A 71,318-nucleotide genomic window follows, 5' to 3' on the forward strand; every position below is an offset into this window, starting at 1 on the left:
TATGTTCGGGATTTCAATAGGTTATCCAGGTATGCACCTGAGGATGTGGATACAGAGGAGAAGCGGAAGAAGCGGTTCATGAGAGGCATGAATCCATACATGAAGATGCAACTGAGGTTGGCACGGACTGCCGAATTCCAGGAACTGATTGACTCGGCAATCACTTTCGAGGATGACTACAGGCAAGTCCAGGAGGACAGGAGGAAGAGAGCTCGTATAGAGCCAAGGAAGTACCCAATCAGTAAACCATTACCTGATCGGAGTTTCAAACCTCGATACAGACCTACTACTGGTAATCAATACAACCGGGAGGTCGAGTCGAACCCAATTAACCAGATCATCTGCAACAGTTGTGGCCTGAGAGGGCATTTGCAGAAGGACTGTCAGAAACCCAGAATCATCTGCTATGGTTGTGGGAAGGAAGGACACATCAAGCCGGAGTGTCCAAACAAGTCATCTTGGAGCGGACAGAGCTCTGGAGGACGAGGTGGAAACAACAACAACAACAACCGCAACAACAACAACAACAACCGCAACTACAACTACAACAACAAGAAGGGAAAGCCTTATGGAAAGCTGAATTGCACATCTTTGGAACAAGCGGAAGAGTCGGATCAAACAGTCTTAGGTACGCTAAGCATTCTTACTCATCCTGGCAAAGTATTATTTGATACTGGAGCAACCACATCATTTCTTGCATTGGAGTTTGTGGAAAAATTCGGGCTTAGATGTTCTAAGTTAGAAACCCCTATAACTGTCCTATCCGCGGGGGGAACGATCTTAGTAACCCACGTGAAAGAAGCACAAGTCCTAACCATATGTGACTGTGTGTATTTCGCGGACCTATTCATCATACCCATGAAAGACATATCAGTCATCTTAGGGATGGATTGGTTGACAGAAAATGGAGCGGTGATTAACTGTGGAGACAAAACAGTGTCACTTCGCAACTCCATCGGAGGTAGAATAGTGTTCCAAGGCAATAGGTACAGTGAGTTGGAGATTGGATTGGAACTCAACAGCCTGAAGGAAGTGAGAATTGAAGATATTCCTGTAGTAAATAAGTTTAAGGATGTATTTCCTAAGGAACTACCGGGGATGCCACCCGATAGAGAGATAGAATTCACAATCGATCTGATTCCAGGCACAGCACCAATAGCACAACCACCATATAAGATGGGGCCAAAGGAGTTAGTGGAACTAAAAGCTCAGATAGATGAACTGGAACAGAAGGGATTTATTCAAGAAAGTGTGTCACCATGGGGTACACCAGTTATTTTTGTGGATAAAAGAGATGGAGGAAAGAGAATGTGTGGAGATTACAGAAATTTGAACAATGTAACTATCAAGAACAAGTATCCTTTACCTAGAATTCAAGATCTTTTTGATCAAGTTCAAGGAGCAGGAGTCTTCTCAAAGATAGATTTAAGGTCAGGATACCATCAAATCAAGATCAAGAAGGAAGATGTACCAAAAACAGCATTCGTATCAAGGTATGGACACCATGAATACTTGGTTGTACCATTTGGACTAACAAATGCACCAGCAATTTTCATGAATTTGATGAACAAGATATTCATGAAGTACTTGGACAAGTTTGTGATAGTGTTCATAGATGATATTCTAATCTATTCCAAAGATAAAGAAGAACATGCCAAACATTTGAAGATAGTTCTGCAAACTTTGAGGGAAGATCAGCTATATGCGAAGTTCAGCAAGTGCAAGTTTTGGTTAGATAGTGTTGAATTTCTTGGACATGTGATAACCAAAGAAGGCATAGCGGTGAATCCAAATAAGGTACAGTCCGTATTGGAATGGAAATCACCTAAAAATGCGAAGGAGATACGAGGATTTCTTGGTATGGCAGGCTACTATAGAAGATTCATAGAGGGATTTTCGAAGATTGCAGGACCAATGACCAAGTTACTCAAGAAAAATGCTCCATTTGTGTGGACTGATGAGAGTGAAGCCAGCTTCCAAACACTCAAAGATAAGTTAACCACAGCACCAGTATTGGCAGTTCCTGAACCTGGAAAGGATTATACGGTGTATTGTGATGCTTCCAAGAATGGACTTGGATGTGTTCTTATGCAAGATCGGAAGGTAATAGCCTATGGATCAAGACAGTTGAAACCACATGAACACAACTACCCAGTACATGATCTCGAGTTAGCGGCAGTTGTGTATGCTTTGAAAAGTTGGAGACAATTTCTATATGGATCCAAGTGTGAGTTATACACCGATCACAAGAGTTTGAAATATTTCTTCACTCAGAAAGAATTAAACATGAGACAGAAGAGATGGTTGGAGTTGATTAAGGATTACGACCTTAAGATCAACTATACCCCGTGCAAAGCTAATGTAGTAGCAGATGCTTTAAGTAGGAAGAGTACGGAGAATCAACCTACGGAATGGGAAATTCCAAAGGAACTTCGGAAAGAGTTAGAAGATGCTCAGATCTTGTTTATTCAAGGTGATGTCAAAGGAAGTTTAGCAACCATGAGGATAATGGATGAGATGTACTCGGACTTGAAATATGAGATTATGCGAAAGCAAGCGGATGATTTGTTCATCCAAGAGGAGATAAAAAGGATTGGCGAAGGAAGACCATCGGAATTCCATCTAGGGGATTTTGATTCATTATACTTCGAGAAAAGGATACGTGTACGATGATCAAGAAGTGAAGTCAATCATATTAAAAGAAGCACATGAAACCCCTTATTCCATACACCCGGGAAGTACGAAGATGTATATGGATTTGAAGGAGATGTTCTGGTGGAACAACATGAAGAGAGAAATAGCACAATATGTCTCGGAATGTCATACATGTCAACGAGTGAAGGCAGAGCATCAGAGTCCTGCGGGATTACTCAAACCACTAGAGATACCGGAATGGAAATGGGATGAAATAGGAATGGATTTTGTTCTTGGTTTACCAATGACTAATAAGAAGAAGGATATGATATGGGTAATAGTGGATAGACTCACCAAGAGTGCTCATTTCATAGCCGTAAACACAAAAGATAATGCGAAAAGCTTGTGGATATATATGTAAAGGAAATTGTGAGTAAGCATGGAGTACCAAAGAAGATAGTCTCGGATAGAGGTTCGATTTTCACATCAGCATTACGGAAACAACTACAAGAATCTTTGGGATCCAAGTTGGATTTCGGTCTGACATATCATCCACAAACCGGAGGACAAACCGAAAGAACCAATCGAGATACTTGAGGACATGCTTAGAGCTTGTGCTCGAACTTTGGAGGCTCATGGGAAGATCATTTACCTTTAGCGGAGTTCTCATATAACAATAGTTATCAGAGTAGCATTCAGATGGCACCGTACGAAGCACTGTACGGAAGGAAGTGTAGATCACCAATTTGTTGGTTTGAAACCGGAGAAAACAAGGAGTTTACACCAGACTACATCAAGGAGAGACAAGACGTCATCGAGGTGATCCGGGATAGACTCAAGATAGCTCAGAGTCGTCAGAAGAGTTACGCCGACTTAAAGAGAAGAGATTGGGAACCAAAAGTGGGAGACATGGTATATTTAAAGGTTAGCCCAATGAAAGGACTTAAGAGGTTCGGAGTGAAAGGAAAGTTAAGCCCTCGATATATTGGACCATTTAAGATAATCAGTCAGAATCGAGGAACAGCTTTTGAGTTGGAATTACCGGTACAACTAAGTCAAATTCATAATGTATTTCATGTATCACAACTCAGAAAGTGTTTGAAGGCACCGGATGATCCTATCACATATGAAGAAATTGAATTGCAATCTGATCTAACCTATGTGGAAAGGCCTGAGAAGATCTTAGAAGTACAATGGAAGAAGTTAAGAAACAGGGCAATCAAATATTGTAAAGTGCAATGGCAACATCACCCTGAGCGAGAAGCCACTTGGGAGACGGAAGAAGAACTCAGGAAGTCTTACCCCGAGATGTTCAGGTACCAATCTTAACTTCGGGACGAAGTTTCTGTTAAGGGGGAGAGGCTGTAATAACCCAGAACATAGGAACAACGAAGGGTAGATTTAGAAATGGGATGTGCATTTCATCGCAAAACGGGGGAAATTTTCGCGCCATATTGCAACTAAACATAAGAGGGATCGAGGTTCTCTCTCATTTTGCACTTAGGGTTAGGCAATGTGAGTTAGGGAAATTTCGACATGATCTCTTTTGTATCTTGCTTGATTTGGGGAATTGATTTCATTTGACAAGTGTCAATACATTAAACAATAAACAATGAACAATATAAATGGAATTCATAATTCAAACAACTTATGAATTCAAACAACTTTGAATTTCAAAGTGAATCACAAATACAATATTTATTCTAGAATATAAATATCACATAATCAAAAGCTCATAAACAAAAACTTGGGCTTTATTGATAACAACACAGATTACAAAGTCTTTACAATATTCTTGATACAAAAATTGATAAATAAGAAACAGAAATGAAAATGAAGATTACAAGTTTATTCCTAATCTAAAACCTAGACTATATGACTTGGAGAATATCTTCTGGCCATGTCCAACTTCATAAACCTGCAAAACAAAGAACCAACACTAGCCAGAATATAAGTGTTAGCTCAATATTCAGTTTAGACAGTTAGCAAGTGACACAATATTCAGTTTGGATAGAACCAAGTCACAGCACACTTGTGCTTGTCCAAAGCCAAGGACAGCACAAGATAGGATCAGGCAGACCAAAACTGAGCAGCTGCAGTAGGCTCAAGTTTCAGCATATGAGAGCACACAGCTCAAGTGTCTTTGGGCGAATGACAAGGCAATGCAAGGGATGAGTCACAAAGTGACCAGGCCTTGTGTGTCATGGTCGAGTAAAAGAAGAGATGGTATAAAAGGATCACAAACCCTAGAACCGATTGCACGATCGACCGAGATAAGAATCACCAGGTAAGGGTGAAGTTTGAGCAACACATAGTTCATCCTGTTCTTGCTTAAGAACAGCACAAACACACAAAACCTCAGCCATCAGAAATCATGGTGACCTGAGAAGATCATCCAAGATCTGGAGGTGAAGGGCTTTGCACAAACCACAAGACTGCATCAACAAAGCATTACTTTCTAGGAGCTGGAACAAGGTATACCTAGTTCCTGGAAGAGATCCAATGGATCTAATCCATCATATGCATAAGCATGGGATGAGCAGATGCTCATATGGGTAGATCATCACTTGGTTTTCACCAAGGATTACTGCCAGTCAAAGGCTACTAAGATAGACACTATCCAGATACAGATCATGTGCCTGAGAGGCTAGAAAGCATGAACAGATGCACACTAGCAAGATCACATGCACGAGATAGCACCATTAGATAGCATAGATTAGCAGCTAAGACTACACAGAAGATCCTAAGCAAGCAACCATCGTAAACCCTAGATTTCTTCACGGGCAAGCATATTGGCATTCATACTTAATATGATCCCCAAATATGCAAGCAAAGTGAGTAGCCAACAAGATCAAATCAATCATGTGAGCAACCAATCAGTAGCAAGCCACGAGGTCACATCACACTTAGCACCAATTAAAGAAAGCCAAATAGATCACATCACTATCCAGAAATGGATTCAGATTTTAATCGCTTGTAAAAGAATCATGAACAGCAAACTCATATACAAGCGAGGACATTTAAATCATCACCGCATAAGCGAGTTCATCATAATTAAATAATCCAAGCATGAATTTATTACAGATCCATGCTAAACATGACAGCAGCATAATGTTAAGCAAGACAACTTAATTCATAGCCACTAGAGCAACTCTAGATAGCTAGAGATAAGCAACAGCACAAATAAGCAACCACACAGTGATGCTTGAGCATCAGCATCACTAGATCATTGATTCATATAGCCACGAAATTAGCCGATAAGCAATCATCGACAAGCTATTGATCAAATTGATCAATCATAGCAAGCCAAGCTACACAGAGGGATTAGCCAACAAGCAAGAAATGATCCAATGGATCATTGGCTTGCGAAATTAGTCTGAATTATATCACGGGCACCTCTGCACACACACAAGTGTCACAGATGCATCACAAGTGCACCTAGACAAGCAAGTATGAATAAACCAAGAAGCATAGCAAGCCTATAAGCATGAACAATGGGGTATATCAAGCCATAAGCAAGCACGGCATAGCATGGCAAGTATAGAGCAAGCTAGGAGTAGCAGAGAAGCAAGCATAACATGAACAGCAAGCAAATCGACATGTGCCGGTACCAATAGCGGTAATCTGACCATAAGCTTGCGAAAACCGAAGCACAACAAGATTGCGCAGCGATAGCATGACTCTAGATGATCACAAGATCACCGGAGAGTAACATAGCATGAGGAGGAAGAAGCACGGTAACAAGGGGAGGCGCACGGAGGAGTAGGAGGAGGAACGAGAGAACCTTACCCGCGCACGGAGGCGAAGCTATGGCATGGCGAGGCGGTGCCCGCGCGGCCATAGCGGTACAAAGCCGGGGTAGTCGCCGGCGTTACGCTCGACGAACACCACCACGGCGGCACGGCACGGAGACGACGGCACAGGCGCTGCGAGCGGCACCGCGCGCAGTCGGTCTCGGAGGCGCTCACGTCGATGGCGAGGGCGAGAGCTCGTCGGAGCTTCACAATCGCCCGAGGCGATTCTCCAGTGGATCCAGATCGAGGCGATCCGCCAGGAGAAGACGAAGAGGGGAAAACTGCTCGGACAGATCGATAGATCTGCTCGAGGCGGTTCTAGATCGGTAGGTGGCTACGGCGGAGGAGGCCGGTGATGGCCGGAGCAGAGCGGCGGCCATGGCGGCGACGCCATCGCCACGGGATCGCCAGAGGCTAGGGTTAGACGAGTGAGGAGAGGGCCGAGTGAGAGTGAGTGAGGTGGGCCGCTTCGCGCCACCGAACCCAAAAGGGGGCCAGCCTATTTGGGCCGTCCCTGGGTTAGTTTAATTGGGCTGGGCCCAATAAGGGTCCAGGGGGTATTTTGGTCATTTTACAATTAATAAAAGACCAAAACTTTACCAAATTTTTATAAATCATAAACAACTCTAAAAATCCAATAAAAATTGGATTTATAAATGAAAAATAAATCTTAACCAGAATAAAATATGAAATGAAATTATGGAACAAATTCAAAATTATGAATTTTTAGAATTTAAATAATAACTTGGAATTTTAAATTATTATTTCCTTGTATTTAAAATTCAAGGAAAAATCTCAAATAAGTTCAAATACTTATTTTCCAACATTTCAAAATGGGATTCTATTATTCCAAGTCATTTCATTTGAACAAGGGAATTTTTCCCAGAAAACTACTATATTTCTTTTTATTCCAAAAACTATAGAGGTAACTCTATAATTTCAAATTATTTTGGAATGACTAAGGTAATTATCAAGTAAAATCATTTTACTTTGAAAATTGTTGTACTTTGTGTGAATTACCATGATTACCACTTTTAAATCAATTGTAAATTACCGTCAAAGACATAAATCTTAAATACAACCCTAACTTGTAATAACTCAATGGGGTAAAGGGATTCAACATAAAATAATACATCCATGATTGCATTATTTGGATTTTTATAACATTGTCCTTACCGGACAATGCTGCTTCTTACGTAACCCGAGGTCCAGGTTCCATCAACCGCATTGAACCGCACTATCTCGCGAGTCCACGAGCAAGTTCACCCTTGCTCATGTCAACTTGATTATTTTCTATTACTTTAATGCAAAACTATATACTTATCATTCCTGCATCACAAATGAAATGTTATTTTCCAACTATGAATATGACTATGTGGATGGCAATGGAACCATGGTATGTGTTGATATGGTGGAGGTTCCATTGCAATGGGTTATATCACCCTAGGATTAAATTACCAATGCCGTCCAGTGATTCTAGCGCCGTACAAACCGCGTTGACCCTGAGATCTATACTGGCTCTGGAAAAGCCATTGTATCTTTTCCCTTCGCACGCCAACGGATCGGAGAGACGGTGGGGTCTTTGAGGCACCGCCACAATAGGTTGGGAAATCCTTTTAAATCCCCATCCATTGGTGATGTTAATCTCTTCCGCTCTATGAAGGATTGTCCAAAGTACACCATGAGTAACGCCGTATTATCGGGGAAAGTCTACCGGAGGTGTGCGGGTGGACAAAAGGGTGGGTTTGCGATCGCGGAGAAGGCGGTGTGGGCTTGGATCTTTATACCTGGCCTCACACCAAAGGAAGTGTGAACGGGGGCAAGTCCCTGCGGATGGCAAAAAGGGTGAGATCTCTTGTGGGAAAAGTAACGCACCTCTGCAGAGTGTATCAAATTGTGGCTGTCACTCCTTGTTCCGGGAAGGGAGCTGAACGCGGGCAGAAAGGAACTCCACGAAGTTCTAGTCAACCCGTGAAGACCGACGGGCATAGTTTTCATAATAAAAGCAACCTTTTGAAGAAATGTTTTCAAAACATGCATTGACCTGCGATTTCCTGATCAATGGTCGTAGCTAGTGCATCAAACACCTTTTATTCTTTTAGAACTTGCTGAGTACCTCTGTACTCACTTTCTTTCGACACCCTTGCTAGACTGTGATCCTGAAGTGGAGGCTATCAACGATGAAGCACCAGAAGGAAGCTACGAGCTGGTCTACGATGAACCTGATCTTACCGGCGGAGTGGAAGGCGTAGACTATGGGATAGTCTACGGACCAGATGACACGGAGGTGGAGGAGTAGTGACATACCCTAGTACCATAGAGCCGAGCAACGTAGAACTTACCTAAATAAGTTGTTGAGCTCTTTTCATCTTTAGTATGAGTTGTAATTGTACTTTAGTAGTATCTTAGGGTGTTCTCATAGGACCTGTGAGAATACCAACTTGTTAAGAAAATGTTTGTAATAAAGTATGGAGTGTTATGACCTGCAATGTTTCTGTTGTACCACTCTGAGGGATATGGCAAATTGTGAGGAAGCCCCTTCACAAAGATCATATCAACGACTTGTATACTACAACATGCAGTGGTATGCTGGGTCACCGCAAAAACTAGCCGCTGCTTGAGCTCCAAAGCCACGCAGGAGATACACTGGTACTGTCCAAGAGCTATTGGTTCCACCGAGCTGTCTCAAGATCAAGCTACGTGGTACAAGCGTTTCATCCATCAACCAGACTCTGACAATCACCCTACCAGGATTGCTACTCGGATCATGCCAAAGCAGCAGACGACCAAAACTAGCGCAGGCTTGACTAATATAGAACTCAGTTTGGTAATCTAGAGGAAAGCCAAGCAACATGATCCAACGTTCCTGCCCCGGTACTGCTGCTCTATGATTCAAAGCCTCATTGTGTCTCACAAAGTTAATCAAAGTGTCCTCATCTAACTGGAAACCATGCCCCTCCACAATGGCATCACGAATGATCACTGTCCTGAACCTAAACAGACCAATGCCAAAGGGCGAACTGCGAGCACTGCGGACATCAATATTGTGATCATACCTCATCAGATTCACCAAGGTGGTGAGGATCATCGGACGCTCTAGATCAGCAACTTCCCGGTTCGCCACCGCGATGGCATACTCCCCATGGAATACCGGAGCTTCTGCCGGTAGCGCCAGGTGTTCCCTAACCACGCGGTTGGCGGGACCATCGTCCACGATCAGTCCCTCAGGGAGGAAGCGGAAGGGGTTCATCGCAAAGTTCGCCATGGTGGGGGGAGCAGAGGAGGGTGGGTTTGCGAGCGTGCTATCGAGGGGAGCAACCTCAGGGTTTTGTAGGGCACCAGAACTTGGGGAAGGAAGAGATACCTCTGCGGATAGGTTGCTGTTTTGAGAGATTTCTTTCTTTTTCCAAACCCATTTGCCGCTCAAACGAGAAGATTTCTTTCTCCAAACGAACCTGCCTGGGCATCTTGCCATGATATGTCCAAAAGCTTTACATCTTCTACAACAAATTTGATTTGGGCAATCCTTAGTATGATGTCCTTCCAAGAGACAACGAGAGCAGAGAGTTTCCTTATCCCTTTTGATCAAGTTTTCTGAAGGATGAAGGTGGGAAGGCGATCCTGAGGCGGTGAGGCTAGCGATGTGGGCCTGGGTGGCTTCCGAGTCAGGTAGATGCCCAGTTTCCTTGAAGAAATCCATTTCTAGCTCTCTGATCTTTTTAAGATGGCAGGAAGCCTGCTTGTGACCTAATTCCGAGCAAATACGGCATCTCAGACCAACGTGACAAAACCTACCATCCAAGTGACACATTTTACCAGGACCCAGACAGACCGGACATTCAGATTGATTGGGCCCAATGTCGGGGAGCTTGTCAATATTCGTGGCCTGACATATGGCAGCGTCATCGTACCCTGCCTGCCTTAGATCACGAAGGATGGCTAGAGTTGGCGACTGAACAGACAAAGGTCCCTTAGCTGATGTGGCAGCCGTGACTTCAGGAAGCTTTCCAAAACGGGTACGAGGCTTCCCAGACGGAAGGATGGGAACGGCGTCGAACTTTCCTAACTTAAGCTGAGGTATCGAGGGAAGGTCCGAAGACAGGGGGCTCTAAATGGAAGCCAAGCTGTCAAGGAAAGATTTGGGAATTTGAACATGATTAGGCGCTCCTTGAACGGACTGCGTCTTCTCCCTTTCCGACGATCGCCGGAGGACATCAAGATTAGGCTTGAAACAAGCTCTCGAACGGTCTGGAGAAGGAGAATTAGGGAAGTTGCCAAACATAGGCTCAAGGGATCTCTTCTTCCTAGAAGAAGACCAGCCCTCTTCTGAATCAACTTGCGAAAGCATAGGCTGATCAAACACTGCCGCATAACCATCCCCATGAAACAAACGGAAGTGACAATGAAAGTCCGGCCAAAGCCTAGACTCAAGACGATGGACAAAATGTCCCACTGAATTAGATGCCACAGAAAACCTGAACTTGCGATCACTAAGTTTGACCACCCTAAAACCTTGGGCGTCGCCGCCAAGACAACATTGGAGGGCCAGGGCAACTGAGGTTACCGAGAGATGGAACGAGGCATATGAGAAGACCACCACAAGGAAGAAAGCCTTGTTGCAGGGCGAGGACGAAGAGAAATGGACATGACTGCGAAACCGACGACGTACCAGGGCGGCAAAGTTTATGCCGGGGGAGAAGTCCCAATGGATCATAGCATCCATCATGATCGGCCGCTCCACCGAGTCCAAACCGGACGGCGGCAAGGTTAGGCAGATGAACTTCGGTCATCCTTCCCGGCGGCGAGGGTTGCTAGGGTGGGGAGGGTGGGAGGGTGGGAGGACGCCATCATTTCCTCCGTTTTCTAGGACGTTTGATGTAATCAAAGCATCCTTCCGGTGTAAGTGATTTACATGATCTCATGGTCGAAGGACTTAGGTAACTATGTATCGAAAGCTTATAACAAGTTGAACTTAATGACTTGATCTCATGCTACGCTTATTTGGGTGTGTGTCCATTATATCATTCATCCAATGACATAACCTTGTTATTAACAACATCCAGTGTTCATGATCACGAAACCATAATCATCTATTAATCAACAAGCTAGTTATACAAGAGGCTTACTAGGGACTCCTTGTCGTTTACATAACACACATGTATCAATGTTTCGGTTAATACAATTATAGCATGGTATGCAAACATTTATCATAAACACAAAGATATTATAATAACCACTTTATTATTGTCTATTGGGCATATCTCCAACAGTATGTAGGTACTGGGTGGCCAAGTGATATACGACACATGCGTTGAGTGACACGATGCATCCCCGACCACATCCTCTATCTGGGGTAAAAAGGGATAAATATGATGTGTGGTGTAACAATAACTGTAAGGGTATATTGCCCCTATGTGTGGTTTTGGTAATTAATGACAACCCCTATGGACTAATGTTTTCATTGAGTTTATATGAAGGAATATTCCATAGGTACTACTTGTACTCCATATGTTGGATTCAAGTATGGATGCCATGTAGATAAAGATATACCTCGTGTATTGGCATCAAGATCATCGGTTTGAAGATATATATGTGATATGATCAAGAAGATGAAATGAAGATGGAGTTCTTAGGGAACTCAATATTAGCCATGCTCTATCTTAAGTGAGTATGAGAAGATACAAGGTTGAGTTGGGCAAGTTCAAGATGAGCATCTTGAGTGGATCACATGCTTGAATCTTGCCGTCCATTTGGTGATAATGGACATGTGAAGATGTGCATCAATGGAGCTTTCCCATCATAGTGTATGGGGGAGCATTTGTGAGTCTTCACGAAGCAACATTGATCAAGTGAGGCATTCCGGCTTGTGTAGAGCTTGAAGTGTTATCATCAAGATCAAGCGGGATGCGCAAGGCAAAGGTATGACCTTGATAGGTTTTCCTTTTACCGGTCTCAAGGTGGTTGTTGGGAGACCGGATTATAGGATAGATAGCCGCACTATTAAGAGGGGCTTTCGGTTGGGTAACTGATGTCTACTTCCCCCTCCTTTTCCTGTAGACAGTGTTGGGCCTCCAAGAGCAGAGGTTTGTAGGACAGCAGCAAGTTTTCCCTTAAGTGGATCACCCAAGGTTTATCGAACTCAGGGAGGAAAAGGTCAAAGATATCCCTCTCATGCAACCCTGCAACCACAAAGCAAGAAGTCTCTTGTGTCCCCAACACACCTAATAGGTGCACTAGTTCGGCGAAGAGATAGTGAAATACAGGTGGTATGAATATATATGAGCAGTAGCAACGGTGCCAGAAAATAGCTTGCAGGCGTGTAGTTGATGGTGGTGGTATTGCAGCAGTAGTAACACAGTGAAACAATAAACAAGCAGTAGTAACGCATCAGTATTTAGGAACAAGGCCTAGGGATTACACTTTCACTAGTGGACACTCTCAACATTGATCACATAACAGAATAGATAAATGCATACTCTACACTTTTGTTGGATGATGAACGCATTGCGTAGGATTACACGAACCCTCAATGCCGGAGTTAACAAGCTCCACAATTTGTTCATATTTAAGTAACCTTATAGTGTAAGATAGATCAAAAGACTAAACCAAGTACTAACATAGCATGCACACTGTCACCTTCATGCATATGTAGGAGGAATAGATCACATCAATATTATCATAGCAATAGTTAACTTCGCAATCTACAAGAGATCATGATCATAGCATAAACCAAGTACTAACACGGTGCACACTGTTGTCACCTTTACACACGTGCAGGAGGAATAGAACTACTTTAATAACATTGCTAGAGTAGCACATAGATGAATAGTGATACAAAACTCATATGAATCTCAATCATGTAAAGCAGCTCATGAGATTATTGTATTGAGGTACATGGGAGAGAGATGAACCACATAGCTACAGCGGAGCCCTCAGCCTCGGGGGTGGATTACTCCCTCCTCATCATGGAGGCAGCGATGGCGGTGAAGATGGCGGTGAAGACGGCGGTGGAGATGGCTCCGGGGCAATTCCCCGTCCCGGCAGGTGCCGAAACAGAGTTCTGTACCACGAAATGGAGTTTCGCGATGGCGGCGGCGCCTGGAGTCTTTACGGAGTTTCGTCAATTGGTGTCGAAGTTTTAGGTCACGACGGCTTAAATAGGCGAAGAATCGGAGTCGGAGGGGCCACGGGCTGCCCAAACCATAGGGGGGCGCGGCCCCCCCCCCTGGCCGCGCCGGGGTGTGGTTTGGTGGCCCTGTCCCCCTTCTCTGGCGGTTCTCGTGTGTTCTGGATGCTTCCGGTGAAAATAGGAACTTGGGCGTTGATTTCGTCCGATTCCGAGAATATTTCGTTACTAGGATTTCTGAAACCAAAAACAGCAGAAAACAGCAACTGGCCTCTCGGCATCTCGTCAATAGGTTAGTTCCGGAAAACGCATAAAAATGATATAAAGTGTGAACAAAACATGTTGGTATTGTCATAAAACTAGCATGGAACATCGGAAATTATAGATACGTTGGAGACGTATCAGCATCCCCAAGCTTAGTTCCTACTCGTCCTCGAGTAGGTAAACGATAAAAGATAATTTCTGAGGTGACATGCTACCAACATAATCTTAATCATACCATTGTAAAGCATATGAGATGAATGCAGCGATTCGAAACAATGTAAATGCAATGAGTAAACAATTGAATCATATGGCAAAGACTTTTCATGAATAGTACTTTCGAGACAAGCATCAATAAGTCTTGCATAAGAGTTAACTCATAAAGCAATAATTCAAAGTAAAGGCATTGAAGCAACATAAAGGAAGATGAAGTTTCAGCGGTTGCTTTCAACTTATAACATGTATATCTCATGGATAATTGTCAATGCAAAGCAATATAACAAATGCAATATGCAAATATGTAGGAATCAATGCACAGTTCACACAAGTGTTTGCTTCTTGAGGTAGAGAGAGATAGGTGAACTGACTCAACAATAAAAGTAAAAGAATGGTCCTTCAAAGAGGAAAGCATCGATTGCTATATTTGTGCTAGAGCTTTTATTTTGAAAACATGAAACAATTTTGTCAACGGTAGTAATAAAGCATATGTATCATGTAAATTATATCTTACAAGTTGCAAGCCTCATGCATAGTATACTAATAGTGCCCGCACCTTGTCCTAATTAGCTTGGACTACCGGATCATCACAATGCACATGTTTTAACCAAGTGTCACAAAGGGGTACCTCTATGCCGCCTGTACAAAGGTCTAAGGAGAAAGCTTGCATTGGATTTCTCGCTATTGATTATTCTCAACTTAGACATCCATACCGGGACAACATAGACAACAGATAGTGGACTCCTCTTTTATGCATAAGCATGTAACAACAATTAATAATTTTCTCATATGAGATTGAGGATGTATGTCCAAAACTGAAACTTCCACCATGGATCATGGCTTTAGTTAGCGGCCCAATGTTCTTCTCTAACAATATGCATGCTTAACCATAAGGTGGTAGATCTCTCTTACTTCAGACAAGACGGACATGCATAGCAACTCACATGAAATTCAACAAAGAGTAGTTGATGGCGTCCCCAGTAAACATGGTTATCGCGCAACAAGCAACTTAATAAGAGATAAAGTACATAATTACATATTCAATACCACAATAGTTTTTAAGCTATTTGTCCCATGAGCTATATATTGCAAAGGTGAATGATGGAATTTTAAAGGTAGCACTCAAGCAATTTACTTTGGAATGGCGGAGAATACCATGTAGTAGGTAGGTATGGTGGACACAAATGGCATAGTGTTGTTTGGCTCAAGGATTTGGATGCATGAGAAGTATTCCCTCTCGATACAAGGTTTAGGCTAGCAAGGTTGTTTGAAACAAACACAAGGATGAACCGGTGCAACAAAACTCACATAAAAGACATATTGAAAACATTATAAGACTCTACACCGTCTTCCTTGTTGTTCAAACTCAATACTAGAAATTATCTAGACCTTAGAGAAACCAAATATGCAAACCAAATTTTAGCATGCTCTATGTATTTCTTCATTAATGGGTGCAAGGTATATGATGCAAGAGCTTAAACAAGAGCACAACAATTGCCAAATATCAAGTTATTCAAGACATCATACCAATTACTACATGTAGCATTTTCCGTTTCCAACCATAATAATTAACGAAGCAGTTTCAACCTTCGCCATGAAAATTAAAAGCTAAGAACACATGTGTTCATACGAACCAGCGGAGCGTGTCTCTCTCTCCCACACAAGCATTTATTCAAACAAAAACAAAAACAAGAAACATACAGACGCTCCAAGTAAAGTGCATAAGATGTGACGGAATAAAAATATTGTTTCAGGGGAGGAACCTGATAATGTTGTCGATGAAAAAGGGGATGCCTTGGGCATCCCCAAGCTTAGAAGCTTGAGTCTTCTTGATATTTGCAGGGGTGAACCACCGGGGCATCCCCAAGCTTAGAGCTTTCACTCTTCTTGATCATAGTATATCATCCTCCTCTCTTGACCCTTGAAAACTTCCTTCACACCAAACTTCTCATAAACTTCATTAGAGGGGTTAGTACATAATCAAAAACTCACATGTTCAGAGGTGACACAATCATTCTTAACACTTCTGGACATTGCTCAAAGCTACTGGAAGGTAATGGAACAAAGAAATCCACCCAACACAGCGAAAGAAGCAATGCGAAATAAAAGGCAGAATCTGTCAAAACAGAACAGTCCGTAAAGACGAATTTCTAATAAATACTTCTGTTGCTCAGATCAGAAAACTCAAAACTAATGAAAGTTGCGTACATATCTGAGGAACACGCACGTAAATTGGCATATTTTTCTGATTTTTCTACAGAGAAAACAGCCCAGATTCGTGACAGATAGAAATCTGTTTCTGCGCAGAAATCCAAATCTTGTATCAACCTTCGATTAGAGGCTTTACTTGGCACAACAAAACACAAAACTAAGATAAGGAGAGGTTTCTACAGTAGTAAACAACTTCCAAGACACAAAATAAAAACAAATTACTGTAGCAAAATAACACATGGGTTATCTCCCAAGAAGTTCTTTCTTTATAGCCATTAAGATGGGCTCAGCAGTTTTAATAATCCATTCGCGGGGAATAGTATTTGAAGCAAAAGAGAGCTTCAAGAGGCAAATTCAAAACAAATTTAAGTCTAACATGTTTCCTATGAAGAGGAATCTTGTACACAAATGAATTCATGAAGAACAAAGTGACAAGCATAAGAGGATAAAACACGAGTAACTTCAAGATTCTCAACATAAAGAGGGGAAACTTAATATTATTAAGATGCATACAACCATATTTCCCTCTCTCATAATAACTTTCAGTAGCATCATTGATGAAATCCACAATATACCCATCACTTAAAACATTCTTATCATGGTTCATATGCATAGAAGTATCATTAATTTTGGCATAAGAAGAGTTATTCTCATTAATAGTAATTGGAGCAAGATTATTATCAAGAATTTGAACATGGTAAACAAGTTGCATATTAAAAGAATTGTTTTTGGTAATCCAATCATGACTATGACAAGTTTCATAAGGGTAGTTATAACCTATATCATATCATTCTTTATAATAATCATGAAAGATCGGAGGCACAGTGTCATCATAAGAAATAGAATAGTTATCTTTCACAGTCGGTTTATCTATGACCATACCATCGTTGTTATTAGAAGGAGATGTATCAAACACATAATGATCAGTAGCAAATGGATTTTCAAACACCTCTTCCCCAAGCTTAGAGCTTTCTATATCATTATGGGAGGAAGCATGGATAGTACTGACACTATGGCAATTATTATCATCATTTTCAGAATTAGTTTCCCAGAGATTTGCAATATCAAAAGTAGTGTGCTCATTCAAATCATGATTGCTAATATATGTAAAGGGCATAGGAAGATCATCATATTCAGATTCATTGTCACAATAATCATTAGGAGCAACATACTTACGGTTACTTAGCGTTATCTCATTCACGCGGGGATACGCTGTTACCTCTTTCTTTTTATTCTCCTTCTTCTTCTTCTTCTTCGTTCCCTTCTTCTTCTTCTTCTTCTTCTTCTTCTTCTCTTCCTTCTCCTCATTTCCTTCTTTAGGAGGAAGAGGCTTGAAGGGTGGCTTGTCCGAATAACCTGATTTACTTTTAGAAACAATAGAAGAAACTTGGGAGGATCCCTCGTTTTCATTAATTAGTTCAAAACACACGGCGGTCCTATCATATTTTGGCAAGGTGTCATCTTCTAAAATATTTTGTATGTAAGTATTTGTATGGCTATTATCAATGCAATAAGAAAAACACCCATGCAGGACATCATCAATATCAAGATCACTCATATGTAACAAAGAGATTTTTCTCGACAGTTCTTCACACCCCAAAAATAAAGTAAGTTCATCATGCTGATTAGGAGTAATTTCATCATCACAATACAAATTTGCAGCACTCATTGGGTTCTAATTATCATTAGAGGAGCATTGAAAATTAAAATGACCCACTTCATGGCAAACTTCACAAATAAAAGGATAGAGGGCACAAACTTTTTTACCAAGATCATCTAGAGCCCTAAACCACTTTCTAGTTTTTTCATTAATATGATGGATGCAATATTCATCTTCGATTTGATTAATTCCACAAGGTCTATGCATTCCACAAAAATTAACATGCTTATAGGAAATAGCACTCTTAGGAGTTTGAGCATGCTTATTGCAATAATTAATAACAATTTCATTCTTCATGCAAGCCTCTTTAAAAGGTTCATGATACTTATCAAAATTCTTTTTAGGCAATTCAAAATGAGAAGCAAAGGCTTTATAAAGATTTGCAGCAACTTGAGAGTCAAGACCATAAGTAGCACTCATATTTCGAAATTTATCGGTATCCATAAAAGCTTCAATGCATTCATAATCATAATTTATACCTGACTCTTTACCTTTGTCGTTCTCCCATCCTTCAGCGTTGTCCTCAATCCGATCAAGAAGATCCCACCTAGCTTCAACCTCCTTGCTTGTGAAAGATCCCTCCGAACACGCGTCCAGATAGTCCTTGTGTTGTCCTGAAAGCCTCGCATAAAAATTGTTAACAATAACTTTACGGGGGAGCTCATGAATGGGACATTTGAGCATTAGTGATTTCAATCTCCCCCACGCTTGAGAAATACTCTCTCCATCACGAGGATAAAAGTTATAAATATAATTCCTATCAATATGCACTTCATGAGGAGGATAAAATTTAGAATAAAAGAGAGATGCAATTTCCTCCCAACCAAGAGAATGTCTATTCTCCAACAATTTATACCAATGCGCCGCTTTACCGGGCAATAAACAGAGAATAGCTTCTTCCTCACTTCATCCATAGAGATACCTGCACACTTGAATAACCCGCATAATTCGTGCAAAAACAGTAAATGATCTCTAGGATGGACAGTTCCATCCCCCTTATAATGGTTGTCCATAACACGCTCAATAATTTTCATAGGTATTTTATACGGAATACTTTCAGCAGGTGGATTTAAAATATCAGAAGCATCATTAGAGTTATCGCATATGGGAGATAAAGCATTATCAGAGCAAAATATTTCTTCCAAAGCTGAGGAGCAAAAAAGATTATTTTTATATAAACTAGCTTCCCCAAGCTTAGACTTTTCCATAGTATTAGCAGTAATTGCATTCATACTAATAACATCGCTACTAGCATGCAAATAAGGTTCCATAGGTTTTTTAATTTTCGCATCAAACAATTCTAAATCAGGAAAAAGATTAAAAAGCTCACCAATTTTTTTGTTGTTTTCCATTATGCCTAACTAGTGTAAACATGAAACAGAAAGATGCAATTGCAGAATCTAAAGGAAATAGCTTCGAGTACTTACAACGGCGGAAAATAGCTTGGTAGCCGAGGTCCGGAGTGTGAGTACCTTTTACCTTTCCTCCCCGGCAACGGCGCCAGAAAATAGCTTGATGTCTACTTCCCCCTCCTTTTCCTGTAGACAGTGTTGGGCCTCCAAGAGCAGAGGTTTGTAGGACAGCAGCAAGTTTTCCCTTAAGTGGATCACCCAAGGTTTATCGAACTCAGGGAGGAAAAGGTCAAAGATATCCCTCTCATGCAACCCTGCAACCACAAAGCAAGAAGTCTCTTGTGTCCCCAACACACCTAATAGGTGCACTAGTTCGGCGAAGAGATAGTGAAATACAGGTGGTATGAATATATATGAGCAGTAGCAACGGTGCCAGAAAATAGCTTGCAGGCGTGTAGTTGATGGTGGTGGTATTGCAGCAGTAGTAACACAGTGAAACAATAAACAAGCAGTAGTAACGCAGCAGTATTTAGGAACAAGGCCTAGGGATTACACTTTCACTAGTGGACACTCTCAACATTGATCACATAACAGAATAGATAAATGCATACTCTACACTTTTGTTGGATGATGAACGCATTGCGTAGGATTACACGAACCCTCAATGCCGGAGTTAACAAGCTCCACAATTTGTTCATATTTAAGTAACCTTATAGTGTAAGATAGATCAAAAGACTAAACCAAGTACTAACATAGCATGCACACTGTCACCTTCATGCATATGTAGGAGGAATAGATCACATCAATATTATCATAGCAATAGTTAACTTCGCAATCTACAAGAGATCATGATCATAGCATAAACCAAGTACTAACACGGTGCACACACTGTCACCTTTACACACGTGCAGGAGGAATAGAACTACTTTAATAACATTGCTAGAGTAGCACATAGATGAATAGTGATACAAAACTCATATGAATCTCAATCATGTAAAGCAGCTCATGAGATTACTGTATTGAGGTACATGGGAGAGAGATGAACCACATAGCTACAGCGGAGCCCTCAGCCTCGGGGGTGGATTACTCCCTCCTCATCATGGAGGCAGCGATGGCGGTGAAGATGGCGGTGAAGACGGCGGTGGAGATGGCTCCGGGGGCAATTCCCCGTCCCGGCAGGGTGCCGAAACAGAGTTCTGTCCCCCGAATTGGAGTTTCGTGATGGCGGCGGCGCCCCTGGAGTCTTTCTGGAGTTTCGTCAATTGGTGTCGAAGTTTTAGGTCACGACGGCTTAAATAGGCGAAGAATCGGAGTCGGAGGGGCCACAGGCTGCCCAAACCATAGGGGGGCGCGGCCCCCCCCCTGGCCGCGCCGGGGTGTGGTTTGGTGGCCCTGTCCCCCTTCTCTGGTGGTTCTCGTGTGTTCTGGATGCTTCCGGTGAAAATAGGAACTTGGGCGTTGATTTCGTCCGATTCCGAGAATATTTCGTTACTAGGATTTCTGAAACCAAAAACAAAGACGACAAGCGGCCTCTCGGCATCTCGTCAATAGGTTAGTTCCGGAAAACACATAAAAATGATATAAAGTGTGAACAAAACATGTTGGTATTGTCATAAAACAAGCATGGAACATCGGAAATTATAGATACGTTGGAGACGTATCAGTAACTTGGTCACATCGTCTTAGGGAGCTCAATCCTTTGCATCCTTTGCATATCCTTATTGCTTCTTGGTGTTTATCTATGTGAGGTTCTTGAGCTTGTTGCTAGCTTTACAACAAGCCCAAGTTCATCGAAAACGGAATCCGCATGCATCTTCTATTGCGTTTTCGAGTTTGGACGTCTTCACCGTTTCTTGACGGTGGAAGAATCCCTCTCTAAAATCTTCTAAAATGTTCTGTGAGGAGTCTCCATATTTCCAACAAAATTTTTGGGGTTCTATTCGTCGTTATCTTTCCAACAAAATTGGTTTCATATCAATCGGAGTTCGGGAGCATTAGTTATTAAAGAAAAGGGGAAAAGAATAAAAAGGAAAAGAAAAGAAAAAAGGGAGGTAGTGGCCGGTTGGCGACCGGTCAGCCGGGCCACCCGCCGGCCCACCCGGTCCGAGCCGGCCATGGCACTGATGCCAACCGGGCTGGCCGCTGTAAGGTTTCCGGTCTGGGTCCGGCCCAGCTCCCGGCTGCGACCGGCCCGCTCGGGCGCCTGCCGCCGGCGGCCTCCACGGCCGGGCCGGGCCTTCTCCCGTCCCCGCGTGGCCTCGGCTCCCCGGCCAGGCCAGCCTCCCTGCCGGCTGGGCCTCGAGAGGCCCACCGCGCAGCCCACGCACCGCGCGCCCCCACGCCTACACTGCCACTCCGTGCGCTCGCCAGCCTCGCCCGGTTGCTGGGCCGGTCCGACCGGGCTGCACGCTGGCCTGTCCGGCTGCTGCTCCGGTCGGCCGGCCTGGTGGCCGGCTGGGCCGTTTTTCTGCCCGTTTTTCTTGCCTTTCTCTTGTCTTTTCCCCCCAACGGTTTTATTTGCTCCTAGCTATAAATAGACCTTTCTTCCACCTTGAGCAAGAGAGTTCTTCCCCTTTCTTCACCTCCATTGTTGCTCTTGGAAAAACTTGCTCTCCCCTTTGATTCCTCCCATAAATCTTGCTAATTCTTTAGGGTTCTAAGAGAGGAGATCTAGATCTACACTTCCACCAATCCATTTCTTCTCTAAGTGAGGGGAACTCTTGGGATCTAGATCTTGGAGTCTTTTGTTGACTTTCCCCATTGTTCTTCCTCTCCAATCTCATCCTAGCATTTGTTGTTTGGGTGGGATTTGAGAGTGAAGGATTTGAACACCTCTAGTGTTCTTGCTTTGCATCATTGCATAGTGTTGAGCTCTCCACCACGATTAGTTCGAGTGAGAGACCGTGAGCTTGTTACTCTTGGAGGGTGACCTCCTAGTTGGCTTGGCGGTTGGTGCTCCGGTGATCTCTTCAAGAAGATTGTGAAGAGGCCCGGGCTTCTCCTCCGTGGAGCTTGTGAAGTAGTTGTGGAGCTTGCCATCTCCGGAGCGGAGGAAAAGCTAACCATAAGGAAAGGGCCATTATCCTTCGTGGGTGTGGTTCGGAGAATAGGGTGAGCCTTCGTGGCGCGGGGAATCCTTCGTGGATCTCCACCCCTCCAAACGTGACGTACCTTCTTGCAAAGGAAGGGAACACGGGAATACATCCTCGTCTCCGCGTGCCTCGGTTATTTCTATACCCGAGCCCTCTTTCCTTGTGATAGCTATCGTGCTTGAAGTTCATATATCTTGCTATCACTTGTGCTACATATATCTTGTGCCTATCTTGCTTAGCTCTAGTTGTTATTGTTACACTTAGTTGAGCTTAGCATATCTAGGGTTTGTGCTTGTAAACTAAACGATAGTTTAATTCCGCATTCTTACAAGACAAATCCGCAAGAGTTTTTAATTGCCTATTCACCCCCCCTCTAGGCGACATCTCGATCTTTCAATAACCAACACTCTAATTACGAGGGTGACAATAACAACACAAATGATTGTTTATTTCAAATATCTGTTTGAGGACATGTAACCATCATAAAAATTACCATCAAAGCATGACATTTGTATGTACTTTTATTACCTATAACATGATCACCACCATAGATGGAGAGAAATGATTGAGTGAACCAATGAAACCAAGAGAAAATTTATCTTGTCCTTTTGCATTGAAGAGGATTGGGACACTTTACATCACTATTTTGTTTCACTTTATTTTCTTACAAAATCAACTTTCATTGTTTCCGTAAATTGTATAGTTCATAATCAACTAGAACTTGTGACACTTTAGTTGTAGATAATAAATAGCTTTTCTTTCTTACTCCTGCGGATCGATACCCTACTTCCACATTTTTTTGAACAAGTGCGACCACAAAGTGCCTGGAAGCTGATTCATAAACGGTGGGTACAGAAATTACAATAATGCCCTTTTGCATCTCTTTCCCTAGAAAACCTAGAATTTGAAGAAAAGGACCCTAGCAAAAACATAGAAAAAACAATCCGATGCTTGGGCTCCTTCTCCACCACTCCCCGACGACCTAAAGGCATAGAACCCCGAGATCGGAGAGGAAGATGCTCGAGATGCTCTCGAATCTGACGAAGAACCACCAGCACCGGCTACCTCGACACCTTCGGGGACGAGCCACTTGGGGGGAAGCGGCAGCGATAGTAGAGGGCCTCCGAAGGAGGTTGTACTCCTGGTCGAGGGCTGCCATTCGGCCATGGATTGTAGGGGTGAGGCAAAGCGGCCGACAGTAGTCCCTCGCTGATGAACTCTCCAGGGAGCGCGGCGACTGATACGTTGCAAACATATCTATAATTTTTTATGCTCCATGCTTGTTTTACACCAATTTCTATATGTTTTGTTTACACTTCGCTGCACTTTTATGCATTTTCCGGAACTAACCTATTGACAAGATGCCACAGTGCCAGTTCCTTATTTTCTGTTGTTTTGTATTTAAGGAAAGTTGTACAGGAAATATTCTCGGAATTGGATGAAACAAAAGCCTAAGTTCCTATTTTACTGTAACGAAGATGGAGTCCAAAGGAGAGATGAAGAGGTTCCACGAGGCGGCCACACCTGGCCTAGGCGTGGCCCATCCCCTAACCGCGCTTAGGGGTGGTCTGGGCCCCTCGGGCACCCACCGACCTCGCCCTTCCGCCTATTTATTCATCTGATCGGGAAAAACCTAAATACCAGAGCCTCCATCGATGAAAAGTTCCGTCGCGTCCGCCATCGCCGACCCTAGCTTGGGAGGGTTCTGAAGCTCTTCCCGCACCCTTCCGGAGAGGGAGATCGTCACCAGAGGTCTCTACATCGCCATGCCCGCCTCCGAAGTGATGCGTGAGTAGTTCATCTCTGGACTACGGGTCCATATCAGTAGGTAGATGGTTGTCTTCTCCAATTTATGCTTCATGTTTCGATCTTGTGAGCTGCCTATCATGATCAAGATCATCATTATGTAATGCTACATGTTGTGTTTGCTGGGATCTAATGAATATTGAATATTATTGTTGAGATTGATTATATAATTGTCATATGTTATTTGTGATATTGCATGCTCTCTGTTGCTAGTAGATGCTCTGACCAAGTATGTGCTTTTGACTCCAAGAGGGAGTATTTATGCTCGATAGTGGGTTCATGCCTCTAGTAATCTGGGAGAGTGACAATAACTTCTAAGGTTGTAGATGTGTTGTTGCTACTAGGGAGAAAACAACAATGGTTTGTCTAAGGATAATTCTATTGTTTACTTTACAAACTTTGCTTAATGCGATAATCTATTGCTTGCAACTTAATACTGAAAGGGGCGCGGACGCTAACCGGAAGGTGGATTATTAGTCATAGACGCAGTTGGATTACGGTCTATGTATCATGTTGTAATGCCCAAATGAATCTCATAGTAAACATCTTGTCATGTATGGTCTTTATTCTGTCAATTGCCCAGCTGTAATTTGTTCACCTAGCATGTTACTTATCTTTAATTCTTTATGGAGAGACACCTCTAGTGAACTGTGGACCCCGGTCCTTTCCTTTACACTGATAAATTCATCTACAGTAAACACCTGTTCTGTTTACTTACTGCAAGCACCGTTCTCTTTATTTCACTGCAACAAATATCTCTGTCCACACTATACGGTTAATCCTTTGCTTTCAGCAAAACCGGTGAGATTGACAATCTCACTGTAAGTTGGGGCAAAGTATTTTGCTTGTGTTGTGTGCAGGTTCTACGTTGTTGCTGACGCCGGTAGTGCGCCCTGCCAAAAGTCAGCTAGCAACACCTTCAGAAGTGATATCTTTCTCATACTGGTCGATTAAACATTGGTTTCTTACTGAGGGAAAACTAGCTACTGTGCTCATCATACCTTCCTCTTGGGGTTCCCCAACGGTGTGCTCCACACTCATCAGCGACGCGACGACGCGCCGGGAACAACAACAACTTCCTCATAGCACCACAAAGGCTTCTTATTGCAAGAAGAGATTGGGGGAAAAGGAACAAGACCTGCCAAAGCAAGATCCTGCCATGGATTCAGCACGAAGGTGCTAGCATAAGATCCATCTGCACCCTCCTCCCATCGATCCTCTTCCAGAAGAAGAAGAGCTTGAGAAGAATCCCAGATGAATCTGGATCTAGCCACCTTATTATTTTCTGGAGGAGAGCTAAAAACCAGAAAACTTAAAACTAGAAGAAGCCAGACCCCTCTCGCACCCACCGTCAGCCACCATGGCCACCGGCGGCGAGGGGGAGAGAGGCCAACGAGTGGATCAAGGAGGAAGAGGCTCAAGGAGAGCAGTCTCCACAGGGGTATTCTCTCTCGGGAGTAACTGAGTCCCCATCCTATCCCTACTTCCGCATTAAGAGGTGCTACATTGATCCCATGCTCTTGGAGTTTATTACCTTCTAATCATTGCAAGTATGATGGAGGGGAGGAGCCTAAAATTTGGCTGAACAATCACTTGATGACAATACGATGCAACGAAGATACAAAAACCACTGATATGCAATCACTACAACTGCATCTGAGAGGTTTTGCGCGCGCTTGGCTCGAGAACCTCCCCGCAGGATCGATCCATGATTGGGACGAGCTGAAGCACGTCTTCACCCATAGTTTCCAAGCTACTTACAAACGCTCGGCGTCTATCGAAGAGCTGAGAGCATGCATTCGAAGACACAATGAGCCCATACACGCGTGGAAGATGCAACCGAAATAGATAGTGGCAGGCGGCGATGGTCGCACGACGACAGAGAGAGGCTGCGTGAAAGAAGAGAACACGGGGAAAGAGAATCGGGAATTTCAGCACGCCATATCCCCGCGTGAATAGAGTTTTCACTCGGTTCGGCCGCGCAAACCATGTATTCACCATTCGGGTGAATTTTTTTTCGAATGCCTACTTTTAGTTCCGGTTCATGTCGGTATACAAGATCTGATCAATGCGCGGAACCAAACGAAAACTACAAACGAGCGGCTATTTTACGATTTTGGCGAATTTAGGGATCTGCTAGAGTTGCTCTGACGTGACCCTATTTTAAATGTCATCATCTCTACGAAAACTCACTTTGTAGCTCGGGCTACACGTATGATGTTTTACAAACGAAATCAAAATCGGTATTTCCAAGTTTCAAAAAGTTGTGAAAGAAAATCTGGCTGTAGGTAATTATGTATTCGACAATCGATCCAAAACTCACTGTAATCTGGGCTACATAAAAATGGTAAATTCTGACAGTTTGAGGATTTTGAAAATGTGTATTGTTCACTATTCCTAGATCTACATTTTTTCATTTTTGTATAGACCAGATCACAACGTATTTCATACTGAAATTTTACGGACTTGTGATATACTACATGCAGATTTAGTTTCGATTTTTTTTTAAAACTTCAAAATATGATTTTCATTTTTTTCAAGAAGACGAGCTAGTCCTATAAGGGTGCGTTTGGTAGTCTGCATTCCCCTTGGCTCGTATCGGACCAACAATTTTTGGCCCGTTTGGTTGCTTGGACCGACTCGCGTTGTTGCATCGCACGGTTCTCAAAGCAGTGTTTTGCCTGCATCCCGAATCGACAGTTTCTCCACGGCCAGGCCCATTCTCGCGCCACTTTGGCTCCATCGGTGTTGCTTACGCGCACTCTCCCTTACACTACTTCACACACCCTCTCTCAAATCAACACAAACATAGTCCGAATCGAAATAAGCTGTACACGAAAAAAGATGCGTGTCGAACCAATTCCCACAATTGGTTTCGAGTTTCGTCAGTCGTAAATCGTCAATTTCGTGTATGAAGTTTTAAGCGAATTTTGCCAAATTCGTCGCACACACTCAACCGTTTGAAATTTCCTTTGAGGAGTAGGCTCACCTCACCATTTCACATGACTTTCATGTTATTTTTTTTTGTTTCGGTGTACAAATACACTGATAGATAAATGATTCACAAGTATAGTGTAATCTGTACGTATGTGTGAGTAAGGTTTGGACTACTTTTGCTCAATTTCTCGCTCGCCATCTTCATGGACGGCGACGTGGTGATGATATGTGAGAAGTGAGAGGTGATAATCCATGGTGGTGGAGTCATGGTGGTGTTCGTCTTCGTGGTCGGCGACGTGATGTGACCGACGTGGACGGTGTCATGGTGATGTTCGTCTTCGTGGTTGGCGATGTGCCCATGCTTTTGACCGGCGTGACCGGCAGTGCCTGGTGGTGTTCGCCTTCGTGGTCGGCGACATGGTGATGCTTGTGACCGGCGTGACCGACGATGTCATGGTGGTGTTCGTCTTCGTGGTCGGCGACGTGCCCATGCTTGTGACCGGCGGTGTCCTGGTGGTGTTCCTCTTCGTGGTCGACGACATGGTGATGCTTGTGACCGGCGTGACCAACGGTGTCATGGTGGTGTTTGTCTTCGTGGTCGGCGACGAGCCCATGCTTGTGACCGGTGTGACGGTGTCTTGGTGGTGTTCGTCTTCGTGGTCGGCGACATGGTGATGGTTGTGACCGGCGTGACCGACGGTGTCATGGTGGTGTTCGTCTTCGTGGTATGTGGTGATGCTTTTGACCGGCGTGACCGGCGGTGCCATCGCCGACGTGCCGAAGCTTGTGAACGGCGGTGCCATGGTGGTCTTGTCATAGGTGAGATAAGGTCACCATGTTGCCATATAAGTGAGGCTAGACAAACCATGTGACCAACCAATCAAAGTATCACTTGGATGCCACCCAATGCAACCCAGTCTATCAAACGATGCGCGATTAGTGAACCGGAGCTCTCCGGAACCAGATGGAAGTCCCACCTCGCAGGTGCAGTGAGCCATAACCCGACCTAAAATGCTGCTTTTTACAGGGTTGGGGTTCGAGTCTGAACCCGGGTGCCGGGGCAACAAGAGTGAGGAGAGAAGTGCTGTCAAAACAACAAAAAAGGCCGAACTTCTGTCAAAACAAGAAAAAAGGGCGGAGGGGAGAAGCGGAGAGCGCGGAACTCATCGCCGTTTCGCGTCCCTCCCTTCCACACCCCGTGTCCTCGCGCTCGCGCGGCGGCACCGGAATGGCGGAGCCGGCCTGGATGCGGAGGCAGATGGAGCAGATCCTGGAGCTGGACATGGAGGAGCTAGAGGTCGAGGAGGTCGACGACTCCGGCTCATCCTCCTCCTCCGACGTCGCCACCTTCCTCAGGTCCCACCCCTCGCCCTATTTTACCATTCCCCTGCGCTCGACGCTTAGATTGGGGCTTACTTGTTCGATATTTCGTGGTGGAGAGTGGAGAGGGGTTTCGTTCGCCATGCCGTGTTGCAATTGACGTTATTTAACCTGCTACTATTTTCTGGTATGGTGGAGTAATTATTACTCAGGAAATACTACAAGTTAGGGTGTGCCTTCTGCCCTCCTCAACATTACGAACCCAGAGGAGGTGGAAATTGGGGTTGACGAAAGCTTTCGAGCTTATTACTGAAAACGGCTATGCGCTCGAAATTGAGCTCAGTTTTAGAGGTGTAGAAGCTGGTGGTGCGATGGTCGGTAGGCAGTGGCACCCATAGGTTTCGATTGCTCCAAACTTATTTGGTTTAAGGTGATTTGGCACCCGACATCGTAACATTGTTGATACACATCAGTTGTGGAATCAAAGATTAAATGGTGGTATCCCCCATTTCCCCTTGAGTGTGAATGGACGATCTGATGTTGCGAAGACTGATGAAGTAGTTTACCTGGTGCTCACAATTGCTCTCACACTTGCAGCGATTCCATTCATGATTATATGTTTTGAGCTGGATTGATATCCTCATGCTTTGGTTGTAAGGGAATTTAATGAACATGGCATCAGCACACCATCTGTCATAAGCAGCTGGTAAGAAGAAGAGGAATGGGGTCATCCTACTGAAATCATGGGATGATCCCCATCTATAATCAATAGACCCAATCCTGGAATCTAGTGATTTTTTCGAACCAAGCATACCATGCAGTTTAGTCCACTGAAGTTTCCACTCAATGTACCCATTCTCTGATGAATGGTAGAACGAAATTTGGATCAGTTAGTTTAAATTGATGTTTATGAGGAACCGTGCTTTATTCATTTTCCTCATTCTTCTATCACAGGAATACTCATGGAGATCGAGAGGCTAGCACTTCTGAAGAGTTTACATTTAATACATCTCGGGCTTCCCTGAATACATATGTTGGTGGTAAGTGTTAAGTTATTAAATCTGATCTTAGCATGTTTTGTTATGCTAGCTGCATCGTTTTGAAGTCTGTTTATATGACAGAGGTTGATGATACCCGACGCAGATTTGCTTTCTTGAATGGTGGTGCTGTCCTCAGTTTACCTATGTTTTATCTTCAAGGTAGAGTTGCTACTGACTCTGCATTCAAGTATACTAGGATAGGGGAGTTGATCTCAAATTATCCGAATAAAGAGCCAATGCATTTTCAGGTGTTTCTCATTCTGAATAACTGATCCATCTGTGCGTGACATTAACTGCACAACTTACTAAAATTACCTTATCTATTAAAGCTTGTCAATTTCCCTGAAATCAAATGGGAGTGAAAGCTCCACAAGTAGATCAATATCTCATATATTTCAAACCAACAAAGTACAATCGGAGTTTATAGATACCCATCTGTGTTATCCTTCCACTTGTTGCTCACAACGTAACACCTTTAATGGTTAGCATTTTTAGCATACCAATTTTATTCAAGTTTATGGCATACTTTTGCAGGATTTGTTTTGTTTCCTGAAGCTACCCTGACTCTTAGAGTAATTCAGCCTAGATTATTAGCAACTGTTGACAAGGCTATTAATCATGTTGATACTCCATGCATGATAGGTGTGGTGAGTGCTACTCGCCATTGTTTTGCTGTGTCATATTGTAGTTTTATTTTTTGACAATTCTTCGACTTCAGGTTTATGCCGACCCACTCATTAATGATGGACGTCATCCTATTGCTTCAGTTGGCACAATAGCAGAGGTTCTTTTTCTTCTGTTTTCACGGAAGTTCATAAAGCTTAGAATCATACATAATGTATTGAGATTTAGCATTTCATATCTGCCCGTTTCTGTTTTTCTGTTATTTGGTTATCTTTTGTTTGTATGCTTATATCAGTTCATCGAACCCATATTCTTACTTTTGGTGTCTCTCATTCGTGAAATATTTTTCTGCAAACAGGCACCAAAGCTATTCAATTAACAGTTATGTGTAAAATTATCGCATGTGTCTCTCACCATGACAAGGCTAAGGCATTGCTGTTGTGGATACCCTTAGTCCCTTGCCATCAAAATGATGAAAAAGAAACGGTGAATTGTCATAGGGATCCATTCTTTACTATATAACGCATATGGTATGGTCGTATGGACATGTAGAGTTGACTGTACTTGCAAATGTTTTAATGGAGTAGCCTGTCATCACCAATTCAATATAATTTGTGGAGTTTTATGTTAATCCTTTGATATTACACAACAGCACATCCTGAAGCATAACTATGCGCTACACGTGTCATTGCTATGTTGCCGTGCTCAATACCTTGTATCATCTGAAACTTTCAAGCAAGACAATTGTATATTGAAATGTGATATGTTGCTGGAGTTCTCTTTTTTCCTTCATCAAACCATTTTTCTTGTACTGTACTGTGATAAGTTCTTCCCAGTATCAGGTATCCTTACGCTTTTATTTGCTAACATAGATACACCAAATTATGCGATTGGATGATGGCTCATCAAAAGTTGTCACTCGAGGTCAGCAACGGTTTTGTCTTAGACGCAGTTGGGTTGACGTCGATGAAGTAGTAAGTTCAGATTTTGTCTAATTATCTGTTATTCTGTAATGCTATGAAACAGAGCTCCATGATGGCACGACTTCCTTTTATTTTTATCCATTGACAGCCATGGGGTGAAGTCCAAATCATCGAAGAAGAAGCGCCCTTAAGAACTCCAAGAGATGCATTTGGACAGTTAGCTGCAAGTAATACCTTCAAGCAACGTGATTCATCAGTGCCCAGTTTTGTTGTATCTTCTTTCAAGCAGAGAGATCTTATGGACTCTGAAAATGATTTTGATTCTCTGTCATCCACTAGTACTTCAAGTGACCATTCAGTAACAGATACAAGAATATACTATTCCTCAAACGAAGATGAAGATCTCTTGCCTGAACCGTCTTGGCAGAAGCATGAATCTGTGAATGAATTTGGTACATTATGTCATCCAGTCAAGGATGCCACCATGGTTAATGATGATGATCTTTGGTTTGCATCCCCTAAATCCTTGTCGACAGTGAGGAAGAAAGATGAACGGCAGAGACCGTACCATTCCGCTTGTAATTCAAAGATGGCATTGGAGGCTCCGTTATCATTTTGGCCCCGATGGGTTTACGATATGTACGATTCATATTCACTTGCGAGCAGGGCTGCAGGTACTGAATTATTTCACCTCTTCTTGGTCATAATCATAATGTAGCAAAAACTGTCTCCATATTGTTCTATGTTCATTTATTTTCAACCAAATAATATTGCTTCCATTTCTTAGTATGTTGAGTTCTGATTAAAGCTTACTGTATGTATGACCTGAGCTTACTTTCATGGCAGATCTGTGGAGGCAGATAATCACAAAACCAAGCATGGATGACTATGTGAAAAAACCAGATATGTTGTCGTTTCACATTGGAAGCAGACTGCCCGTGCCAGAATCTGTGAGACAGGAATTGCTTGACATTGATGGAATCTCATATCGGCTAAAGCGGGAGATTCAGATACTGAAGGCATTTAATCTCATACGATGTAAAAATTGCCTGGTAAATGATTTTTTACCTTCATACTTACTATTTTCACTGTAGTTCCTGATCATAATTTGAGCTTCTTTTCCAACTCCATCTGACGCCTCAATCTTGCTTGCATTAGTTATGTTATGTGGTTTCTTAATCTTCACTGCTCTGGTCCTGCTTACTTGTATTAGCTTGTTGTTGGGTTTACCAGTCTGTGGTTTGCAGTTGCAGCCACAGGTCTACTTGCATAGATGAAGCAAGCCATCTATGCTTCATAAAACCAAATTGCTTCATGTGCATCTATGTTGTGGCCAGGGTTTTCAACAACCTTGCCACCAAGGTTTCCGGCAGATGAGGTCTAGATTTGTTTTAAATTGACCGGTGTCTAAAAAGTTGTGCAATTTTCGTTTGTGCACATTTGGTGTTCTGAACTGCCATGTAAAAAGACGAGGAAACGATTCTGAACCACTGCTTCTCTAATCTCTACCCCTAAATAACTAAAACTCACTGCAGATTTTGCGAAGTTGATATTTGGTGCTGGCTTTGAAAATAAAGTCCAGTTGGCACCTGTTAGTTGTTTTCTTCAGGAAAACAGTAGATGATTTATCTACTGCAAATATATTGAAGAGAGAGCGATGCTCAAAAATAAGAATTATGTAAAGCTGGCAGTCCAGCTATGGAGAGCTGCGTAGGACTCTTCTTTTGGCTCTTTTGGGGAAGTATGTTGGTCTCTTATTTATTTATTTATAAGATCTTGGAGAGGTCCTGGCTCTTTGGGACACTGGCCATGATTTTAGCAAAAGGCATACCTAAACTTATATGTAAATTCAAGTTAGTTTTAAATATTATAATTGATATGGCAATGTAACAAGTCGATTTATTATTGTAGGCTCTCATTGCAAGACGCAGTGACAAGGCGGTAATGTCTAGTGATGACCCAGTTGGTGCATATGTCAAGCCGTATGACTCTGCTGCGCAGGAGGTGATAACACTGCACAATGCTTCCGGGCTTGCACTCCATGGCAATCCTTCTAGAGATCACAGCTGGTTCCCAGGGTATGGTCTCTACTTCTCTAGTATGCTATTTTCTTTTCAGTTTCCTATCTTGAACTGGAAAACGCAGCAGGCAACTTCCATAGTTGCACATATTGCTTGTTACACCGACTCAGAGGAGGAAGTTGTTGCAGATATACATGGACGATTGCGCTGTGCACTGCCTGTGAGTCCAACATTGGCTGGCTATTCAGGGCTGACAAGAGGAATGTTCTTCCGAAATCCTTCTGGGGGATACGCAGTTCCCGAATTTCAGATGATACACAATCAGCACAGGACAGATCGTCCACGTAGGTCGGTGGTCACGGTCGGCATTGCATTTTCTCCTCTTGCTTCTCTAGAATTGCGTAGTCGGGCGTTTCTGGTGAAATTGTTTATAATAGTCTGCAGTATCACAGCTTTCTTGTTGCACACCATTCTGAACGTTACTTGACAACTTCGTCAAGAATTCTGACCCCAGGACGACTTTGTGCTGTGTCAAGTACATGCCATCGTAAATTATCATACTATGTAGCTTCCCATTGAAAAGGGACAAGGAAAATTATTCAGCATGTTGTTATATCAGAAGTCAGGTTCCCGCTGTCTGACCACATGGAAAAATTATTCAGCATGTTTCGTACTTGTACATGGAAAAACCCTATGCAACTCAAGCACACCATTTTATTATACATTATTCTCTTCCAAGCACAGGATATTAGCTCGCTGTAGCAAATCCTGTATACAATAACTCCCAAAACATGAACAAAGCACATGTGTCCAATGGCAGAGACACAGTAAATCATAATCAGGTCCAACTGTACATTATTCTTGGCCTAGGGAGTTTACAATGGATTCATCTGTAAGAACGGTAGATGGGGCTGTACATGCAGCTCTCCGCATACTTCACCAAGTCTCTTGGACGAGGGAGATGGCTAGCCAATCCTGCATACAGAAAATATATGAATTTATTGTTTGAAGTTTTCTAGAATGCTAGTGGTAAACTAAACTAAAATATGATATTACCAAGGTCATAGGCTTTCGCAGCGACACGAGCTGCGATGTTAGCTGAGATCTTCCTGATGCTGGAGAAGGGCGGATAGATCAGACCTTTGTCGAAATGCTCTGAGGTGACCTGTTCGGCTAGGCCTTCAGCTGTTCAACACCAAAAACAAAACAAGCATGCACCATCAGCACAGTTCGACAGAGTAGCACACTTCAGTCAAGTGAAACATTACTTATAGTTACCTGCAGCAAGGACCATTTCATCTTTCACCCGTATTGCCCCTGAGATCACTACACCTAAACCAAACCCTGGGAAGATGTACGCATTGTTCGCCTGATGTTTTTACAAATGGAAATGAGCAACTTCACACTGGTAAAACTAGAAATAGATATTGATTGACATACAGACTCAATTTTCTAACCTGTGCAGGTACAAAAAGCTTTTCATTGTATTTGACTGGATCAAATGGGCTTCCACTCCCAAATATTGCACGGCCCTACATGAACACATAAATCTCATAAAGCATTATGTGTTTTGGCATGCTATGATTTATCAAGGATGGCATGAAATTATCATTAGCAGAATATCACCTCACTCCATGAATATGCCTGCTCAGCAGTACATTCAGATTTTGATGTTGGGTTTGATAGAGCAAGGATGATTGGTCTCTGCATTTTGTTGTAATTAGCGGTCAGTCGTCAGAATCGTTATTAAGGCAGGCTGAGATTGTACTGTTCTTTTGTGAACTATAATGTCAATGATGTTTGTGTTACCTTGTTAATCGAAGACATAGCCTCAATCACCTCTTTGGTGAAACTTTGACCCACACCAGCTGATCCTATGAGTGCAGTCGGTTTGATGTCCTGAAAAATGGAAATCAATGTACTGCCTGCCTGATAAAGCAGAAGTATACACTGGAACACTATTGCGAGTCTCTAAAGTTCAGTGTAGCTTTATACCTTGATGGCACTTAATAGATCTTTGACTGGTTCATGCTCATGTGCATATAGCTTCTTAAAAGGCTGTATAGACTCTTTACGCGAACTGACGATCAGCCCCTGCAACCCACTATATATCAGTATACGGTCGCTTATCGATTGGTTTAAGCCAGGAGGGAATGCTTTGCAATACCTTTGAATCAACAAGCCAAATATTTTTGCGAGCCTCTTCGGGTGAAAGGTGGGACTGAAACATAACATAAGAGTAACATCATTAGTAACACACTCCAGATCCCAACGAGACAAAAATTAACAAAACCAACTACCTGCATTGATATCTCCAAAGCCACTAGTTCAGCAATGCCTGTACCAGCCTGCAAGAACAGATAATTGGGCTCCGATTACTCACAAACTTGAAACCAATTGATGAGTAACATGCTTATCAGGGTTCAGTAGAGGCACCATATGGCACAAAAAAGAACTGACTATCTTAACATGTAAACTATAACAAGTGGATCTAAAAAACTGATAATTTAATATGCATTGTCATTCCATTCCTAAAAGAGAACCAACAGAACTAGCACGGTACAAATGCTTTAGAATTTAGCATAGCACGTCCCTAGCAAATCTCCATTTGATCATTCAGTTCATCAGGAATGAGAAGCAATCTGTGATGCAGCAGCACAGCACTGGCAGATGCTTAGAAACTTTGCAGCAGTCTGAAGTAACCAGGAGTAACGCAGGACCAGCTGTTTTGCGTTAAGATTACTAACCTCTCCCGCACCGAAGAATAAGAATTTGTGATCAGCTAAAGTTCCGCCAACAAACTTCAGACCAGCAATAAGGCCCGCAAGGACCACCGCAGCCGTGCCCTATGCATATCAAAGTTAAACTTATAGGGTCGCGCATAAGCAAATCCCCTGGTTTTGCTTGGAGTAATCATAATACTAGTTCCAAAGATACAGAAACCACAAAATCTTGTCCCTGGCACTACCTGAATATCATCATTGAAGACGAGATGGGTTCCCTTGTACTTCTCGAGAAGGGTAAATGCATTGTGGTTTGCGAAGTCTTCAAACTGTGAAGTTTACATGTCAAAAGGAATGCGAAGGAAACTTCGGTAAGTGGCCATGATAGCAGCTCAGGTACAGACCAGACCAGAACTAATGGTTATTTCGGCTGTTTCATACCTGGACAAGAGTCTTCGACCCATAGTTCTGCTTAACGGCAGCCATGAACTCATCCAGAAGCTCAGTGTATTCCTGAAACGAGAAATGGAGGCGAGCTGTGAGGACTCGTGACCATAGTGTGACAACGGAGGTTAGCTAAGGAAGATACAGCAAACGTGGGACCTGGCCAGTGGCCCTTCTTTGCCGTAATCCAATGTAGAACTCGTTATTCAGTAGCTCCTCGTTGTTCGTTCCCACATCGATGGTTATAGGCAATGCCTGGGACGCAAAACGGAAACAAAGTCATATCAGTTTATCGAATTGCTCGCTGTGAAATGTGAACAGAACAAGACACGGTCCTGATGCTCTATGTACTTACACCAGATGGCCTGACGCCACCAAGGGCAGTATACAGAGCAAGCTTCCCCACGGGAATCCCCATACCCTGCATGTAGCACATGATTTCCATCCATGATAAGCAACGAGCCAGGAATTAATTTGGTGAAAAGAGACGGCCGGAGAGGTGAGTGACTGACCTGGCAGCCAAGATCTCCGAGGCCTAAGATGCGCTCGCCGTCGGTGACAACGATGACCTGAATACTCTTCTCCGGCCAGTTCCTCAGCACCTCCAGTATCCTTCCCCTGGAACGGAACAGAGCACGACGAATTCAGTTCGGTTGAACAGAAGCTGGCTTCAGGCAATCAGGCCGTGTGAACAAAAAACGAACGAGCTTGGTCTTGGTGGGTCAATTAACTCCAAACGTACTTGTCTTTGAGACTGATGTAGAGGCCCTGCGGCCTTCTGAAGATGGAGCCGTACTTCTGGCACGCCTCGCCGACGGTGGGCGTGTAGACGACGGGGAGCAGCTCCTCGACGTTGTCGACCATGAGCTTGTAGAAGAGCCGCTCGTTCCGCTCCTGGAGGTCCACGAGGAACATGTAGCGGTGCAGGGGCGTCTCGAGCTCCCGCACGTTCTGCAGCAGCCGCTTCTCCTGGAGCTCCTGGGGCAGCACCGCCGGCGGCAGCAGGCCGCGCAGGTAGTGCGCGTCCCGCTCCTCCTCCGTGAACGACATGCCCTTGTTGTGCCGCGGATCCCTCAGCAGCGAGTGGCCACTGCAAATCAGCAGCAGCAGCAGCTGAGTTGAGCAACGCGCGTGTAGAACTAGAACAGCAGTTGTTGAGCAAGGCAAGCTGCCGTACGTACCTGGCGATGCAGACGGCCCACGGCGTGACGGGCTGGTCCTGGGTGGCGCGGTCCTCGCCGTAGGCGTCCTCCACGCCGCCGGTGGCCACGCCCGCCATCGCGGCGTCGGAGGAAGGCGGCACGGCGCCGTTCTTTCCTCCCTCCCCCTCCCCTGATCGTCCTCCGGTCATAGCACCGCACTGCGCCGCTCTCGCTGATCCTATCGTCCTGCTGCTGTAGCACCGCGACCACGCCTCTCTGGAAGCAGATGCAATGCGAGCCAAGCTGGTGCGGTGTAGCCCGAGCATAAAGGGAGCTCGGCGGGGAGGAGGAGGAGAACTTGGAGAAGCCGAGCGGCGGACAGCGAAGACATGGCGACACCGCGCGTCGCCTCTTGTCCGGGGACACGTCGCGGGAGAGGTGGCGCCACGCGCCTCCCCGGTAGGCCGGCTCTAGAAGCTCTCGCGGCACGGCGGCAGGGCCGGGGATTCGTCCACCTGGAGAAAGCACTGGGCTGCCTCGGCCCGGTTCGGCCGCAAAAGCCCAGCCCGGTCCAGGATCGCGTCCCCATCTCAAAACCCAACCCACATCTCCCCGGTAGTGTTCGTCGTCTTCTTCCTCCATCCGAAACAGCGCAGCCAAATCCGAAGCAGAGCACGCGGCGGCCGGACCGGGAGGGACGCCATGAGCCGCGCGCTCCTCTCCCACATCCTCCACCGCCCGCCCCTCCTCGCGTACCGTACTCCACACTCTTCCTCCCCCTCCTCCTCCTCTCGCGTGCACCGTCTGAGGCTTTTTCTCCCTATGCCCAATTGGGTTCTGCGCGCAGGTCGAGGAGTGGCATCCGAGGAGGGGCGATTCCTTCCCGCCTCCCCGCTCTCCGTCTCAACTGCAGCAGCGCCGCGGAAGCCGCAGCCTCGGCCGATGAGGCGCCTGCTCCCCCGGCCAGGAAGTAAGTCCAGTCCCGCGCCTCTGTCCTTGCTCGTGTGGTGTTCGACGTAATGCACTTGCTAGACTTTGGGCCTTGCATGATTTCCTGCATTTGGCTGAAGGTCATGTTACTTTGTGATGTTTGAATTGTGATGCTGGAGCGTTGAGATTATGCTAAGGTTGCGCGACGCTGGTCCATGCCATGCCATAGTCTTCACTTTAGTTTCTGTCCCAGCATATTCATTGTGCTGATAATCATTTGGTTCTTCCTGCAGTGGTATTCACTTCATTACTTTCTTCTAGTCTTGCCGAAAATAATGTGTACTTATTGTGAAGTCATGATAGCAACAACAGCTATTGTGGTAGTCTAGTTAGTATCTTTTCAAGGCAGTCTAGTTAGTATTTATCAGGAAAGTATCTAAGTAAGAATTGTATATGTCTAATTAGTATCTCTTTAGGGCAGTCTAGTTAGTATTTATCACTGAGTAAGTAAGACTTCTATAATGCATGTCGTAGTAAGGTAAATTGTGCATAGGTGGCATCGTTGGTGTGCGTCTCTTATGATTTTGGCCCTCCAAGTGCACAGGGTTGTTGTTCATTGCAAAAAAAAAAAAGTGCACAGGGTTGCAATTCATGCTGTATTCCTCCTAGCGATGTCATTCTTTCATTTGCTCCTATGGGAATCTGCTTTTAATGCTTTGTTATCATCTAATTTCATATAAAAAATGAGATTGTGCATGATAAGCTTGCTTGAGACAGACGATAATTCATCATCCAAGATCCAAAGATGGGATCCATTTTCATGGGGTTACTCCTCATAGTTATCAAGTGAATTAATATTCCTGCAGTATAATAATAGGAAATGTATTTTTATAGCAGGTCATGTGTAATCCTGATAAATCTATTTACTTGTTTCTTTTTTTTATTGTGATTTGAATAACAGTCGATGTGTCCACCCACTGCAGGAAAAGAGTAGTTTCTGGTGTACAGCCAACAGGAATGGTGCACCTTGGAAACTATCTTGGCGCTATTAAGAATTGGGTTGCACTTCAGGTACTGCATAGTTGAATTTGTAACTGCATTTCCACCTTCATCTGGTTGAGATGTGTGAATTACGAAGCTATCCAGTGCTAAACTAAATATCCCTTAGATCTATGTTTTGCATCTTCTTATCCTTTGTTCTGCGATGATACCTTGCAGGATTTATACGAGACATTCTTTTTCATTGTGGACCTGCATGCGGTAAGCTGTTTCATGGCCATCCTACAATAAAAGCGTAATGAATTTGTATAGTGTGTAGTTCCTGTGTATAGCTGATTAAGTTAAGCTAGCAATCAACATTACTTTTTCTAATTTATCCGGTGCTTCGATCAAATTGGGATGCTTCATTTTACCTAGTATGGTTGGATACTCTTCGAACACAAGCTGCATCTGCGTCATCACAATGTCTAAGCAGAGCATGTAAAGTATATGTTAACCAAGCAGTGTTAATGCTGTATATGTAAACTAGAGTATTACCTTACAGAAACACAAGCAGCTGCATAATGTGTATGTTTGATTATAATTAACTTTTTGAAGATATTTCTCTCCATTATTCACTCGAATAGCCTAACATTTGACAATATATGTTTACCGCTATGTTCAAACATGTGCAGATTACTTTACCATATGAAGCACCACAGCTATCTAAAGCTACAAGAAGCACCGCTGCAATTTATCTGGCATGCGGCATTGATAGCTCCAAGGTCTGCATCACATACTTATATAATGCTATGCTTTGGTGTTCCTGTTGTGGATATTTTTCTGTTGCTGAAGGTTTTACGTTACTTTGTGTGTTTCCAGGCCTCCATTTTTGTACAATCTCATGTACGTGCTCATATTGAGCTGATGTGGCTACTGAGTTCTTCAACTCCTATTGGGTGGCTCAACAAGATGATCCAATTCAAAGAGAAGTCACGCAAGGCGGTGCGTCATTCGCTGTACGATAGCTTCACTGTCAACTTCGGTTTAACTGAATACCTCATAAGCCATCATAGTACATAAGGGATTTAAAAAAAACTATAGCTTAATTCACAAATAGACATTTTTCTATGTTGTGGAGATTATGTGGCAATCAAATTGACACCCTTACAATTTATGACTAATATGATTAACCTGCAGATAAAAAACACTACATCAATAATATGCACTGACAGCTGTTCCCTAGTGATTTATAATATCCTACTGAGCATTGAGAAGAACAAAAATGCTAAATTTAATAATCCAACCTTAGGTTTTAACTGCCACTTTGAATTGTCTGATGCATTATTGAATCAGAGGTAAATATTCTTCTTGGAACAGATTTTCTTTTGTTTAGCATATGTTGTGTCAACCTCAAGTGTAATGTCTTAAAACTATAGTGATATACAATTTCTGACTTTGTCAAAATTGTTAGTTCTATCATTACTATTTACTGAATCGTTAGTTCCATATTTTTAGTTATCAGATCAGATGAATCCAGGTTTTATTATGCATTCCCAATCAGTCCCCATGCGATTTTCTTCACATTGTTAATTTTATTAAATTTCATTAGCAACTTATTGTATTACCAATGTTCTCTCTTAAATTACCAGGGTAATGAAAATGTTGGAGTGGCACTTCTAACATATCCTGTTCTAATGGCTTCTGACATCCTTTTGTACCAGGTAAAGTTTGTCTGTGGCTACCATTGTGTTACATTAGTCTTACTGTAAAAGCTAACGGTTAGAAGCATATAATTCAACTTCAGCCTTGTGCCTTTTACACTGCATTCCTTACATTGATGTCAACAATAGCTGATTTGTATGATTGCAGTCCGATTTGGTACCTGTTGGTGAAGATCAGACACAACATTTGGAATTAACTCGTGAAATTTCTGAACGTGTAAATAATCTCTATGGTGGAAGGAAGTGGAAGAAATTGGGAGGGTGAGAAAAGCTAAACTATCTTGTACCCTTTTTGAGATACTAGTAGTAGGCTAGTAGCTGTCTCTCACTATGATAATGTCATGTCTATGTGTTCGCAGGAGAGGCGGTTCATTATTTAAGGTGTGTTTAGTCGTGCATACACATGGTTTGGCATCATTTCAAGATTCAACATCTTGAGCAACAGATGCTTTGCACTTTTGCTTACTGAGCTTTTCCGGATTATTTAGGTTCCTGAAGCTCTGATCCCTCCAGCAGGTGCCCGTGTCATGTCCCTAACTGATGGTCTCTCCAAGGTAATTGGCCATGCATGCAGCATTTCTTACCTGATCACAAACTAAAGTTAGTGCTTTTCTATGGTTATTATACCGCTAGTTTAGATGTTAATCCTTGATCATATACGTATTATTTGCAGAGCTGTTTCGATGTACATATTCTACTTACCTCCTCAATGTGCTGTATGTGTATGTTTGTACTGATATTCTGTTTATTGGTGATAGATGTCTAAGTCTGCTCCTTCAGACCTATCTCGCATTAACCTTCTTGACCCAAAAGATGTAAGTACAGAGTAATGCAAATTTAACTTGTCTTATTTCTTCCGTTAACTGACCGTGTTTATGTTTAAAGTTTTAAGCATTTTGATTTATTCTGATAGCTGTCTATCACTTCGCAGGTGATCGTGAACAAAATCAAACGCTGCAAAACTGACTCGCTCCCAGGGTCTGTAGCCCCCCCTTCCCTCTCACTCCAAACTTGAATTAATAGATTAGCCTTTGGTAAGAGACTCATGTCATTCAATTTGCACACTCCAGCTTGGAATTCGACAACCCAGAGAGACCGGAATGCAAAAATCTTCTCTCAGTCTACCAGATCATTACCGGGAAAACAAAAGAGGTGGTTAACTTCTGCGTACTTGAATAGTACACCTGCTCAGCCAGGTTTCATCTATGTCCAGTATCATGTTGATTGAAAACATAATTTACCCATCTGACCTTACAGGAAGTTGTTAGCGAATGCCAAGATATGAACTGGGGGACATTCAAGACTACCCTTACAGATGCCTTAGTTGATCATCTGCAACCTATTCAGGTATGGTAATTTCTGGACTTGTGTGGTTTATCATGTCCATCCTTTGAGTTTATCCAAGTATATACTTAATCATTGTACTAAACAATTGCAAACCAAATTACATTCACTTGGACAATCAATTTCATCTTGCATATGCCCTCTGGTTATTACATTCGTCTTTTTACCTTTATGTAGGTCCGATACGAGGAGATCATGGCTGATCCTGGTTACTTAGATAGTGTTCTGATAGATGGGGCAGGGAAAGCTTCTGAGATAGCAGACGCCACCCTCAGCAACGTTTACCAAGCCATGGGTTTCTTGCGCAGATAGCTTGCAGAACATTTCACAAGAACTACTGGTTCAATTTTTTTTGGAACTGCACATTACTGGTCTTCTTGCACTTGTTGGCCTTTATATATCTCGAATTTAGACGCATGTTGGTAAACATTCTTTCAATAGGATTGTAATGAATTATTCGTCAAAAGATAACATCTGAATTCCACCTCTAGATAAGGTTACGATTTTTTTTGAAAGTTACATGTGATTATAGCTGTAGAAGGAATTTCAACAACAGAGCAAAAGGTTTCATGTTAACTGTCCGCTGAGGACTAATGCGGCTTGGCTGATGATTCTAGCAATCCTGTGAATCTCATGCTGTACAGATTGCCAGGACTCAGAAGTATTTGTTTTCTTTGCTGTCTGAATGGCATCATCAACACCTGGATACACCTCCGCCCCATAATCGTTGTACAGTGAAGGTCCATAGATCTGCATGATTTGTTTTCCATAAGCACAATGGTAATATAATGTACTTGCCCAAAACCACATCAACTTATCATGTGTTTGTACCATGGTCTCCCGGACAGTCCTTCCCGCTCTGTGAACGCTCGTTCAGTCATCATCAACCGGTCATTGAGATCTCTTACCTTCAATGGATTGTTTCGCCAAGGGGACCAAAAATTCCGTGTCTGTAGAACCTAGTCACGAAAAATAACTTAGTAAGCCCAAAATAAAAGCTATGAATAAACAACAACCAATAGGTAGAACGAAATACCTCCAGTTCAGAGTCCACTTTTAGAACTGCCCTGTCGAACTCTTTGATTGACTTGTGGAGGGGAGATAAGCTGACAGGCATTCCTAGTACTCTCTCATTTATACCCACCGCACCTTTCTGCCAAGCAAACGCTACTGTCAGGATCCTCCAAATTTAGACTTCTAATTACTGACAGGAGATGCACAGTTCCAGTTGGTATATAGTTTATAGGAGAGCTCTGGAAAACTTTGTTTTCTCTCTCTCACGGGCAAGCATTTCACTGTGTATTAAGATATCTGAAGGACATGTTACCTCAAGCTCTGCAACATAAGAACTGTAGTTGAAAGGTAGGATCTCCTCATCCGAAAGCCTCAAAGCTAGAAGCCCCCACATGCTTGCCACTACAAGGAGAGATGATGTTAACTTGAGTTTTGGCCAGTGAGCTTATGCGCACAATATTTTAGCTCAACACATTTTCGATGATCATCTGAAGTGGAATTAGATAGGACAGACAGATAGGACAGACAATGCAATATTTTTTTCCCACATTTGTAAATGCATACTTCATTTATAAGGAGAACCTCAACATATGTCCACTAGGACAATGCCTCACAGTTCTAATGTTCTATGCATGTAAAGTTGCAAATCTAAAAGAATCTCATCGAGTATAGCGCACAAGGTTTGAACCGCACCAAAGCAGAGATTGGTTCAATGTTTCTTTTCCTTTGTACAGTTGAAGAAGCAAGCAAGTGATGATGTGTCATAACATGCATCGCTAAGCAGGACAGAGGGATGGACACACTTAAAGCCTTGTTTGGTACTAGTGTTTTAATGGAGATAATATTCTAGAGTATTGGGTGAATTTCTGCTGTCACCCAATCCCCACAAAACCCCATCCCCAATCCACTAGGTAGAGGTAGAGTATTGGGGATTGAAAAAATTACACTAAAATTTGGGGAAAAGTGGGGATTAAACTCGCTCATACTCTACCACCAAACATGCATTTACAATAAGTGAGGATTTGAAGTTTGGAGCAGATTATCCCCGCTAATCCCCACTAAAACTCTAGAGCCCTAGTGTGGTTAAATTTACACTTCACATTTTAACAATGTCTCATGAGGTTCTCTAAGTTTTTGTATGTACCTTCTGCGACAAGCTCCTAACTGTCATCTCAAGTTTCCAAATGTGCCTAAATAGTGTTGTTACTATCGGTGGAGGATCAAGTGGAGGCCTATGTTGACATGAGGGTAAGGGCTATATTAGGTCGGCATTGCCAAGCTTCACGCACAAGCCAACCCAACTAGAAGTCCGAACTGATGGAAAGGGCTAGGCAATCCACTTATACATATCAACACCCCTTCTCACGTGTTACCGGGAGAAGAGAAGAGAAAGTCAACACCATGGAAAGAAGAATAACACACGTATGAATGATCGTATACATGACGGACATATGGATGGGCAAATATTGCGAAACCCAGGACTCAAACTTGAGACTGTGGTTTCTGATACCATGTCAAGCTTCATGCACAAGCCAACGCAACCAGAAGTCCGAACTGATGGAAAGGGCTAGGCAATCCACTTATACATATCAACATGCATAACAAATAAAAGAGCATCTCGAGGACAAGCTGCTTGTGGGAATGGGTGTAATGTCATGGGCATTGTTAGGAAATACTCCATCTATTCCCAAATATAAGTTGTTTTGGTAAGCCAAATTGACTTGCTAAAACATCTTATATTTAGAAACAGAGGGAGTACATAAGTATATATTTAGCTAGGAGGGGTGTAATGTCATGGGCATTGTTAGGAAATAGTCCATCTGTTCCCAAGTATAAGATGTTTTGGTAAGGCAAATTGACTTGCTAAAACATCTTATGTTTAGAAACGGAGGGAGTACATACGTATATATTTAGCTAGGATAGGAAATATGGTAGTTTAAAATTTAAATAGGACAATAAGGATGTGATTTGGTGGAGGAAAGCAGCAATTCAATGCTTAGGTCTAATCAAGTTTCCGCTACAAGAGGGACACCATGAACTTATTATCAATTAATTAAGCAATGAGAAGAATAAACTACTCCCAGTTTCTCACTTCTGTCCCTCTCATCCCCTGCACCATGGCGCACCATGGCGAGCAACCCTCACTCCTTAGAACTGTACCCCCAAGGCCCCAACCATGTCACGTTCATCGGTCTTAGTACGAGTAAAAATTCAGCATGTGACAACTCCATGTCGGTTGAACATATGGGATACCTGCGACATGCCTGCGGAACATGGGATCTCCATACTTTTCCATCCATGTGAAGTCATCGTACAGGCTATGGTACACGGCATAATCTGCAAACAAGTAGCACTGTTATTTGATTCGGTCTAGCACAAAAATCACAATCATTCAAGAATGCAAAGGACAAAATATTTCAAGGAACGTAACTTAATGAGCATAATAAAAACTTCGAACAAACCTGACCCAATAGACATATCAACTGAAGGAATACCAATATGTTGAACAAAGGCCGAATAATCTGAACTTCCACCTCCTAACCTTCCAATCTGTCATCAGAAATCTTAGACTTGTATCTAGTATAATAAAAGCATCACATCCGAACTTCGAAAAAAAGGGAACAGAACTATGTCTAAACTATACATAATATTTCCTTTCACATGGCAAGTACTCAGAATACTAAGAAAACAAATTGTGTGACAAGCTTTACCTAAACATTAAGTGCTTACCAGAGAACTATCAGAAGCCATCCACATGTCATACAGACTTTCTGTTCCATTATCAGGATTTGGAACCTTGCTCGAACAAAAAAAAAAAACAGAATATTAAGAGAAGTAAAGAACCCTGATCGGTGATCACTAATTCACTGTTTAATAATTAGTAGACATTCCTACTGACAACAATTCCATTACACAGTAAACTATTCTGTCTTTCAATTGTACAAATTTTAAGCAATCACAAAATAAACTGAGCACAGGCTAGAGAGAAAATAATTTACTGATTGTAAGTTAGTTGCTGTACTGTCCCCTTGGCATAATTGCATAAGTGTAATTCGATTGCTCATAATTTTGGCCATGTACGAGTTACAACATGATGTTAGTGCCCAGCTACTCGAAAACTTGGGGCAAGTTGGTCTATATGCTAAGTTTTGCCACTTTTTGTTTGTTTGCCAAACTTGCCTACGTTTAGGTCATCAAAACTGGAACCACTTTGGTTAGTCTAATGGAATTTGTGCCACACTTTTCTAAGTTATTGACGTGTGGGGCTAGGTGTATGCCTAACTTAGGGTGTGGAAAAGTATGGCAAGGTTTGGTTATGAACAACAGTCTTTGGTCAAACTGTGGCTTGCCACAATTGCCTCCGGACTCTCTCACCTAAATGCTATGGCAACATGGAAGCAAGCATCCCTGGGAGGGTTGATCATGACTAACATTATTGTATTTTTTTTTCTGTTGAGCTGGAAAAAACATGTTTATTTTAAACTAGGGTACCTGTTTGCTCGCTTGCTTAAGCAACTCATCAAGTTGAGGAGTGGCTGATGCGTCAAATCCAGAATTACAGACCCCAATATCTACATTCAGGTAAGCAACAGTCTTTGAAGTTAGCATTGCTCTGTTCTCTTCAACCCATTCAGTTGACCCTATCTGCAATTTTCGGAAGATATTAGTACAAGAAGGACAGGTGAACTGCTTGATAATAGCCAGAGAGAGAGAGAGAGAGAGAGAGAGAGAGAGAGAGAGAGAGAGAGAGAGAGTACCAATCCGTACTCTTCGGCATCCCAGTTACACAAAATGATTGTCCGACGAGGTCTCCAACCCTTGTTTTGTAGCTTAGACAACCTTTGAGCTAGCTACATTCAATGGCAGGTAACAAGCCAATGTGTTGCTCCGAATCATGAGTAGACTAAAACGGAAGAGTTGAGAATTTGACATAGAGCAACCCAATATGAAATACCTCAAGCAAGGCTGCCGTTCCGCTGTTCGGGTCAGCTGCCCCAAATGTCCATGCATCACGATGGTTGCCAAGGATAACGTACCTGTGTGTGCATGAAAATTAATTATCATACATTTGAAATATGATGCACAAACATGCCCATCAGAATCTAACAATAAGCGGGTTCCTGGTATCTATTTCAAAATTGCAGTCCAAGAAATCTCTGACCAATTATACTGATGAAATGTAGCTGAGTTTGTAGTCAATCTCAATGAACACTGTAGTTGCAAATTTGCTGAATTTTATCCAGGGTACTCATAATGTAGCTTCTGTCAAACGATTTGGACAATGTTGTCGACAGTCGGGGTTTGGGCAGGCACCAAGTGTATGATGGGTGATCAGCGGCTTGGCCATTTGTGGATCTTTACTATTAAAGGAGAAAAGTTGGAGAGTTCTATTTACCTATCAGGTTCTTCTTTCCCTTCAATCACCGCAATAACATTCTGAATAGTAGCCATCGTCTCATTCCCCTACAAAGAAACACACAGGTGGTTGGTTATCACTGAATTCAGGAACTGAAACCATAAAGAGCAAACTCAGATCTTCATCTCCACAGCAACTCACTGTATAAGTCAGATTGAGCACCGCCGGCCCGGGGCCAAGACGGTAAACCGGCGCGCCCTCGCCGCCTTGCCAATCCTCTGGCGCGACATCTCCCCCAATGAGCTGCAGTATCTCCTCCCCGTCCCTCCCCGAAACCGGCAGCGCCGGTATCCCCGGCATGTCGTCCGAGGCCATCGCCTCGGCGATGCTAACGCGCTCGCACCCTTCGGACGACGGCCACATCGGCGTCGTGGGGTCCCCGACCCCCTTGAAGGTGCTCCCGACCTGCACGCCGGTGGGCGGCATCCACGGCCCATCCGGAAAGGCCTTCCCGGGCGCGTAGTCCTTGAAATCGGTGTATATCACCGCCGCCGCCGCGCCAGCGAGGCGGGCGTTTATCACTTTGTCGCCGCGGTACACCTTGCCGTAGCGCGCGACCGCGACCTTGCCCGTGACGTTCACGCCGCGGGCGGCGAGGAAGGCGTAGTCCTCCGCGCGGCCGTAGTTGGCGTAGACCGCCTCGGCGGCGGCGGAGCCGGACGCGGAGTAGGCGAGGAAGGTGGGGACGACCTCCGCCGAGACGGCGGCGTTGGGGTCGTCGGGGTAGGTGTCCTGCACCAAAGCGAAGGCGGTGGTGTGGTGGCCGGGGGCGGAGAGGGAGAGGGAGCGGTGGGCCGGGTAGGAGAGGAGGACGGAGTAGGGCGTGACGCGGGTGGGGAAGGAGAGGGAGGCGAGCATGGAGACGACGTGCTCCGCGGCGGCGGCGTTGGCCTCGCTGCCCGCGAGGTGGGGGCGGGCGGTGAGCGCGCGGAGGTGGGCGGCGGCGGTGTCGTTGGAGCCCAGGGTGAGGAAGAGGGCGTGGTAGTAGGAGGGGGCCGGCGCGGCGAGGAGGTGGTAGTAGGTGGCGAGCGCCGCGGCGACGAGGAGAGGGAGCGGGTGGAGCCACGCGGCCGCCCGGCGAGGAAGATAAGGAGGGGCGGCGATGAGCGGTGTCCGCGTGGAGGTGTCGTCCCCGACGTGGGGAGGCGCCATGGCTGCCGGCGTGCGCTGCGGGCGGCGGAGGAGCCGGAGCGGAGTGGGTGCACGGCTAGAGGCGGAGGGACACGCCGGCCCGGCAGTTTCCTTATCTCTCTGTCTCTGACATCTGGGCCCCGCGAAAGGTTTACGTTATTTAAGTTATCGTTCGTCGCTGGGGCAGCGTCAGGTGTGATTCGTCGACTGGTGGGGAACGATGCGTTTTTTCGTCTTTACGGTGGAGTGGGCCTGGCTGAGTGGGTGAAGACGTGGATCGGTTCTCAATGGGCCTTCTTTCTTTAGGACTTGCTTGATTTAAAGACAACTAGCAAAAGAGCCCGTGCGTTGCACCGGAAGAAACAAATAATCAAACACTACAAAAGAACCATCAGTGTTAACACTTCTTCTCTTTGTCACCATCACATTTTCTCGTATTTACATAATCATAGCTAATAACATTCCAAGCCGGTAATAGCGGAAGATGGTAATGATGGTGTGCCTCATTCTTAAATTTTATAAATATATGAATTCAAACAAATTTACAGCTAGTACACATGATATTTTTCTAATGGTTCTAAAATTTAGTAAAAAAACATTTGTACAAGTCACATTAATTTTATATCACAATATGCCTCGTGGGTAGCACCGGGTTAGATGATATTGGGTGCAATTATAATGTGTCAATGTATCATACATTTACTTTGTGCTTCTTAATTATTTTGAACAATCATTAATAAGTATATCGCTATAACAATTCGGTTTATACCCTAATTAGGCTTGGTTGTGATTTTTTTTACATCATTATGACATCATCCCATCATTACATTGCATGTTTTTAACCTGTTTTTGCTAATCCATATTAAAATTTTCAGACCCTATTTTCTTTTACTGAGTTTTATAAATCCCTCTTCCCTTTTTCATATCTTAATTGATAAAAATAAATTAATAATATTGTTTTGGATATGTTGTAAAACTTTTTCAATGTGTCACAAAGTTTTGCAAAAAAAATTGAAACAGTTATCCTTTTCTTTTTTCCTCAAACCCCTTTGTTTATTCCATTTATCTTGGTATAAAACAATGGGAAAAAAACAAAATGGCCCTAGTCTACTCCGAGCCAGACCGGCCTAATCTGGCCCAAGTCTACGAATCGGCTGGAATTTTTCTTCTTCCCAACGCCTCAGCCGTGAAACAGGGATACAAATCCCCCACCAAGCTGCCTCATTTCCCCCAAACAACACCAATTCTGGCCGTGTGTGGCATCGATTGGCCTTCCTTCCTCTCCAATGCCAGTTGAAGAAGCAATCCCAAAGGGCAATCAGGGATGAGAATGGCCCGAGGTTGTCCAGAAAAAGTCCCAATCTGTTCCATCCAGAATAATTGGTTGTGAAGATGACGGCGCCACAGCCCTGCTGCAGCCGAGCTCAGATTGATGCGTGGCTAAATGTGGCGGAGATTTGCAGCAGCAGCAGCAGGCACTCGGAGAGGCTGCGGGTCACTTTGCTGGTGGTCCGCCCTACATCGCCTCTCAGCTGTCGTGCCTCGACAGCCGTAGCTGCGCTCGCCTCCGCAGGACCGCGCGCCTCATCAGGGGATACCGAGCCGGCTACAGCACCTGCGCGTCGTCGCTCGTCGCCGAGTACCTCTCCGTAGAGCGGGTCTCCTGCATCGGCGCGTCGCTCGCCGCCGAGTACCTCTCCGTAGAGCGGGTCTCCTGCATCGGCGTGCCGCTCGTCGCCGAGTTCCTCTCCGTCGAGCGGGTATCCTGCATTCGCATCCTCCGGACGAAGGAGGGCGTCGGCGTTGGAGCAGGTTGCCTGGATCAAGCGGGTGGGGCGGTCATCGGGATCGGGTTTCTTTTGGACATGCCTGGATCTGGAGGAGATGCGAAAAAATAGTGAGACGGAGAAGAGACGAACCGGGTGTCATTCCTCAAGAAAATGCCTCTCCCTCTCATCCTCAAGTCGCCGATCCAGCACGGGGCTCGTCGAGGGCGGGGACGACCACGGAGATTCCGCCCCCATCTCATGCCGGTTCGATCCCCTCGCCGCGCCTCTTCTCCTTCCGGCCGTTCATAGGAGAATAAACTGAACCGGTACCGTGGCAGTGTGCAGTATTATGCGATTTAGTGGGAGGGCAAAAAATTGTTGGACGAAAATTTTGGCAGAAACCTTAGCTCCTTTATTATTAGGTATAGATTTATATAAGTTTACTTTGCAAGATGTTGTCCTTTGGAATTCGGTCAGCATACGTTCTAACAACCTCCTGAAAACAGTCGATGCAAGTTTTGTTTCTGCAAGTTTTCTCTTCAGGATTTCTTTGCCAAAGTTATGGTAGAACTTTGAGATGAAAATAGGTGAGCCTATAGGCGATGACTTTGAAAAGCCTTGATATGATTTTTAGTGCCATCGGGGATATTTGTCGATCATTTTTTGTTTTAGTTCGTTGGGTGATGTACTTAGTTTAGTGAATCAATAAATTCAATTGTTTATAAATCAATAAATTTTCCTCATGGACCATCCAGATGGATTCCTCCATGAAGATGGATTCCTCTATGAAGGAGTGTGGTGACCCGGCATACCACTGCATGGTGTAGTATGTAAGTCTGATATAACACCAATGAAACACCGTTCCACTAGTGTTATATCGCTCAGAGTGGTACAACAGAAACATATGCGGGTCCAAGGCATGTCTATAGAATTACAACATTGACTCTGTTACATAAGATCATCACAGCCTCCTACTTTACAATGAGGTAAAACTGCAAATAAACTCCAAAAGAACGACTCGTAGTCTAGTCTTATCACGAACTCTATTTGTAGAGTATTTAACTAGCTATAGAGGCTATGAATATATTCTAGCTAAATAGGAGCTAGGTTTAGGAAACTAGTTCCTTTCTATTGCTACGCTAGGTTTTATCATTGTTGGATGTGGTGTTTGACTCTACTGACAGGTTCCTGTCCCTTGAAGTAGTTGTTGACTCCTCGGTCTTCGAGTTGCACTGTAGATCCTCCTTCGATGTCTCCATATCTAAGCAGGGGATTTAAGAGTGGGATGAGTACGAGCGTACTCAACAAGTTCATTATAGGAAATAGGTGTTTAACGCACTAGCTACGGCATTAGACCAGAAAGTCTAATACCAATGCAGGTTTTCATAACCATTTCTTCAAAAGGTTGCTTTTATTCAGAAGAATGATACGTCTCAAACGTATCTATAATTTGTTATGTTCCATGCTACTTTTATGATGATACTCACATGTTTTATACACACTTTATGTCATTATTATGCATTTTCCGGCACTAACCTATTGACGAGATGCCGAAGAGCCGATTCTTTGTTTCTCTTTGTTTTTGGTTTCAGAAATCCTACAAAGGAAATATTCTCGGAATTGGACGAAATCAACGCCCAGGGTCTTATTTTTCCACGAAGCTTCCAGAAGACCGAAGGGGATACGGAGTGGGGCCACGAGGGCCCGTACCCATAGGGCGGCGCGGCCAGCATGGGGCCCACGCCGACCTATGGTGTGGGGCCCCTACGCCGCCTCCAACCCTGCCCTTCCGCCTACTTATAGCCTTCGTCGCGAAAACCCCTGTACAGAGAGCCACGATACGGAAAACCTTTCAGAGACGCCGCCACCGCCAATCCCATCTCGGGGGATTCATGAGATCGCCTCCGGCACCCTGCCGGAGAGGGGAATCATCTCCCGGAGGACTCTTCATCACCATGATCGCCTCCGGATTGATGTGTGAGTAGTTCACCCCTGGACTATGGGTCCATAGCAGTAGATAGATGGTTGTCTTCTCCTCATTGTGCTATCATGTTAGATCTTGTGAGCTGCCTATCATGATCAAGATCATATATTTGTAATGCTACATGTTGTGTTTGTTGGGATCCGATGAATATGGAATACTATGTCAAGTTGATTATCAATCTATCATATATGTGTTGTTTATGATCTTGCATGCTCTCCGTTGCTAATAGAGGCTCTGGCCAAGTTGATACTTGTGACTCCAAGAGGGAGTATTTATGCTCGATAGTGGGTTCATGCCTCCATTAAATGTGGGACAGTGACAGAAAGTTCTAAGGTTGTGGATGTGCTGTTGCCACTAGGGATAAAACATCAATGCTTTGTCTAAGGATATTTGTGTTGATTACATTACGCATCATACTTAATGCAATTGTGTGTTGTTTGCAACTTAATACTGGAAGGGGTGCGGATGCTAACCCGAAGGTGGACTTTTTAGGCATAGATGCATGCTGGATAGCGGTCTATGTATTTTGTCGTAATGCCCGATTGAATCTCACTCTACTCATCATGATATGTATGTGCATTGTTATGCCCTCTTTATTTGTCAATTGCCCAACTGTAATTTGTTCACCCAACATGCTATTTCTTATTGGAGAGACACCACTAGTGAACTGTGGACCCCGGTCCAATTCTTTTACATCTGAATACACCCATCGCAAACATTGTTCTTTACTGTTCTTCGCATACAAACATCATTTTCCACACCATACATTTAATATTTTGTTTACAGCAAGCCGGTGAGATTGACAACCTCACTGTTAAGTTGGGGCAAAGTATTTTGATTGTGTTGTGTAGGTTCCACGTTGGCGCCGGAATCCCTGGTGTTGCGCCGCACTACACTCCGCCACTGATACGTCTCCGACGTATCGATAATTTCTTATGTTCCATGCCACATTATTGATGATATCTACATGTTTTATGCACACTTTATATCGTTTTTATGCGTTTTCCGGAACTAACCTATTGACGAGATGCCGAAGGGCCGATTCTTTGTTTCTGCTGTTTTTGGTTTCAGAAATCCTAGTAAGGAAATATTCTCGGAATCGGACGAAATCAACACCGAAGATCTTAGAATTCCCGGAAGCTTCCAGAGCACCGAAGAAGGGCCAGAGGGGAGCCAGGGGGCCCCACCCCACAGGGCGGCGCGGCCAAGGGGGGGCGCGCCCCCCTAGTGTGTGGGCCCCCTGTGGCCCCTCCGACTCCGCCTCTTCGCCTATTTAGTCCTCCCTGACCTAAAACCTCGAGCCAGTTCGACGAAACCAGAGAAAACCATCCAGAGCCGCCGCCATCGCGAAACTCCAATTCGGGGGACAGAAGTCTCTGTTCCGGCACGCCGCCGGGACGGGGAATTGCCCCCGGAGTCATCTCCACCGCCGTCTCCACCGCCATCTTCACCGCCATCGCTGTCTCCATGATGAGGAGGGAGTAATTCACCCCCGGGGCTGAGGGCTCCGCTGTAGCTATGTGGTTCTTCTCTCTCTCTTTGTGATCTAGTTGAATATCATCTATGTGCTACTCTAGTGATGTTATTAAAGTAGTTTGTTCCTCCTCCACGGTGTAATGGTGACAGTGTGTGCATCGTGTAGTACTTGGCGTGGATTATGATTGTGATCTCTTGTAGATTATGAAGTTAACTATTGCTATGATAGTATTGATGTGATCTATGCCTCCTTTCGTAGTGTGAAGGTGACAGTGTGCATGCTATGTTAGTACTTGGTTTGGTTATGTTGATCTGTCATGCACTCTAAGGTTATTTAAATATGAGCATCGAATATTGTGGAGCTTGTTAACTCCGGCATTGAGGGTTCGTGTAATCCTACACAGTTAGTGGTGTTCATCATCCAACAAGACGGTGTAGAGTCTAGCATCTATCTATTTATTCTGTTATGTGATCAATGTTGAGAGTGTCCACTAGTGAAAGTATGATCCCTAGGCCTTGTTTCCAATACTGCTATCGCTGCTTGTTTACTGTTTTACTGCATCCGTACTTCCTGCAATATTACCATCATCAACCACACGCCAGTCCTGGGCAAAGCACTTTTACGCCTTTATTACTACTTGCTCATATATATTCATACCACCTGTATTTCACTATCTCTTCGCCGAACTAGTGCACCTATTAGGTGTGTTGGGGACACAAGAGACTTCTTGCTTTGTGGTTGCAGGGTTGCATGAGAGGGATATCTTTGACCTCTTCCTCCCTGAGTTCGATAAACCTTGGGTGATCCACTTAAGGGAAACTTGCTGCTGTTCTACAAACCTCTGCTCTTGGAGGCCCAACACTGTCTACAAGAATAGAAGCTCCCGTAGACATCAAGCACTTTTCTGGCGCCGTTGCCGGGGAGGAAAGGTAAAAGGCACTCATACTCCGGTTCTAGGTAACAGTACTTTTCTGGCGCCATTGTGTTTGTGCTCGAAGCTATTTCCTTTAGATCCTGCAATTGCATCTTTTTGTTTCTTGTTTACACTAGTTAGGCATAATGGACAACAATGAGCTTCTTATTTTATTTCCTAAGTTAAGACATGAATTGTGTGATGCGAAAATTAAAGAACCTATGGAACCTCATTTGCATGCTAGTAGCAATGTTATTGGTATGAACGCAATCACTGCTAATGCTATGGATAAGTCTAAGCTTGGGGAAGCTAGTTTATATAAAAATAATCTTTTTTGCTCCTCAGCTTTGGAAGAAATATTTTGCTCTGATAATGCTTTATCTCCCATATGCGATAACTCTAATGATGCTTCCGATATTTTAAACCCACCTGCTGAAAGTATTCCGTATAAAATACCTATGAAAATTATTGAACGTGTTATGGATAACCGCTATGAAGGGGATGGAACTGCCCATCCTGGAGATCATTTACTGTTTTTGCATGAATTATGTGGGTTATTCAAGTGTGCAGGTATCTCTATGGATAAAGTGAGGAAGAAGCTATTCTCTGTTTCGCTGTCTGGTAAAGCGGCGCATTGGTATAAATTGTTGAAGAATAGTCATTCTCTTGGTTGGGAGGAAATTGTATCTCTCTTTTACTCTAAATTTTATCCTCCTCATGAAGTGCATATTGATAGAAATTACATTTATAACTTTTATCCTCGTGATGGAGAGAGTATTTCTCAATCGTGGGGGAGATTGAAGTCACTAATGCTCCAATGTCCCATCCATGAGCTCCCCCGTAATGTTATTGTTAACAATTTTTATGCGAGGCTTTCAGGACAACACAAGGACTATCTGGATGCCTGTTCGGAGGGATCTTTCACAAGCAAGGAGGTTGAAGCTAGGTGGGATCTTCTTGATCGGATTGAGGAGAACGCTGAAGGATGGGAGAACAATGAAGGTGAAGAGTCAGGTATAAATTATGATTATGAATGCATTGGAGCTTTTATGGATACTGATAAATTCCGAAATATGAGTGCTACTTATGGTCTTGACTCTCAAGTTGGTGCAAATCTTTATAAAGCCTTTGCTTCTCACTTTGAATTGCCTAAGAAGAATTTTGATAAGTATCATGAACCTTTTAAAGAGGCTTGCATGAAGAATGAAATTGTTGTTCATAATTGCAATAAGCATGCTCAAACTCCTAAGAATGTTATTTCCTATAAGCATGTTAATTTTTGTGGAATGCATAGACCTTGTGGAATTAATCAAATCAAAGATGAATACCGTATCCATCATATTAATGAAAAAACTAGAAAGTGGTTTAGGGCTCTAGATGATCTAGGTAAAAAAGTGTGTGCCCTCTATCCTTTTATTTGTGAAGTTTGCCATAGAGTGGGTCATTTTAATTTTCAATGCTCATCCAATGATAATCTGAACCCCATGAGTGCTACAAAGTTGTATTGTGATGATGAAATTACTCCTAATCAGCATGATGAACTCACTTTATTTTTGTGGTGTGAAGAGTTATCAAGGAAAATTTCTTTGTTAGATATTAATGATCTTGATATTGATGATGTCCTGTATGGGTGTTTTTCTTATTGCATTGATAATAGCCATACAAATACTTACATACAAAATATTTTAGAAGATGACACCTTGCCAAAATATGATAGGACCGCTGTGTGTTTTGAACTAATTAATGAAAAGGAGGAATCCTCCCAAGTTTCTTCTATTGTTTCTGAAAGTAAATCAGGTTATGCGGAAAAGCCACCCTTCAAGCCTCTTCCTCCTAAAGAAGGGAACGAGGAGAAGGAAGAGAAGAAGAAGAAGAAGAAGAAGGAAGGAACGAAGAAGAAGAAGAAGAAGAAGAAGAAGGAGAATAAAGAGAAAGAGGTAACGGCATATCCCCGCGTGAATGAGATAACGCTAGGTAACCGTAAGTATGTTGCTCCTAATGATTATTATGATAATGAATCTGAATACAATGATCTTCCTATGCCCTTTACATACATTAGTGATCATGATTTGAATGAGCATACTACTTTTGATATTGCAAATCTCTGGGAAACTAATTCTGAAAATGATGATGATAATAATTGCCATAGTATCAGTGCTATCCATGCTTCCTCCCATAATGATATAGAAAGTTCTAAGCTTGGGGAAGAGGTGCTTGAAAATCCTTTTGCTACTGATCATTATGTGTTTGATACATCTCCTTCTAATAACAATGATGGTATGGTCACAGATAAACCGACTGTGAAAGATAAATATTCTATTTCTCATGATGACGTTGTGCCTCCGACCTTTGATGATTATTATAAAGAATACTATGATATAGGTTATAACTATCCTTATGAAACTTGTCATAGTCATGATTGGATTACCAAAAACAATTCCCTTAATATGCAACTTGTTTACCATGTTCAAATTCTTGATAATAATCTTGCTCCAATTACTATTAATGAGAAGAACTCTTCTTATGCCAAAATTAATGATACTTCTATGCATATGAACCATGATAAGAATGTTTTAAGTGATGGGTATATTGTGGATTTCATCAATGATGCTACTGAAAGTTATTATGAGAGAGGGAAACATGGTTATAGGCATCTTAATAATATTAAGTTTCCCCTCTTTATGTTGAGAATCTTGAAGTTACTCATGTTTTATCCTCTTATGCTCGTCACTTTGTTCGTCATGAATTCATTTGTGTACAAGATCCCTTTGCATAGGAAGTGGGTTAGACTTAAATGTGTTTTGAATTTGCTTCTTGATGCTCTCTTTTGCTTCCACTACTATTTCTTGCGAGTGCATCATTGAAATTATTGAGCCCATCTTAATGGCTATAAAGAAAGAACTTCTTGGGAGATAACCCATGTGTTTATTTTACTACAGTATTTTGTTTTATATTTGTGTTTTGGAAGTTGTTACTACTGTAGCAACGTCTCCTTATCTTAGTTTTGTTGCATTGTTGTGCCAAGTAAAGTCTTTGATAGTAAGGTTCATATTAGATTTGGATTACTGCGCAGAAACAGATTTCTTGCTGTCACGAATCTGGGCCTAATTCTCTGTAGGTAACTCATAAAATTCTGCCAATTTACGTGAGTGATCCTCAGATATGTACGCAACTTTCATTAAATTTGAGCATTTTCATTTGAACAAGTCTGCTGCCTCAATAAAATTCGTCTTTACGGACTGTTCTGTTTTGACAGATTCTGCCTTTTATTTCGCATTGCCTCTTTTGCTATGTGGGATGGATTTCTTTGTTACATTGACTTCCAGTAGCTTTAGGCAATGTCCAGAAGTGTTAAGAATGATTGTGTCACCTCTGAACATGTGAGTTTTTGATTATGCACTAACCCTCTAATGAGTTGTTTTGAGTTTGGTGTGGCGGAAGTTTTCAAGGGTCAAGAGAGGAGGATGATACACTATGATCAAGAAGAGTGAAAATTCTAAGCTTGGGGATGCCCCGGTGGTTCATCCCTGCATATTTCAAGAAGACTCAAGCATCTAAGCTTGGGGATGCCCAAGGCATCCCCTTCTTCATCGACAAATTATCAGGTTCCTTCTCTTGAAACTATATTTTTATTCGGTCACATCTTATGTACTTTACTTGGAGCGTCTGTTTGTTTTTGTTTTTATTTGAATAAATGCTTGTGTGGGAGAGAGACACGCTCCGCTGGTTCATATGAACACATGTGTTCTTAGCTTTTAATTTTCATGGCGAAGGTTGAAACTGCTTCGTTAATTGTTATATGGTTGGAAACGGGAAATGCTACATGTAGTAATTGGTAAAATCTCTTGAATAATTTGATACTTGGCAATTGTTGTGCTCATGTTTAAGCTCTTGCATCATATACTTTGCACCTATTAATGAAGAAATACATAGAGCTTGCTAAAATTTGGTTTGCATAATTGGTCTCTCTAAGGTCTAGATAATTTCTAGTAAGAGTTTGAACAACAAGGAAGACGGTGTAGAGTCTTATAATGTTTACAATATGTCTTTTATGTGAGTTTTGCTGCACCGGTTCATCCTTGTGTTTGTTTCAAATAACCTTGCTAGCCTAAGCCTTGTATTGAGAGGGAATACTTCTCATGCATCCAAATCCTTGAGCCAACCACTATGCCATTTGTGTCCACCATACCTACCTACTACATGGTATTTCTCCGCCATTCCAAAGTAAATTGCTTAAGTGCCATCTTTAAATACTTCAAAAGTTATTACCTCTTATTTGTGTCAATGTTTTATAGCTCATGAGGAAGTATGTGGTGTTTATCTTTCAATCTTGTTGGGCAACTTTCACCAATGGACTAGTGGCTTCATCCGCTTATCCAATAATTTTGCAAAAAGAGCTGGCATAGGGATTCCCAGTCCCAAATTAATTAACAAAAATAGACACTCCTCCATGGTATGTGATTGTTGAACGGCACCCGAAGGATTCGGTTAGCCATGGCTTGAGAAAGCAAAGGTGGGGAGGAGTGTCATCTAAATAAAACTAAAATAAAAAGGCACTCCTCCATGGTATGTGATTGTTGGACGGCACCCGAAGGATTCGGTTAGCCATGGCTTGAGAAAGCAAAGGTGGGGATGAGTGTCATCTAAATAAAACTAAAATAAAAAGGCACTCCTTCATGGTATGAGATTGTTGGCAGGCACCCGAGGGTTCGGTTAGCCATGGTTTGTGAAAGAAAGGTTGGAAGGAGTGCCACACAAAAATAAAATAAAATGGGAGCCGCTCTTTGAAGGTTTGTCTGGCAAGGGGGTTAGAGTACCCACTACCATTCGTTGACAACAACAAACACCTCTCAAAACTTTACTTTTATGCTCTCTTTATGTTTTCAAAATAAAAGCTCTAGCACAAACATAGCAATCAATGCTTCCCTCGTCGAAGGGCCTTTCTTTTACTTTTATGTTGAGTCAGTTCACCTATTTCTCTCCATCTCAAGAACCAAACACTTGTGTGAACTGTGCATTGATTCCTACATACTTGCATATTGCACTTGTTATATTACTCTATGTTGACAATATCCATGAGATATGCATGTTACAAGTTGAAAGCAACCGCTGAAACTTAATCTTCCTTTGTGTTGCTTCAATGCCTTTACTTTGAATTATTGCCTTATGAGTTAACTCTTATGCAAGACTTATTGATGCTTGTCTTGAAAGTACTATTTATGAAAATTCTTTGCTATATGATTCATTTGTTTACTCATGTCCTTTACCATTGTTTGGATCGCTGCATTCATTACATGTGCTTACAATAGTATGATAAAGGTTATGATGGCATGTCACTCCAGAAATTATCTTTGTTATCGTTTACCTGCTCGGGACGAGCAGAAACTAAGCTTGGGGATGCTGATACGTCTCCGACGTATCGATAATTTCTTATGTTCCATGCCACATTATTGATGATATCTACATGTTTTATGCACACTTTATATCGTTTTTATGCGTTTTCCGGAACTAACCTATTGACGAGATGCCGAAGGGCCAGTTGCTGTTTTCTGCTATTTTTGGTTTCAGAAATCCTAGTAAGGAAATATTCTCGGAATCGGACGAAATCAACACCGAAGATCTTAGAATTCCCGGAAGCTTCCAGAGCACCGAAGAAGGGCCAGAGGGGAGCCAGGGGGGCCCCACCCCACAGGGCGGCGCGACCAAGGGGGGGGGGGCGCGCCCCCCTAGTGTGTGGGCCCCCTGTGGCCCCTCCGACTCCGCCTCTTCGCCTATTTAGTCGTTCATGACCTAAAACCTCGAGCCAGTTCGACGAAACCAGAGAAAACCATCCAGAGCCGCCGCCATCACGAAACTCCAATTCGGGGGACAGAAGTCTCTGTTCCGGCACGCCGCCGGGACGGGGAATTGCCCCCGGAGTCATCTCCACCGCCGTCTCCACCGCCATCTTCACCGCCATCGCTGTCTCCATGATGAGGAGGGAGTAATTCACCCCCGGGGCTGAGGGCTCCGCTGTAGCTATGTGGTTCATCTCTCTCTCTTTGTGATCTAGTTGAATATCATCTATGTGCTACTCTAGTGATGTTATCAAAGTAGTCTGTTCCTCCTCCACGGTGTAATGGTGACAGTGTGTGCATCGTGTAGTACTTGGCGTGGATTATGATTGTGATCTCTTGTAGATTATGAAGTTAACTATTGCTATGATAGTATTGATGTGATCTATGCCTCCTTTCGTAGTGTGAAGGTGACAGTGTGCATGCTATGTTAGTACTTGGTTTGGTTATGTTGATCTGTTATGCACTCTAAGGTTATTTAAATATGAACATCGAATATTGTGGAGCTTGTTAACTCCGGCATTGAGGGTTCGTGTAATCCTACACAGTTAGTGGTGTTCATCATCCAACAAGAGGGTGTAGAGTCTAGCATCTATCTATTTATTCTGTTATGTGATCAATGTTGAGAGTGTCCACTAGTGAAAGTATGATCCCTAGGCCTTGTTTCCAATACTGCTATCGCTGCTTGTTTACTGTTTTACTGCATCCGTACTTCCTGCAATATTACCATCATCAACCACACGCCAGTCCTGGACAAAGCACTTTTTCTGCACTTATTACTGCTCATATATATTCATACCACCTGTATTTCACTATCTCTTCGCCGAACTAGTGCACCTATTAGGTGTGTTGGGGACACAAGAGACTTCTTGCTTTGTGGTTGCAGGGTTGCATGAGAGGGATATCTTTGACCTCTTCCTCCCTGAGTTCGATAAACCTTGGGTGATCCACTTAAGGGAAACTTGCTGCTGTTCTACAAACCTCTGCTCTTGGAGGCCCAACACTGTCTACAAGAATAGAAGCTCCCGTAGACATCAGCCACCAACAACCTTCACGTGTTCCTTGACTCCTACTGGTTCGATAAACCTTGGTTTCTTACTGAGGGAAAACTTGCTGCTGTACTCATCATACCTTCCTCTTGGGGTTCCCAACGGACGTGTGCTTTACCGTCACAAGGAAGCTACTTTCTGGCGACGTTGCAATCCAACTCCCACGTCAGCAGCTCTTTTTCTGGCGCCGTTGCCGGGGAGATCAAGACACGCTGCAAGGGGAGTCTCCCACATCCAATCTCTTTACTTTGTTTTTGTCTTGCTTTACTTTATTTTATTTATTGCTTTGTTTGCTTTCTCTATATCAAAAACACAAAAAAATTAGTTATTTGTTTTACTTTATTTACTGTCTTGTTTGCTTTCTTTATATCAAAAGCACAAAAAAATTAGTTACTTGTTTTACTTTACTTTATTTAGTTTGCTTTATTTATTTCTGTTAAAATGAATACTCCTGAGAACACCAAGTTGTGTGACTTCACAAGCACAAATAATAATGATATCCTATGCACACCTATTGCTCCACCTGCTGCTACAGCAGAATTTTATGAAATTAAACCTGCTTTACTAAATCTTGTTATGAGAGAGCAATTTTCTGGTGTTAGTTCTGATGATGCTGCTGCCCATCTCAATAATTTTGTTGAACTTTGTGAAATGCAAAAATATAAGGATGTAGATGGTGACATTATAAAATTAAAATTGTTTCCTTTCTCCTTAAGAGGAAGAGCTAAAGATTGGTTGTTATCTTTGCCTAAGAATAGTATTGCTTCATGGACTAAATGTAAGGATGCTTTCATTGGTAGATATTATCCTCCTGCTAAAATTATATCTTTGAGAAGTAGCATAATGAATTTTAAGCAATTGGATAATGAGCATGTTGCTCAAGCATGGGAAAGAATGAAATCTTTGGTCAAGAATTGCCCTACCCATGGACTGACTACTTGGATGATCATCCAAACCTTTTATGCAGGATTGAATTTTTCTTCACGGAACCTATTGGATTCAGCTGCTGGAGGTACTTTTATGTCCATCACTCTGGGCGCCGCAACAAAGTTTCTTGATGATATGATGATCAACTACTCTGAATGGCACACGGAAAGGGCTCCACAAGGTAAGAAGGTAAATTCTGTTGAAGAAACCTCCTCCTTGAGTGATAAGATTGATGTTATAATGTCTATGCTTGTGAATGGTAGATCTAATGTTGATCCTAATAATGTTCCTTTAGCTTCATTGGTTGCTCAAGAAGAGCATGTTGATGTGAACTTCATTAAAAATAATTTCAACAACAATGCTTATAGGAATAATTTTGGTAATAACTATAGGCCATATCCTTAAAATAATGGCAATGGTTATGTTAATTCTTGTGGTAATTCTTACAAAAATAATAGGAGTGTACCCCCTGGTCTTGAAGCCATGCTTAAAGAATTTATTAGTACACAAACTGCTTTTAACAAATCTGTTGAAGAAAAGCTTGGTAAAATTGATATTCTTGCTTCTAAAGTTGATAGTCTTGCTGCTGATGTTGATATTTTAAAATTGAAAGTTATGCCTAATGAAACTAAATATATTAAGCCATTTGCTACAGCAAACGCTATCCAAGTTCGAATTAATGAAAATATTAGATTGATGGCTGAATTGCATGCTAGGTGGGAAAGAGAAGCAAAAAATGCTAAAGAGAATAATGTAGCTAAAGTTTGGACTATTAACACCACTAGTAATGTTGATGCTTGACATGTTGGTACACCCCCTACTATCAATGGTAAAATAATTGGTGTTGGCAATGTTTCTACTCCTAATGCAAAGCGTGCAAAACTGCCTAAAACTGCTGAAACTGCTTGTGATAAAACTGCTGAAATTTTTCAAAATACTGGGGACAATGATCCCATTGCTTTAGATCATAATGGTTTAGATTTTGATGATTGTCACATCTCTGAAGTTATTAAGTTCTTACAGAAACTTGCTAGAAGTCCTAATGCTAGTGCTATAAATTTGGCCTTTACAAAACATATTACAAATGCTCTCATTAAAGCTAGAGAAGATAAATTAAAACTAGAAACTTCTATTCCTAGGAAGTTAGAAGATGGTTGGGAGCCCATCATTAAGATGAAGGTCAATGATTTTGATTGTAATGCTTTATGTGATCTTGGTGCAAGTATTTCTGTTATGCCTAAGAAAATCTATAATATGCTTGACTTGCCACCATTGAAAAACTGTTATTTGGATGTTAATCTTGCTGATAATTCTACAAAAAAACCTTTGGGGAGGATTGATAATGTTCACATTACGGTTAACAATAACCTTGTCCCCGTTGATTTTGTTGTCTTGGATATTGAATGCAATGCATCTTGTCCCATTATTTTGGGAAGACCTTTTCTTCGAACTGTTGGTGCTATTATTGATATGAAGGAAGGGAATATTAAGTATCAATTTCCTCTCAAGAAAGGTATGGAACACTTCCCTAGAAAGAGAATGAAGTTACCTTATGATTCTATTATTAGAACAAATTATGATGTTGATGCTTCATCTCTTGATAATACTTGATTCACACTTTCTGCGCCTAGCTGAAAGGCGTTAAAGAAAAGCGCTTATGGGAGACAACCCATTATTTTACTACAGCACTTTTGTTTTTGAGTCTTGGAAGTTGTTACTACTGTAGCAACCTCTCCTTATCTTTATTTTATTGCATTGTTGTGCCAAGTAAAGTCTTTGATAGTAGAGATGATACTAGATTTGGATTACTGAGCAGAAACAAATTTCTTACTGTCACGAAATTGAGCGGCCTCGTCTGTAGGTAACTCAAAAAAATCTGCCAATTTACGTGCGTGATCCCCAGATATGTACGCAACTTTCATTCAATTTGAGTATTTTCATCTGAGCAAGTTAAGTGCCCCAGAAAAATTCGTCTTTACGTACTATTCTGTTTTGATAGATTCTGCCTTTTATTTCGCATTGCCTGTTTTGCTATGTTTGATGGATTTCTTTGTCCCATTAACTTTCAGTAGCTTTGTGCAATGTCCAGAAGTGTTAAGAATGATTATGTCACCTCTGAATATGTGAATTGTTGATTATGCACTAACCCTCTAATGAGTTTGTTTTGAGTTTCGTGTGGAGGAAGTTTTCAAGGATCAAGAGAGGAGGATGATACAATAGGATCAAGAAGAGTGAAAACTCTAAGCTTGGGGATGCCCCCGTGGTTCATCCCTGCATATTTCAAGAAGACTCAAGCATCTAAGCTTGGGGATGCCCAAGGCATCCCCTTCTTCATCGACAACTTATCAGGTCACCTCTAGTGAAACTATATTTTTATTCCGTCACATCTTATGTGCTTTACTTGGAGCGTCTGTATGTTTTTATTTTTGTTTTTGTTTGAATAAAATCGGATCCTAGAATTCCTTGTGTGGGAGAGAGACACGCTCCGCTGTTGCATATGAACACATGTGTTCTTAGCTTTACTCTTAATGTTCATGGAGAAGGTTGAAACTGCTTCGTTCATTGTTATATGGTTGGAAACAGAAAATGCTTCATGTGTTAATTGGTATAATGTCTTGAATAATTTGATACTTGGCAATTGTTGTGCTCAAATAGATCATGTTTAAGCTCTTGCATCATGTACTTTGCACCTATTAATGAAGAGCTACCATAGAGCTTGTTAAAATTTGGTTTGCATGATTGGTCTCTCTAAAGTCTAGATATTTTCTGGTGAGGGTTTGAACAACAAGGAAGACAGTGTAGAGTCTTATAATGCTTGCAATATGTTCTTATGTAAGTTTTGCTGTACCGGTTCATACTTGAGTTTGCTTCAAACAACCTTGCTAGCCCAAAGCCTTGTATTGAGAGGGAATACTTCTCGTGCATCCAAATCCTTGAGCCAAAAACTATGCCACTTGTGTCCACCATACCTACCTACTAGATGGTATTTCTCTGCCATTCCAAAGTAAATTGCTTGAGTGCTACCTTTAAAATTCCATTCTTTATCTTTGCAATATATAGCTCATGGGAAAAATAGCTTAAAAACTATTGTGGTATTGAACATGTCGCTTATGTATCTTATTTCTTATAAGTTGCTTGTTGAGCGATAACCATGTTCCTGGGGACGCCATCAACTATTTCAACTTTGTTGAATATCATGTGAGGTTCTATGCATGTTCGTCTTGTCTGAAGTAAGGGTGATTTTGTAGGGATACGTTGCATAGAAAACAAAAAATTTCCTACCGCGAGAACGCAATCCAAGCCAAGATGCAATCTAGAAGACGGGAGCAACGAGGAGATGATCAAGACTCACCCTTGAAGATTTCCAAAGCCTACAAGATGAGGCTCTTGTTGCTGCGGTAGACGATCACTTGCCGCTTGCAAAAGCGCGTAGAAGATCTTGATCACGGTGCCACGATCGGGCAGCACCTCCGTACTCGGTCACACGTTCGGCGTTGATGAAGACGACGTCCTTCTCCCCGTTCCAGCGGGCAGCGGAAGTAGTAGCTCCTCCTTGAATCCGGCAGCACGACGGCGTGGTGGCGGTGGTGATGGAGATCTCCGGCGGAGCTTCGCTAAGCGTGCGGGAGAGGTGGAGGAGAGAGGGGGCGGCTAGGGTTTGGGAGCGGGGTTGGCCGGCCTCAAGGGGTGCGGCCAGCTTGTGGCTTTTTGGTGGCCGGCCCCCTCCCCTATGCCCCTCATTATATAGGTGGAACCCCAAGTGTTGGACTACAAGTCTTCGAATAAGACCCCAACCCAAAACCTTCCATGTGTAGGGAAACCTACCCAAGGTGGGATTCCCACCTCAAGTGGGACTCCCACCCTTCCATGAGGGGGAGGTGGCCGACCACCTTAGGTGGAGTCCACCTGGGACTCCACCCCTAGGGTTGGCCGGCCATGGGTGGTGGAGTCCCTTCGGGACTCCGCCTTCCAAAGTGATTTCTTCTGGACTTTTCTAGAACCTTCCATAAATGCACCGGATCATTTCCAAACTTGGAATATGACTTCCTATATATGAATCTTATTCTCCGGACCATTCCGGAACTCCTCGTGATGTCCGGGATCCCATCCGAGACTTCGAACAATACTTCGAACTCCATTCCATATTCAAGTTCTACTATTACAACATCAAACCTTAAGTGTGTCACCCTACGGTTCGCGAACTATGTGGACATGGTTGAGAACTCTCTCCGACCAATAACCAATAGCGGGATCTGGAGATCCATAATGACTCCCACATATTCAACGATGACTTTAGTGATCGAATGAACCATTCACATACGATACCAATTCCCTTTGTCACGCGGTATTTTACTTGTCCGAGGTTTGATCATCGGTATCTCTCTATACCTTGTTCAACCTTGTCTCCTGACAAGTACTCTTTACTAAATGCCGTGGTATGTGGTCTCTTATGAACTTATTCATATGCTTGCAAGACATTAGACGACATTCCACCGAGAGGGCCCAGAGTATATCTATCCGTCATCGGGATGGACAAATCCCACTGTTGATCCATATGCCTCAACTCATACTTTCCGGATACTTAATCCCACCTTTATAACCACCCATTTACGCAGTGGTGTTTGATGTAATCAAAGTACCTTTCCGGTATAAGTGATTTGCATGATCTCATGGTCGAAAGGACTAGGTAACTATGTATTTAAAGCTTATAGCAAATAACTTAATGACGTGATCTTATGCTACGCTTAATTGGGTGTGTCTATTACATCATTCATATAATGATATAACCTTGTTATTAATAACATCCAATGTTCATGATTATGAAACTAATCATCTATTAATCAACAAGCTAGTTAAGAGGCTTACTAGGGACTCATTGTTGTTTACATAACACACATGTATCAATGTTTCGGTTAATACAATTATAGCATGGTATATAAACATTTATCATAAACACAAAGATATATATAATAACCACTTTTATTATTGCCTCTTGGGCATATCTCCAACAGTCTCCCACTTGCACTAGAGTCAATAATCTAGATTACATTGTAAGGTACCTAACACCCATGGCATTCTGGTGTTGGTCATGCTTTGCCCTAGGGAGAGCTTTAGTCAACGGATCTGCTACATTCAGATCAGTGTGTACTTTGCAAATCTTTACTTCTCCATCTTCGATGTATTCGCGAATCGAATGATAACGCAGCTTGATATGCTTCAGCCTCTTGTGTGACCTTGGTTCTTGTGCATTGGCGATGGCACCCATGTTATCACAGTAGATTACTAGTGGGTCCAATGCACTAGGAACCACACCGAGCACTACAATGAACCTCTTCATCCATACCGCTTCTGATGAAGCCTCTGAAGCCGCTATGTATTCTGATTCTGTTGAAGACTTCGCCACCGTGCACTGCTTCGAGCTTGCCTAGCTTACTGCAGCACCATTCAATATAAACACATACCCAGACTGTGACTTAGAGTCATCAGGATCAGTGTTCCAACTTGCATCGGTGTAACTGGTTACAACGAGCTCTTGGTCACCTCCATAACAAAGAAACATATCCTTAGTTCTTTTCAAGTACTTCAGGATATTCTTGACCGCTGTCCAGTGTTCCATTCCTGGATCACTTTGATATCTTCTAGTCAAACTGACAGCATGTGCTATATCCGGTCTAGTACATAGCATGGCATACATGATAGAGCCTACTGCCGAGGCATAGGGGATCTGACTCATCCTTTCTCTTTCTTCTGCCGTAGCCGGTCCTTGAGTCTTACTCAAGAGCTTGCCTGGTAACATAGGCAAGAATCCTTTCTTACTTTCGTCCATTCTAAACTTCTTTAGAATCTTGTCCAGGTATGTACTTTGTGATAGCCCTATTAGGCGTCTTGATCTATCTCTATAAATCTTGATGCCTAATATATACGATGCTTCACCAAGGTCTTTCATTGAAAAACTATTATTCAAATAACCTTTTACACTGCTTAATAGTTCTATATCATTCCCAATCAATAATATGTCATCTACATATAATATCAGGAATGCTACAGAGCTCCCACTCACTTTCTTGTAAATACAGGCCTCTCCATGACACTGTATAAACCCGAAGTCTTTGATCACCTTATCAAAGCGTCGGTTCCAACTTCTCGATGCTTGCTTCAGTCCATAAATTGAACGCTGAAGTTTGCATACTTTGTCAGCATTTTTAGGATCGACAAAACCTTTGGGTTGTACCATATACAACTCTTCCTAAATGTCTCCATTAAGGAACGCCGTTTTGACATCCATCTGCCAAATCTCATAATCGAAAAATGCAGCTATTGCTAACAAAATCCTCACAAATTTTAGCTTCGCTACAGGTGAGAAAGTCTCATCGTATTCAACACCTTGAATTTGTCGGAAACCCTTTGCGACAAGTCGAGCTTTATAGACAGTAATATTACCATCAGCATCTGTTTTTCTCTTGAAGATCCATTTATTCTCGACAGCCTTGCGGCTATCAGGTAAGTCTACCAAAGTCCACATTTTGTTATCATACATGGATCCCATTTCGGATTTCATGGCTTCTTGCCATTTGTTGGAATCTGGGCTCATCATCGCTTCTTCATACGTCGCAGGGTCCTCATCATTGTTGTCCACAATCATGACATTTAGACAAGGATCATACCAATTAGGAGTGGCACGTTCCCTTGTCGATCTGCGAGGTTCAGTAGCTATCTCGTTTGAAGTTTCATGATCATTATCATTAGCTTCCTCTGTTGTCGGTGTAGGCGGCACAGGAACAACTTCCGGTACTGCGCTACTCTGATCAACTAGTGAAGATTCATCAATCTCATCGAGTTCTACTTTTCTTCCAGTCACTTCTTTAGTGAGAAATTCTTTCTCAAGAAAGGCTCCGTTCTTAGCAACAAAGATTTTGCCTTCGGATCTGTGATAGAAAGTGTACCCTATAGTTTCCTTAGGGTATCCTATGAAGACGCATTTCTCCGCTTTGGGTTCTAGCTTGTCCGGTTGTAACTTCTTTACATAGGCTTCGCAACCCCAAACTTTAAGGAACGACAGCTTAGGTTTCTTATTAAACCATAATTCATACGGTGTCGTTTCAACAGATTTTGATGGTGCTCTATTTAAAGTGAATGCGGCTGTCTCTAATGCATAACTCCAAAATGATAACGGCAAATCAGTAAGAGACATCATAGAACGAACCATATCTAAGAGAGTTCGATTACGATGTTCGGACACACCATTTCGTTGAGGTGTTCCCGGCGGTGTCAATTGTGAAAGTATTCCGCATTTCTTTAAATGCATGCCAAATTCATAACTCAGATATTCACCTCCGCGATCAGATCGTAGAAATTTAATCTTCTTGTTACGTTGATTTTCTACTTCACTTTGGAATTCCTTAAACTTCTCGAAAGTTTCGGATTTATGTTTCATGAAATAGATATACCCATATCTACTCAGATCATCTGTGAAGGTTAGAACATAACGATAACCACCGCGCGATGCTACACTCATTGGTCCACACACATCGGTATGTATGATTTCCAATAAGTCGGTAGCTCGCTCCATCATACCAGAAAATGGAGTCTTAGTCATTTTTCCCATTAGACATGCTTCGCATCTATCAAGTGACTCAAAGTCAAGTGATTCAAGTAATCCATCGGTATGGAGTTTCTTCATGTGTTTCACTCCAATATGACCAAGACGACAGTGCCACATATAAGTAGAATTATCATTCAATTTAATTCGCTTAGCATCAATGTTATGAATATGTGTATCACTACTATCGAGATCTAATAGAAGTAAACCATTCTTTTCAGGTTCTCGGCCATAAAAGATATTATTCATAAAAATAGAACAACCATTATTCTCAGACTTGAATGAATAACCGTCTTGCATTAAACAAGATCCAGATATAATGTTCATGCTCAACGCGGGTACAAAATAACAATTATTGAGGTTTAAAACTAATCCCGAAGGTAGATGTAGAGGAAGTGTGCCGACATCAATCACATCGACTTTGGATCCATTTCCAACGCGCATCGTCACTTCATCCTTTAATATTCTTCGTTTATTCTTTAGTTCCTGTTTCGAGTTACAAATATGAGCAACCGAACCAGTATCAAATACCCAGGTACTAGTACGAGAACCAGTAAGATAAACATCTATAACATGTATATCAGATATACCTTCTTTCTTCTTGACAAGGCCGCTCTTTAGATCCGCCAAATACTTGGAGAAATTACGCTTCCAGTGTCCCTTCTCCTTGCAGTAATAGCACTCAGCATCAGGCTTAGGGCCAGTCTTAGGTTTCACAGGAGGCGTGGCAGCTTTCTTACCACCCTTCTTGAATTTTCCTTTAGACTTGCCCTGTTTCTTGAAACTGGTGGTTTTGTTGACCATCAACATTTGGTGCTCTTTCTTGATCTCAATCTCAGCAGCTTTAAGCATGGAGAAGAGTTCAGGTAACTCTTTGTTCATGTTCTGCATATTGTAGTTC

The 71,318-nt window shown here is 42.8% G+C and overlaps 4 protein-coding genes across 5 annotated transcripts; 2 read left to right on the forward strand and 2 right to left on the reverse strand.

The window, feature by feature from the left end:
- Positions 1–28,155: 28,155 nt before the first annotated feature.
- Positions 28,156–33,655, forward strand: LOC127343811 (uncharacterized). The gene is made up of 11 exons (XM_051370008.2): positions 28,156–28,445; positions 29,364–29,449; positions 29,531–29,608; positions 29,984–30,096; positions 30,168–30,233; positions 30,946–31,047; positions 31,145–31,670; positions 31,843–32,048; positions 32,908–33,074; positions 33,206–33,365; positions 33,470–33,655. Exons 1-10 carry the CDS (start codon positions 28,318–28,320, stop codon positions 33,363–33,365), a joined length of 1,632 nt encoding a protein of 543 aa, XP_051225968.1. The 5' UTR covers positions 28,156–28,317; the 3' UTR covers positions 33,470–33,655.
- Positions 33,656–33,711: 56 nt separating this feature from the next.
- Positions 33,712–37,798, reverse strand: LOC127343810 (NADP-dependent malic enzyme). The gene is made up of 17 exons (XM_051370007.2): positions 37,366–37,798; positions 36,927–37,274; positions 36,697–36,802; positions 36,540–36,605; positions 36,344–36,439; positions 36,182–36,253; positions 35,986–36,069; positions 35,765–35,863; positions 35,318–35,365; positions 35,185–35,238; positions 35,013–35,111; positions 34,827–34,916; positions 34,644–34,721; positions 34,475–34,549; positions 34,296–34,386; positions 34,074–34,202; positions 33,712–33,992 (listed from the first exon to the last, which is right to left on the reverse strand). Exons 1-17 carry the CDS (start codon positions 37,650–37,652, stop codon positions 33,904–33,906), a joined length of 1,911 nt encoding a protein of 636 aa, XP_051225967.1. The 5' UTR covers positions 37,653–37,798; the 3' UTR covers positions 33,712–33,903.
- A 135-nt stretch (positions 37,799–37,933) lies between these two features.
- LOC127343812 (tryptophan--tRNA ligase, chloroplastic/mitochondrial) lies at positions 37,934–42,813 on the forward strand. The gene is made up of 15 exons (XM_051370010.2): positions 37,934–38,078; positions 38,174–38,296; positions 39,240–39,327; positions 39,475–39,516; positions 39,930–40,019; positions 40,117–40,239; positions 40,887–40,958; positions 41,107–41,219; positions 41,318–41,339; positions 41,447–41,512; positions 41,717–41,773; positions 41,890–41,936; positions 42,029–42,110; positions 42,216–42,305; positions 42,480–42,813. The coding sequence occupies exons 1-15, from the start codon at positions 38,029–38,031 to the stop codon at positions 42,612–42,614; spliced, it is 1,200 nt and encodes a 399-aa protein (XP_051225970.1). The 5' UTR covers positions 37,934–38,028; the 3' UTR covers positions 42,615–42,813.
- LOC127343809 (probable glutamate carboxypeptidase LAMP1) lies at positions 42,722–49,035 on the reverse strand. Of its 2 annotated transcripts, none has more exons than XM_071828420.1 (12): positions 47,875–49,035; positions 47,713–47,780; positions 47,272–47,353; positions 47,075–47,167; positions 46,809–46,961; positions 46,047–46,112; positions 45,779–45,866; positions 45,570–45,653; positions 43,630–43,718; positions 43,339–43,455; positions 43,119–43,252; positions 42,722–43,050 (listed from the first exon to the last, which is right to left on the reverse strand). In XM_071828420.1, the coding sequence occupies exons 1-12, from the start codon at positions 48,883–48,885 to the stop codon at positions 42,870–42,872; spliced, it is 2,166 nt and encodes a 721-aa protein (XP_071684521.1). In that variant the 5' UTR covers positions 48,886–49,035; the 3' UTR covers positions 42,722–42,869. The 2 variants fall into 2 exon arrangements, with proteins under 2 accessions (XP_071684521.1, XP_071684519.1); XM_071828418.1 differs by having other exon boundaries at positions 43,119–43,261; positions 47,875–49,033.
- Between the last annotated feature and the right edge of the window lie 22,283 nt (positions 49,036–71,318).

The sequence above is a fragment of the Lolium perenne genome, chromosome 3, assembly GCF_019359855.2.
Source record: "Lolium perenne isolate Kyuss_39 chromosome 3, Kyuss_2.0, whole genome shotgun sequence".
Taxonomy (NCBI): Eukaryota; Viridiplantae; Streptophyta; class Magnoliopsida; order Poales; family Poaceae; genus Lolium; species Lolium perenne.

Coding starts and splice junctions, on each gene's coding strand:
- LOC127343811 (XM_051370008.2), top strand. CDS start 28,318: ATGGCGGAGCCGGCCTGGATGCGGAGGCAGATGGAGCAGATCCTGGAG. Junction 29,450..29,530: donor CCTGAATACATATGTTGGTG/GTAAGTGTTAAG, acceptor TTTATATGACAG/AGGTTGATGATACCCGACGC. Junction 31,671..31,842: donor ACTTGCGAGCAGGGCTGCAG/GTACTGAATTAT, acceptor CTTTCATGGCAG/ATCTGTGGAGGCAGATAATC.
- LOC127343812 (XM_051370010.2), top strand. CDS start 38,029: ATGAGCCGCGCGCTCCTCTCCCACATCCTCCACCGCCCGCCCCTCCTC. Junction 41,340..41,446: donor GAGGCGGTTCATTATTTAAG/GTGTGTTTAGTC, acceptor CGGATTATTTAG/GTTCCTGAAGCTCTGATCCC. Junction 42,111..42,215: donor TTACCGGGAAAACAAAAGAG/GTGGTTAACTTC, acceptor CTGACCTTACAG/GAAGTTGTTAGCGAATGCCA.
- LOC127343809 (XM_071828418.1), bottom strand. CDS start 48,885: ATGGCGCCTCCCCACGTCGGGGACGACACCTCCACGCGGACACCGCTC. Junction 47,781..47,874: donor TGCTCAATCTGACTTATACA/GTGAGTTGCTGT, acceptor GTTTCTTTGTAG/GGGAATGAGACGATGGCTAC. Junction 43,051..43,118: donor CCATGGTACAAACACATGAT/AAGTTGATGTGG, acceptor AATCATGCAGAT/CTATGGACCTTCACTGTACA.
- LOC127343810 (XM_051370007.2), bottom strand. CDS start 37,652: ATGCTCGGGCTACACCGCACCAGCTTGGCTCGCATTGCATCTGCTTCC. Junction 35,112..35,184: donor TTTGGCTTGTTGATTCAAAG/GTATTGCAAAGC, acceptor AGTGGGTTGCAG/GGGCTGATCGTCAGTTCGCG. Junction 34,917..35,012: donor ATCTATTAAGTGCCATCAAG/GTATAAAGCTAC, acceptor TCCATTTTTCAG/GACATCAAACCGACTGCACT.